This window comes from Drosophila grimshawi, unplaced genomic scaffold (genome assembly GCF_018153295.1).
Source record: "Drosophila grimshawi isolate 15287-2541.00 unplaced genomic scaffold, ASM1815329v1 contig_311, whole genome shotgun sequence".
NCBI classification, from domain to species: domain Eukaryota; kingdom Metazoa; phylum Arthropoda; class Insecta; order Diptera; family Drosophilidae; genus Drosophila; species Drosophila grimshawi.
Window position 1 is genome coordinate 24692207 of NW_025063098.1, and position 69438 is coordinate 24761644.

A 69438-nucleotide genomic window follows, 5' to 3' on the forward strand; every position below is an offset into this window, starting at 1 on the left:
GAGAGAGAGGGTACATGGGGGAAGGGGGAGTTGGGTCGCATCAAATAAACCGCAAAGCTCCATTTACGCCCATTCCAGGGATTCATTAATTACGAAATCACATCGAGCGAGAGCATCCGATCACATCATCTAAAATGGCACCGAAAGTGGGCAGATGTGTTGCCAGCTTTTAAATGCAGAAGACATCGCATGCGGGTAACTGGAGTGAGGGATGGAGATTGAAGATGGGAGATGGAGAGTGAGTAAAACAAGGAGTCCATCAGCCAATTGGCAAGGCAGAGACAGTAGCAAAAGCAACTTCAATTAAGTTAAGTCAGTTGCCTCATTTCGAGGACAACATTGGGTGTCTCTCCACACCCGCACTCCGCCCCCCCATTCGGAAAATGTTGTCGTTTGTTTCAGCGTCGAAGCTTTTTACATCATTAGCATTTCAGCTCAGCTCAGCTCAGTTCAGCAGCACAGCTCAGAGTTTGTTTTGTTGTTGTTTTTTTTTTTTTTGTTTTTTTGGTCCGCCAGAGGGGTCTGTGTTCGCCTGGCACAAATTCGCAAATTTTCCCATCATTAGCATTCAGAGCAATGAAACAAATACACTTAGAGACTGAGATGGCGAGATGATATGATTTGGACCCGCTCGCTCTTTAGACACACTGACTTTCACTGAGAGTTTACTAACCAAAGTTAACACAATATTTTTATTCAACAAAAGCCCCAAGCAATGTACTGAATTGCGAATCTGTTGAGCGAAATCCAGCGAGCAAGCAACCAACCAACCAGACAGTCAACAAACAAACATTCACACATCGGCTGTATTAAGTTTCCCACACAAGTTCAATTAGAGCCAGTCCATGTCAGTACTGGTTGACGCCCGCAACCCTCGATTTCATCTTGTTTAACTTAAATAGAGATGGGAGCCTTTTACGAACCACAAATAGCGAAATATTGATGAAGGACTATAATCACGACATTTTCTCTAAGTAAACATTATTTGTCGATCGTTACTTTTATCCAATATTTCTGAGAGCTATTAGTTCTAGAGAACACACATTGATAAGCATCCATTTTTATAATTGTAGATCTGTTTAGATTTATTGTGAACAAAGAAAAGGATTACTCCGTTATAAGAGTAACCAAAAGTATGTTTAAAAATTATTTAAAGTTGGTATATGATTACATATTTATAGATATGAATATTTAAGATTTTTGAACCACTCAGAAGAGATCTCCTTCAGCGGCTAAGTGTAGTGTTCTTTTGCGAAAAGGACACCAAAACCCAGGATCATGAATAAATGCAGAATAAAATTGAAGTTCAGCTTAGAGATGGATACGAGTCGTGTTTTTATTTGGGACACGGACAGCAACACCTCAACACTCAGCTCCCACGACAGAGAGCACAAAATGTACGCAGTGCCAATCTGGTGTTTCGATACTCCAAGTCCTGTGTCGTTGTACTTGCCTTGGGTTTGTCTCTATCTTGATTTTATTATGCTTGCGCACTTCTCGAGCCACAGCGGGGTCAGCACAAAACATCAAATAGACTGGCTCCCCTAAATAGAAGCAGTCAGTATCCAGCTTTTCTTTCGCTTTCCTTCTCTTTTAGTTCCTGTTACTGTCGCTTTGTGTCGTTTTGGTGCTTTGCCGCTTTGACTGGGCCAACACTTGGCCAGAGCAGTTGTGGTAGAGCAGAAACAGTAGACAACGTGGCTGAGGCTAATCAGAAATGTTTTACTTAGAAATCCTTTGGTATGCGGTCTACGTATCTCATTTTCGTTGCGCACAATTTACGATATAAACTTGTCTCAAAGTAGCACCGTTCCCGCCACCCTCCCCAGCCATCACGCCCTTTATTGATTTGCATTGGATTGCCATTTAAAAGAGGGTGAACGCTCCGGGGCAACGCGGGCTTGTGTGAGGGGCACAAAGCATGTGCGAGGATTTGCTGTGATTTCTGGCACACAACAAAAACTTTTGTACGATTCGCTTAAACTTTTAATAACTTTTGTCAATTGATTAAATTTGGGGCCAAATCCTCGGAAAATGTAGGCCTAACTGGAAATGTGCCGGAAATCGATTTTAGTTGAAGGCGTTCAATTTACACCTAGTCTGTGTCCGCCCTAAAAAAATGGCTTTTAGAAAGCTCACGTATATATATATATATGTTGGTAATAAATTAAAACGAAATTCAAGATTTTTAACTAAAATAAAGTTTCACAAAGCGAAAAGAGGAAGTCATTTTTTGTATTAAAAAAAAGTACTTGTTTGCTTATATCTAAAATCAGAAAGACTTACAGTAAATGTCAAAGCCAAAATGATATTTCTTATGGATTTCGCTTCAGAATTGACAATGGCATTCCCAGACCGAAATTTGGAAATTGGCAACTTAAACTTGAACCCTCCCTAAAGGACTTAACCGTGACCCAAATGGTATTTAACTAGCAAATCCTTTTCTAAATCTTTTGCCAAACTTCATCTGCTTTCACTGCTCTTGTCTGGGACAGTCGAATGGAACAGGCATTACATTTAATTAGTGTACAAATTTTTTTTTTTGTTCGACTGCGATTCGTTTGTCACGTAAGCATTGTCCGGATTTACGCTGCTTATGTAATAAGCCTTATAAAGTTAATAACAATGACATTTTGGACAGAGGCAGACTGACAACAACAACTATATTGCAACAACAACAGCAGCAACAACAGCACTAGCAGCAGCAACAGAGAGCCCCTAAGGCTTCTCAATATGGTTATGGGCCAACGTGCACGATTTATATGAGCTTGTTATGCACCCATCTCAGTCTCACTGCTGCTCACATCCTTTGTGCGTGTGTGTGTGTGTGTGTGTGTGTGTGTGTATGGATGTGTGCTGGGAGTGGTACCTAACGAAGCTGGCGATTTCCGATTTCCCATACTCGTGCCCAGCCCAGCCCACATCACACATACGACCGGTAGGCGTTGATGAACTGACAATTTGTGTCAACTGTCGGCGCCACAGAGCAAAGGGCAACAGATTCTATTCCTCTGACTTTCATTCTAGATAGTGGCACTCATTCTACTCTCTACTAAATGTCCATAGAGCGACGCCCTCAAATAAATGTATTTTCGAACACAAATGCCATTCATTCGGTTCGTGCAATGGGTAGCAGAGCATCATAAAAATTATTCGTTTCATGTTGCGTCCTGGGACTGAAGCGGGATTGAGATTGGGTGGGGCGAAAGGCATGGGCACAAAATATATATTTCAGCAGCGACGAATGTGTAGCATATGGCACCAGTCGTGACCGTGACCATGCCCCCCAGCTTCGTGCCTGCAAACATATTGGCGAGTGTGTGTGCGGCAAAACGTAGAACGCGGCACGGGAATTATTAACTTGTAATGTGCTCTGCATAGCGTTTTTAATAAAAGCAAAGCTGAGCGGAGCATAACGTGACCAGCAGCAACATCAACAGAAGCAGCAGAAGCAGCAGAAGCAGCAATAGCAGCAGCCAGTGTTGGATCGACCTGATGACGATGGCGCCACGTGTGTGCCTGATGGGCATTCCATGGGACACACACGGAGGCTCATACATTTTGATGTCCTCAATGAAGTGACGGAATTACATTATTGTTGTTACGGTTTTTTTTTGTTTTTTGTTTTTTGTTTTTTTTTGTTTTCTTGTATTCTGCCTTTTTGTTTTTGCCTTTGTTTTGCATTGATTGCGTCGTCCGGTTTGAAATGGCTTTAGGGGTATGGATAGTTGCCGTTTGAATACGATTGATTTAACGAGCGCTGTGGGAATCAGTGCAGAGCACAGCATTCGCACAGGACGCACACAGACACACCGCACACATCGACACAATGCACAGGATACACGTAGCTTCTTTAACTTAAAGCTGAGCAAACTGCTATGTTTTTTTTGTCGTCCTTTTTATTTAGATAGGGGGGCAAAGGGATGTGGTAGTTGACAAGTGTTTGTCCCTTGGTCCTGGACCGGGTTATGGGATTAATGCGGCGTCATGGCATCATCAGAAACTTTATCAATTAAACTTGGACAAATTTTTTTTATGCGAGCCCACGCAGCCCGCAGCATGTTTTTAACTATAGCAGAAATATGCTGACACCGAACTCGGTAGTCCAGCACGCCAGGTCCTTGGGTGGCACATGGCTCGTGGGTCACTTGTAGGCCATGCAAAAACAATAGCTTGCACAGTCCAGCCACTCTTCTTGTGTGGCCAACCACTGCTGTACATAGAGAGAGAGAGAGAGAGAGGGGGGAGAGAAAGAGAGAGAGAGAAAGAGAGAAAGAGAGAGAGAGTGGGAGTGTCGTAACGTAAACGTGAATAACACCCTGTTGCTCAGCAGTTGCTTACAATTTGTACTCATGACTAATATAATTCAGATATGAAATTACTTTTTGGCATGAACACAATCAAGATTTTCATGCTAATCGATATAAACATTATACAAATTACTTAATATAAAGATGAAAAATATTTATTTAGTGCGGAACAACATATTTCCTTCTTCACAATTTAATATACAAACAAAAATGAGTTGGATGAAAAGCAAATGAAATAAAAGCTTGTAAACATTAAGGTGAACAATTTTTTCAATCAATTCAGCCATCCAATAACCAATTAGAACGGAATTTTTAGTGGATGTAAAAGTAAATTTTCAATGTAAATGCCAAAACAAGCTAGACTAAAAACCGAAAGCAAAGCTTCCAATGCACATGAAAATTGTTTGAGTTTTAATCGAGTGCCGACAATTTACAGAAATGTGAATGGAATTACTGAGAACAACACAATTTACTTAGTATATTGGCATAGCACATCGTACAGCTGTTGGATTGCTTGTCTGCTCATATGTACAATATAATTTTGGCACATTGCCGGAGCCAAAAGCTAATAAGTAAGGCAGTGAGACGCTCTGAGATTTGTATTAGAAATCAGCAGGCTGGCAATCTGTGCTTGCTCACTTTTAGTCGAAATCAATTTCTAATTATCTCCTGCAGTTGTTCATTTTCATAATATGATTGCGACAGCCTTACGGCTGATACTGATACTGAAGACTCACAGCTTAACTCGTGACTGCAGCAGCAGCAGCAGCAGCAGCAGCAGCAGTAGAAGCAGCAACAATAAAAACATGCAGCTTAGCTGGCAATGCTCCATTGGCGTTGTGGCACACACTTAGCCGGCCAAAAGGTGCTTCGACCAGAGTTTCAAGTCCTTTGGCAGCACTTTAACAAATTGTTGCAGAACAGAGCTGCAGCACAGAGCGGGTCGCCCAGTTTTGCCCAGGATGTGGCTGCAGCTGCTGCTGCACGGACAGAATATAAGGTATATCTTGTCTCAGCTCAGATTAACATTTATTTTTTAAAATATAAAAAAATATAGGCTTTGAATAATACAATTGTAATCAGATTGCAATCAATTTGCTAACGTTTAAAAACTTTCATCAAAAACTGAAGTTTTTTGAATCAAAAAAGTAAAATAAGAACGAGCAGTTAATTAAGACAAATGTGCGAAGCTTCTCCGATTGAGTTGTGGATTACAAACTAATATTATTCCATAAAATACTAACACTATATTTCGCTTGGCTACCGATAACTGGTACCATTTAGCTCATGTGCTAAAAATATGCAACTTGTGAAATTTATGTATTGAAAATGTTTGTTCTCTCAGTGTACTTCTGCTATTGCTGATGCTGCTGCTGCACAGAAAAACGACGCTAAGACGCAACTAAGTTCGCCGCGTCAGTCACAACCACAAACAGCATTTAACTCGACTCGACTCGACCCAATCCAACACCGAGCACCCGCCACGCCCGCACCTAGAATACCGAAAACTTTTGTATGCTTTGGAATGCTTTTGTTCTAATGCCACGCCCTCGTCCCTTAGAACGCCCAAATGCAGCAGCTGCAGCTTTTTTGCATGACTGCTTTTGTTGTCGTTTCGTTGTGCCTCTGCTGCAGTTGCTGCTATTGCTGCTGTTGCTGCTGTTGCAACACTGCGCTGCTTTTAATTACAAAAGTTACGTATATGTCCTGCAGGTGTTGCAGCTGAGTCCCTATGACTGCCAGCTGGCGCTACAGTCGCCGCTCTAGAAACGTTGCTTCAAAGTCGCCAGTTCCGTTCGAGCTCGTTAATTACCGTTACGTCGCGCTACCAAATTAGAGCGAGATAGAGATATATACATATATATATATATATAGACAAAGAGGCCAACTCTATTACTGATAATAGCAGCTGGCGCGAAATGTAACCAAAAATGTGCACAGGACACATCAAACAACCCCCACCCTGAGCAGTTACATATATGTAAATAGTATATGCTACCAAATAAGCTGCATAACTGTATAATTAGTGCTATTTTATGAAAGCAAAATAACCAAATGAGAGCTTTATGTGTTTGTCATGCCAATTGCCATAGTTGCGCATTTTGTTGCTGTTGTTGTTGTTGTTGCTGTTGTTCTTGTGTCGCCTATGGGCTTAAGTGGTATGCTGAATTTTTGTGTGGGGCTCATTTCTCTTTGAATTTAAAGCATCTTTTTAAATGTGATATAAAACGTACACAAGAAAAATATACATTTTTTCTAAAGTAGCTTTGCATTAAAATTTAGAAAAAAATTATTATTTTTTTCAATTTTTTTTTTGCTTCAGTGAGCTTCGTAGTATCTGGTGTAGTAGGTAAAGTGAATTACAGAGAAAAAACATTATTTATTTATTTCAGTTAATGGAGTGCTAATGCACAATGCTTAATTCTCAAGTTAGTTTTTTATATTATATATTTATAACATTTTATTACACTTAACATTTAAATTGAGAACATTGATCAACCTATTGAAGGGGCATAAAACATTAATTTGGCAGATAATGATAAATAATATAAACTAAAAAATTATCTAATACATATATAGAGTATCTCTCAGTCGACCAATGGTGATTGCAAACGTTTTTATCCATTTTGTTGCCATGGTTGCGCGTATGCTTTGTTGTTGGCCAGCTTCAAGTACTCATATGAGTATGAGTTGTTGGATGAATGCTCGTACTAGTTGTGAGTGCAAATGAATTCTAATTTTTTAGCACAAACTTTTCGGCAATGTCCCATAAACCAAGTAAAAAACCGTATAAAATGAACAAACAGTGGGAATCACTTTGATGGAACCACAATGTAAACAATAAGCCAAATTATATATATTAGTGGCCGTCATATGGACCAACTTCAGTGTGAGCTTAAGCCAAGTTAATGGAAACAACTGTGGTTTCCATCTAACATGGGAATTACATCAGCTACAATTGTTACGTAGTAAAATATATATATATATGTACATTTTCCGCCACAATTGCTGAAAACTGAAAACCCGCAGGCTGTCGCCTGACAAACGCACGCCCCCAAAAAACACCTCCGACTAACACCTCAACAATTATGCACCGTCAATTGGATTGTGGTCACACCTCGACAATTCAATGCTGAAGTGGGCGACAGGTGGATGAGGGGACACTCCGCCAAATCCAATGCGGTGTGAAACTCATCCGACACTAAAGTGCCCGCAAGGCCCCGCAGGCTGAGCCTTTGTGTCGGCTGCCGAGCAGCAGGTCCTTTGTGAATATAAAAATGAAATCAAATAACGAAAATGTAAATACGCAGCGACAACACGAGTATTGCCAATGCCTAGCAAATTTATTTTAATTTTATGTGCATTTATTTCAAGATTAAAGCAAACGGAAACACGAAAGTACCGTATTATGTATCAATTAAATAATAAAATAACAACAATAATAATGACATCTTTAATAGGAAAAATTAATTTAAGTTCTTCTCTCATTTTAATGTCTTTAAGTTTCGCACAGCAAAGCAAAAGGTTATCAATTCTAAATGACAGCAACTTTAAGTACATTTGGCTGCAATTAGTTCTTGAAGTGAGTAGCCGACACTTTATTCGAGGGTACCGCAAACAAAAACTATTTTCCGGTTAAGCAACTAAACAATTATGAAATAAGACCCAGACGGGCCTTTAACTAATCCAACTATTGTTAATGTCAGATACATTTGTTTAACCAAGTTGAATCTAATTCGTTTCACTTGAGCCCTTTGGCATGTCTGTTAATAGATGAGTCTTATAATATTCACTTAAACAATTTTTTTCTTACCTTTATAATCGCCTGAGCACTAAAATCACTCCGTAAATTGCATTGGTAGCGAGATGGTTGCTTAACTTATTCAATTTCAGATTTGCGCTTTTGTTGATTTCCATAAGACTAATCTCTACTGTAGCGTAATACATTGACTGACTACTCTCGCTCACATGCATGCATACGCATAATGTGATGCAGCATGCTTATTATTCTTATATTCCCCAACATGTAGCATCACATTGTTGGGTGGCGGGGAGTGCAGTGGACGTATGTCAGTGGGTGTGATATGGTACAGCATCGTGCTGACTGCTCTGTGTGTCTACAAAAATTTGTTTTATGGCTTTTTAGTTATGAAACAGTATTACACCACCACACACACACACATATATATATATATATATATATATGTATATATCTGTATATAATATAAAATACAACAAGAATGTGAAGAGTTTAAAGCGGCGCCAACGAAGCGACTCTCGTTATTGTTTGATATGGTTGGCTGGTATATTTACGCAGCTCTTTTTTATACAAACAAGCGATGGCTCAAAAAATACAAAAAGTTTGCGACTGGGATTGGACGATGGAGTGGAGTAGGTGTAGTGAAGTGGGGCATTCTATAGCAGCAGATGCGCGTCAGATAATGTAAACGTTGTTTAAAGTTTAAAATCAGTTTTGCTCCCCATCCAACTATAAAGTGCTACATGAAAGCGTTCGTAACCCTTTTCAAGCGAACCCCGCTGAAAACTTACCGAGTGGAAGCCGGTTCAGACTTTAGTCAACGGGCATTCCAATGTAAATGAGCCAAAAGCGCATTTTTGACTGCTTGCAGCAGCCAATGCTATCGCTCTCTCTCTCTCTCTTTCTCTCTCTCTGTCTCTTTCTAAGTATGCCACTAAGCTCTCTATCCCGAGTACATACAGAGCACAGTTTCCCTCCTGAACTCCTCTTTACTAGTCATTTGCAAGTCCCTTTTTATACCCAGTATTTAAAATGGGTCAAAAGGATAGCATGAAGGTCTGCAAATGTATATTATGATCAGAAGGTGGCCGCTCCGATTCCTTAAAATTATTTACGAGGATACCTCTTAAATGTATCTTTGATAAGGTTGTCTGTCTATTTTTAAATATCTACGAAATTATTGCAGAGGGTATCTTTAAACGGGGCTCTCTCCACTAGAGCAGACGCACTTGTTGTAGTTATGGCCGACGAGTCAGGAGTCGTGTGAATCGTTTATTTGAATGCAATTGACTGAAGGCTTAGCCGGCAAAATGTGTGCGGCCTCAGTGGGGCTTAGTTTGTTTGGCGACATGTTGGCTTATGGCTAAGCCGATGATGTTGCCAGTGACGTTGACGTTGACGTTGGTGCACCCAGTCCTTCTGTCCATATGAGGAGTAACATCAACAGCAACAGGGGCAATGACAGTAACAGCAACGACAGTAACAGCAACGACAGTAACAGCAACAGTCAGAGTAACAGCATCAGCCAGTTGCAGCAGCAGCAGCAGCACGCATCCATGTATTTCCGTATCCGCATCCGCATCCGCTTCCGCTTTGTGCATTGGTAAGCAACAGAAAATTGCAGCAAGCTAGACAGACAGCTGAGTGGTAGGCGAAAAGTCAGGCGACAGTCAGAACAATAACAGGAACAACAACAACAACAATGGACAGAACAACAACAACACGAACAACAGCAAAAATAATGGCGGCAACTGTCATGTGTTTTATGGCCACATTTGCCAATTGTTTGTTGAATTCTTGACGTAAATGTCACTTCTGGCTTCTTCTTGTTTCCATCTACACATCCGCCGGCACCGTTAGTCTAATTTAAGGGATTACTAGGAAAGTAGCTGGATCAAAGAACTCTTTAGCCATATCCTACGTACCAGTTTAGTTGCACCTGAGAATTGCGATATTCCAATGCGAGGACTAAACCGAAATTATATTTGGCTTAAGAAGTAATCAGAATGGTGAGCACAATTTAAATAATAAAAAATACACTTAAATTTTATTAAATTCAACGCCCTTATTTTTATCTAATTGTTTTTGATTAATTGTTTTGGAATGGAGAGACTTAGAAGCACCAAGAAACTTTGATTGATAAGTTATACGTATCGTCGTGTCAAAGTTGGCTTATTTATTTATTTTTTAAAGGCAAGTTTAAATTAAATTAATTCCACGCGTACATAAATGGCTGCCAATTTTGAACTTTCTTTTATTTACGTACACGGAAGACCATCAACAGCATTCCACAGAATTTCCGAACAAGCAGAAAAACGGCAACGTGGAAAAGTTGATTTTTGTCATACATATAAAACTGCCAGCTGAGAAAGAGTTGCGCAGCTAGTTTATGCTGTTTGCTGTTGGGGCTTATTAGAAGGGTATAGAAGGGGGAGCTGATATAGTTATAGCTGATATAGTTAATTCGATTCAGCTTGGATCTTAGTAAACTTAAACTTAAACTTTACTTAAAAAAACCATAATATTCTGTATGCTTTTAGCAACTTGTGCTTAATCTTAAGTCATTCTGGATACAAACATAATCGGCTTAAAAAATGCTATACTATGCAAAGTGTTTTAATTTCGTTGGTCAATATTTTGGCAACAATGTGAAGCGTTAACCATTAAAGTAACCAGAACTCCATCTTGTTGCCCAAAACTGACCTCGTTAAGCCACAGCCAAAAGGGTGAGCGTAATGGTTAAACTAACACGATGTCTAAAATTGATAGCCCAGAAAAAAAGAAAGAACGCGAGAGAGAGAGAGAGAGAGAGAGAGAGAGAGAGATAGAGAAGGATATGAAATGAGTGCTGCAGTTGCTGGTGCTCATGATGATATACATACCTTCCGCTTGGGCGGCAGTTGGTTGCACTTGCTCCACAATGCAGTGGAGCGATGTTTGTATTGCGTTGCAGTTTTTTCCTTCGCTTTGGTTTTAATTCAATTTAACAATCGCGTTTTTCCTCATGCAATTTTCTCTATGTTTTTTCCGCCGACGCAGTTGCTTCTGCTGCGCTGTGTGTTTTGCATTGTTGCTGGCAGCGAAGCGAACCGGAAGTTGCACAGCAGCAGCAGCAGCAGCAACAGCGACTGCAGCTGGGAGCTGCCAAAGCAGCAGGCCGCTGCCATTAGTGAAAATGAAATTGGATTTTATGCCCCAAACACTAAAAGAAATTTAATCAAAAGGCACTGCATGCTGCATCCATAATATTTGGCATATTTTCTCACATATTTTTCTTTCTATTTTGTTTTTGATAGTATTATTATTATTATTATTATTAAATCGACTGCAACGATTTGAAAGGCAACATTTGGCAGCACTCTGAAAATGATTGCAGATAATATTTTGTTTATTTGTGAGAATTGTGCACTTCATTAGCATAAACGACCTTAGGTGCTGTTTTACTTTTGACTGCATATAATTAAGTTTTCATTCCCGTCAGTATTTACTTAAAACTTGCTGCTTCGTTGCTGTTGACTTACTGACTGACATTCCTTTAGGTGAATTAATGACGTTAGGAAAATACAAAATACAAATGATAAGGAGCGTATAAATTTCTCCCGCTGGCTTAGGATATAAGCTGATAAATGAAAATATGCAAACAGTCTTATCATAATTAAAACTCAGCAATTAAATACATTGCAACTTTAACTAGGTGAATAATATGCATACAATTTATATGCAATTCAATTGCTTATAACTTGAATAAATTTCATTTGATTTTCAACCAATCAATAAGTCAAGGTCCCTCACAAAATGTAAAAGCAGAAGGCGAACGAGCAATTTCCGAATGCCAATAAAACGCTGCATACTTCCAGGCGGAAATAAAATTATCTGCCTGCTTGGAAATAAGCCAAATAAAAAATATGAAAAAATAAAATCACCACAAATGTAACTAGGTCTTATCCTTGTAGATTTTCGAAGGACATGGTTCCTTGGAATCGCGAAGACCGAATTCAAAACCAAACACTCGATAAATTTCAGCCAAAAATGCAAAATCGTCTCCAGCTCGAAAACTATAAAGATTACAGCCGTGATTGGTAAGAGTCGTTTGACACATGATTCACTTTTACTCCTTTTATTTTAGTTGTTTAAATGGCCTTCTTCCTTTTGCATGTATTTGCGGATTCGGATGAACAAGGACTGTTCGTAAACCAAAGGATATCCGCATAGTCCTTAGGATGGCCGATCTATTTTCAGATTTTTAACGAATTTCTGACCTGGTGTGATTTTTCAGACAATTTTTGTTTAATTCTACGAATCTTTAAATGCACATCGATAGTCTTGTATTTAATTTGTTGATAATTAAATCTCTAAATACTATAAATTTTGAATTTAAGATAACACATTTGTCATATTTGCTACTTGAAAAGAGAAACGTGAAGGATACATTTTGCAAACATTTAGTTTAATATTTAATACTGCGAGTTTACTTATCTGTAATTAATATTACTCGAATACAAACACACTTAGAGCGAGTGCATTTTAGACACAGTTTACAATAAGCACACAAGATTTTAGATGCACACACACACACACGCACAGATAATATATCATAATTCGAACTATACTTAAAACATTGGACCTAGTTTATAATGCATTGAAAATTTCATTGTATTCTTTAAAAGTTACAAACTACGTATTGGAGGAATGCGTCAACCCAGTTTTAGGTCCAGACGACGCGTTTGCGTGCAAATTTGGGAGGCTTAACATTCTCCAAGTTGACCACATTCATGGAGCGTGTATTTTTGAGGCGTGGCGAATCGACGCCACCACGCACCGGTGGCATATCCTGCCAGACATCCAAATTGAGATTGGTAAATGAATCGCTGACCTTGGGCATGAGATCAGAGTGCTCGCTAGGATCTAGCTGACTGTGACGAGGCGAGACAGGCTGCACAATGGTATCACAATTATCTGGCAAGGTCTTGGCAACTGACTGTGGACGTGGAGAGGATAACACTTGTTCCTTGTTGAGCTGCTCGAGCTGCTTGTTGGTCTGCTCAATGCCAGCGACATGTGTGGCACGCAGTTGGATGAGCGACTGCTGCTCCGTGAGGTTCTCGCGCAGCATCGAGCTTAGCGACTGCTGCTCCTGTTCGATGAGCTTGTTGATCTCACCATAGCGTTGCAGATGCTGCTCGCGCCAATTATCCTCGCAGCGCTGTAGATAGCACTTGGTCTCCGACTCGAACATGGCATCGATTTGACTGGATGCAAGGATCTCGGTTTGCAGCTGCTCCTTGCACTTGTTAAGTATCTGCTGCAGCTGCTCCGTCTTCACCGCATACTTGATCATGCGCTCGAGCAGATTAATGCAAAGGGTGATCTGTTTGCGATATGCCTCGCTGCTATTGCGTATGAAAACCTTGATCTTCTTCAGATTGAATGCTTGGCTAGCGTCCGGTTGCTGTAGCATTAGAGCTGTGCTCTCCTCCAGCAGCTGTTTCTCCTTCTCCAGTTCGCTGAGAAACAAGCGGAAATGCTGCTCCTCCTCTTTCAGTTTATCCGCCTGCTCCTGACGCTGCTTCAGTTCTGCAACATGTGACTCCTGCACGGCGCGTATATCCTTGATCTCCTGCTCGCGGATGAGTTGGCGCTCCATTTGAGCCTGCTCTGTGCGACTGATCTCCTGCTGTAGGAGCAGCTGTCGCTCGGCGGCCAGCGCCTCGCGCTCTTCACGCTGCTGCTGCTGCTCGATCTGCTTGTCCAGCCAGTTGAGCTTGGCCAGCACCTCGTTGTCCGACTTGGATTTGTACAGCAGCTTCTCATCCTCGACCCCATGACGCCAACGTCCGTAGAGCTTCGCTTCCATTTCCAGTTTACGCTTGAGCTGCTCCTGCTCCTTAAGTGACTGATTGAGGCGCTCCAGCGTCTTCAGATCACCCGGCGATTCACGTGGCCTGCGCTTGCGACCTAGCTCCAAGTCATAGACATTTTTGTCGTCATCCAGCAGTTGGCGCAGTTTTGTGCGTCGCTCGGCTAGCTCCTTCTCTTTCTGCTGCTGATCCTTGTGCTGCTGCATCTTCTGGTCCGCCTTGTTGTAGTACGCCTGATTGGTCCAGTTCTCAAAGCGCGAGGTCACCTTGCCCCAGTGATCATAGTAGCGGTTCATCTGCTGCGTCGCCTGCACTCGATTATGCTCCTGTTCGCGACGCCAAGCGTACACCGCGTGCTGATGATTCAAGCGTCCCGACATCGTTGCCTGCAAGTAGATTGGAAGGATGTTAGATGTATGTGAACTAAAACACTGAATGACAAGTTCATAAACTTTCAAGACAGCTGAGAGACTCACTCAGCTGACGCGTCGTGCCCAGTCGTGCTTGCAACCAACAGACGCAGCAGTGGCAGCAAAATCAAAATATAAATAAAAATAAATAATATTATAAACTTCGATTTGCCGACTGAGTGCGCTGCCTAGGAATGTGCTAAGCCACTCGATATGTTTGTTGGCTTTGGTAAGCACTTGATATTTATCTTTATATTTTATATATATTTAATTTTTCAATTTATTGATAGAATAAACGCAGCCTAGTCGAGGGGAAAATAATAGTTGAATGTGTCGAATTTAGTTGAAATTATTCAAAACGAGAGACGAACAACTGTCGTACGTTTTGAAATAATTCTGAAGGATTATGATTGATTATTTGTGAGACAAGCTTAAAGCAAAATATACAAATAAATAAACTTCCAATTAAAATACTTAATTTATCATTAAATGAAATATCGTTTGAATTATGGTTGCTTTCTATTGCAAAGTTAAGTCAAGACATATTGCGAGGCACAGCTTCAAGAAATACTAAACTATTTATGCCAAGTATATGAAATGTAGTTCAATTTAGGATTACTTCAATTTAGGATTACTTCACTTTAGGATTACTTCAATTTAGGATTACTTCAATACAATTCAAGAAATTCTACATTATTTATACCAAGTATATATGTCATTGCGTGCTACTGAATTTGGCAAAGCTGTTGAGTCGTTGCGCATTTCAAATTAAGTAAGTGTCAGGTGCTTGTTAGTTTCTGCAAGACCGAACAATGCACCAGTGTAACTAGCGACTGACTGACAGTGTATTAGGGCAAACGAATGTCTCAATCTCGGTCAGTTAGAGCATAGCAGGGGCACAACAAAAATTTCAGGCTTGTCGAGATTAGATATTTCCCTCTTTACGCTGTGTCTGTTGCCTGTTATTGTGATTCTTTATTTTTTCTGTTTTGTTTGCTGGTTTTTGCTTGGCAGCAGCTGTCACTAACTGCCAGCAGAGCAGAGCAGAGCAAAGGCCCTCGACAAACGCAAAGCCAACGGCAAACGGAACCAACCAAAACAATAACCGCCCAGCATCCAAGAAGAGCTACCCAAAACTGTAACTGAAAATCCAACTTGCACATGGCAAATGCTGTTGCTGGGCTAAAGTGTACCATCAAAAGTCCCAGCCCCACACCCAAGGGGTTTTCAGATACAGGCAACTGTCCATCCCATGCGTCCATCCATCAACGTGGCCCCGTTGCAATATGTCAGCGTCCCCGACTTTGTGCGTGTAGCTCCGAGTTCCCAAAGTGCTCCGGTCGCAACTACGCCCCGGAATTGGGATGCAAATTGCCGTTGGCGTTGCGTGAACGTGGTCGGCGGGTTTTGCTAATTTTGTGCGAGATTTATGGGCAGCATGAAGCGCATTGATATATGCCAAATTGTTTACAAATTGATTACATTATTAATAATGCCCACAGGGAGCAGCAGACTGGCAACAGCAGCACCTAACAGCCACCAACACCCAACCCAACCCAACCCGACCACCAACCAACCACAAGAGCCACAACAATGTGTTGTTTGGTTTATACAAAATTCACAATATATTCTACAAAGTACTTCTTATGTCATGCGACTGACAAAACTTTGGCAATAAATCAAGCAACGGTGCGAACAAGCCCGGGCTGCCTGGATGATGTCGGTTGGTTCACTTTTTTTTTTTTCCAAAGGGCTGGAGGGGGTGGTGCAATGGCACACGTATGTGTAGATCGAGCGGTGCGAAATTGAGCCCACTGAGCTCAAATGCCAAGATGACGCCCTAATAGACTTAATACACTTTCGGCACACCAAATTCACTTCCTTAATTGAAATTTTAATTTGAATACTTTGCCAAAGTTTTGGCATTCAGCCCAGCCGATAGCTGGGGCGAAGGAGGTAGTTGGGGGGAACAAGACATCTCGATATGCAGACACACACACACACACACACACACACACACACACACACACACACACACACATTGCCGTTCAGGCGGCAATAACAAAACCAAGCCAAAAAATAACAAGCAAAAGTCGCTGATGTCGCCGGCAACTGCCAACGAAGTCAGCCAGCCAAAATGTTGCCCCGCCTTAACTCCCGTGCTCCACGCCATCCTGTCGTCCTGGCTGCCTCCCGTCTTCTAACTGCAGCAATCTCACAGGCTCAGCGCTTTTCAATTTACGCGCAGCGCAAATCGTTTGTCATTTTATGTATGCCTTAATATATGGCATGTGCGTGTCGTGTGTGAGGCCAGCAGCCCAACTGGCATCAGTTAAGGGATATAAAGCGGTACTCCGACCCGCTTCCTGTCCTACAGTACATAACCACCTCACCCCCTTTCTGAATTATTTCTAGCCCAGGAGGCAACCAGCAAGCGTACCTAATCCAAACAGGCAATGATTTAAGCGACAGCAAAACGCCAACTGATGAGTTGCCGACCGCCAAAACTTTGTTTAATATAAAATAAATGTAAATATAGAATAGTATATAAATATGTGTGTATATGTGCATATATTTATGTACGGTAATTAAGACTTCCAGAAATAGCAATTGCCACAGATTTAAGTAGTCTTGTGGTTTTTGATATAATGAGAAGTTATGCTTGTAAACAGCGTGCGAAGTTCATTAAATATAAAATACAAGATCTGATTACACAAATTATTTTGATGAATTTAAAAGTCTGTCTCCAAGGTGTTAAAATATTCGAATAAACAAATGAAGATTAGTAGAATTACATTTTTGTGTGACATAGAAAGCCTTATCAGAGCCAGTTAGAGAGAACACAAGAAACCGTACAATAAATTAAGTAGTTTTGGGTGCGATTGTTGGACTTTGAATTTGTTTAGGTGCTTGAACAAATCACTTGAAATTACTTTTGCTAATTGTAATAGACACCCCTCATTATCTAGGAGCTGCTCAGATAATGTTTCGCCTTGTGGTGAATACCCTAAAAAAACATAGTGTTTGCGAAAAAAAAAAATTAAATAATAATACAAAGAGCGTGCCAAACCGCAGTTCACAAACATCGCACTTAATACCCTGATAAGATGTACGATTAGCGGACATTCGAATGTTTATTATAAAAAAATAAAAGATTAGAAGAAGCTATAGACACGAAGAGAACGAGCGCCGCTGTAATACTCTATCTTTTCAAAAATTAATATGCTTATGACTGACCGACAAACTTAATGTCAAATGTGATTCAATATAATATTTTTATCAACTATACACAGACAACTGTGCTATGTAGATAAATGCTTACTTTTATATGCTTACTATTATATAAAAAACAAGTTAGAAATGCGTTAAGCTGTCAGTCGGTTAATATATAATATTTGTTAGTTAACAATATCTTTTCCAGCTTATTCGCATACGCAATTCAAATGGCAGTGTATGAGAAACGCACCAGAATTAATAAGAAGTACTAATCGGCCTCGGCATTGGCATCGAGACTTCGAGTTTTTCGGTTTCCCGGACGCGCTTCGTATTGTTTTTAGCGGTTTTCACAGTTGCTTTGGTTGTTAACGACATTGGCACGATATAATATGGGCGACGAGCGGTCTGGATGTGGGTTGGGCTCTGCTTCTGACTCAACCTATACGAACCTTGCAATGGCAGCCATACCAGCAGTAGCTGATGTGGAATCAGCCACACGGCAGCAGAAGCAGAAGCAGCAGCAGAAGCAGCAACAACAACAACAACAACAACAGCAACGGCAACAGCATGAACAGCAACAACTAGCTATAATTTGTGGTAAGTGCCGTGCCAGCAATTCAACTATTTGAACTATTCCATGTGTCTACGGAAACTTCCCCCTTTTTCAAAATCAAATAAATAAATAGCATCATGTAGAGTTGGTCGGAGGAGCGAGTGGGAAGGAAAGGGGAAGGTCTAGTGGTCTATCGCTTGCGTGAATACCTTCCCACATAAACACAACCAAAACATTGGCTAGCAAACGACTTAAATTTCCTTTTGATGATGGCCATCTGGACGCTGCGGTAATCCCCCTATTCGTCTAGAAAATATATATTTGTGTACTTTTTTTCTGAATGATAGATTATGCCAATGAAAAACAAGAATGGGAAAACTGTATTGGAGCCACAACGACGCTAGTGTACACTAAGAACACGCCCACAATCGCCAAAATACCATTTTTTTTTTTTTTAACAAAATGTTTTTTTTTTTTTTGCATTGTGATTTAATACATCCTATACAACCGTTTGCGAATTTTGGAAAATCCATTTGGCCGGATCTGCCCGTATAACTAGTTTTTGGCCAGAGAGCTCTAAACCTCGATTCCCCCAGAGGCCATATTTGTGGTAAAATAAAATTATATTTGTGCCACTTCTATTTAAAATTATGCTAATTTCAGACATTTCTAAAATGTTTTTGTTGAACTAAGGTCAAAATTTCGAAATGCGTCATGCGTCCGATAACGCTAACAAAATAGAAAAAAAAAACCATTTTGTTAGATAAAAACATGGCTTTGTAAGGCTAGATATCAAAATCGTTTAATAATTCCGTTCAAAATGTCACAAACTCTATTAGAATGATTACATACCCTAACAACTTGGTATTTGAGTTTTAAAAAAAAAACTCAAATAAAGCAGCTGCTAATTTAACTATGGAAACGCGAGTCGTTGACTAAAGTAATTTAACAAATACATATAAGATGGGCTTCCCCTCGAAATCAACAGGGGCATCCCCACAAAACTGCCGCCGTTTAAGGTATTAAAATACAACAATTTTTCAGCGAGAGACATGAGACGGGTTTGAAGAGAGTGATAAATGCATTAGGTCTGTGTAAGGCACCGATAGGTCATTTAGTTGTTATTGAGGAATGCAGCTGAAAAAGTACAAGAAATTGATTAAATCTTGGATAAATAATCAGGGGAAATACTATCGCTGCAACAGTTAATACAGCTGTGCAATAATTCCCATACAGTTATATAGATGTTTAAGAATTTTAGATAACTATTTCAAAGGCATCTTACAGTTGTTTAAGAATTTTAGATAACTATTTCAAAGACATCTTGCAGTTATGTCAGACAAAACTGATAGGCGCCAAAGAGTATACGCGTGTGTATAGTTAAAAGACGCGAATATTTAACCAAGATTGTGATTAATGTTGTGCTGATCTATGCATACTAGATAAGAGGCCTTGGGACTTATAACTTTTAAGCGAATATTGTGACTTTCTCTCAAGGAATATAAATTCAAATGACCATCAAAAAACAGCATTCAAATTTATACGGTAATTTAGCGAATTGCTTATATAGATTGTTTAAAATAGATTCTATCTAATCAAAAATAAAATCGATTGTTATACATATCATGCGATCCACTTAGAACACAATGATTTGGCATTATATGAAAAAGATTAGATAATCATTTAGTTGATACCATAAAAGAAAACCATTAAAGAAAATAATACTAAGCTCAGCCGATTTGATAAATGCCTGTCGCTTGTGAACGACGAGCCATTTGTCAATGTTGCCAATGGAAAGCGTAGCAAAGTTCGGGTTAATTTGATATTTATGCCAAGTCATAATGTATGCGATCGGAAAGGGAAAAAAAGTACCCGTAACCCAAGTGCAAATAAAAAAAAGTACCGTCCATCAGGCAGACAGACAACCCGACAAGCCGAGGCACAGTTCAAAATGAGGTCAATTATTTTGCAAATATATACAAAATGTGTGTTGTCGCCCATGTGTAATTCACACAGGGACGAGTCAACCTTTGATACCCAACGGTTCGCGAGTCGAACATACTAATTTGGGCAAAAAAGACAAATCCCCATATCACAGCTGATAACAACATTATCAGCTAATTGAGAGCTGCGAGCGATCAAATCAAATTTGCTGAGCTCCGCAGAGCGGAAGCGAGCGCAGCGGAGCGTCGAAGAGCGAATCGAACGATCCGATGAGCGGCGCTAAAGTTGTTAACGACGCCAACGCAGACGCCGCTGTTGGCGCTTGGTAATAAATTTCATGCGATTTAAAAAATGCTTGGCATTGCGCGCAGGCAACAACAGCGACGCTGACGTCGACAGCGCTGGTGCGAGCAAAAACAAAAAAAAAAAAAACAAAAAAAAGATTACCAAAGAAAAAATTTTGGTTTTTTTTTTTTTATTTCATTTTTGGTACGCGTCTATAAACATTGGTGCGCCCTTATGCTGCCCAACCATTCGCTCTTCAGATTCGCGTGAATGCGAACATATCGCAAAAAAACATAAAAACAAAAGGAAAGAAAACAAACTGAAAAAAAAAAATAGCAAAAAAGATTCGGGACCAGCATGTGAAAATTTGACCTCGAATAAAATTTGCACAACTCTTGCCAAACAAAAAACGCCAACACAAATACACATTTAAACAAAGTTCCTAAATTTTATATTAAAAAACAAAAAAAAAGAGAGAGAAAAGTCGCAAATTGTGCACAAGTAAAAAAAAACTCATAAAAAAAGTTCCTCAATAAGCAGCCGAAAATACTCGCAACACCTGCAAGTATGACAGCACTTGGATTACTTTTGCTATCAATGATGGGTAAGTGTCATGAGGCCCAACACTAGGCCTTATCGCTAACTTGCCCCTGAAATACACATGTTTATCACACACACACACACACACACACACACACACACACACATACATATATAGCACACAAAGTCAGCCAGCAAGTGGCGCTTATCAGGAAATGCTGTGCGCCTGACACCTGCTACTGGAAGTCGTTACCAGCTCACCCTGTAAACTAAATAAAAGAGCACAAATCAACTGAGAGATAGATATGCATCTCTCGAGCATATAGTGATTTATATAGCCGCACTATGCGAATTTATGTTCCATATTCAAGCGCAAATTTAATTAGCTCGCATTTAATAAAAATGTCATTTAAGCGAAAACACGGCACAATCATTGACAATCGGACAGGCGAATTTGTATAATATACATATTATAATTTATTATTTTGCAAATACCCTTTTCACTGCAGTACAACTAAATTATGAAGTTGTTTGCAAATTAGAAAAATATTAAATACAATATTGAATAAGATTCCTTTCGACTTGAATATTGAATTTAAATCATTATAAAGCTATTTATTTTATAAAAGTAACTCAGCCAATTTATATAATACAATTTTGTATGGAGGAAAACATTCTTTGAAGTCTTTTTTTTTTATACAATTTTAGAATGTTTTTTAGAGTATGTAGACTTTTGCAATAATTCTGACTCGCTTTCTTGTTTTGAAATATTGTTTGCTTTCTGTTTGTTTTTGTTTGTGTGTTTTCAGGGACTTTTTTTGTCATTTTCGATTTCATGAAATGAACGTGGCATTATTTGAAATATCGAAATATTTCGTATGCCATATTATGACAGATAATAACATATTTTTGTTGTTTAAAACAAAATAATTGCTCATGGTATACGCATAGACATATATGCTTTCAGTGGTGTGTTTGTATGTGAATAAATAGCATATTTTATGTGCTTTGGTTGATTAAAAACAAACAATTAGTGCGCGCGGGGGGGCAAGGTGCTATTTATGGCCACGGTGGCAAATTGAATAAATTAAATACTTCAGTTATGAGACACAATTTGATCAAATTCACAAGAATTAGGCCTTATCCAATTATCAAAGAAATCACTGCAGCCCATCTGCAGCCTCGAGGCAAGATAGTCCAAATTACATTTTTGAAGTAATTTCCTAATGAAATATGAGAGGAGTGCGGAGCCTAAACAACCCCAACCACAGAACCAAACAAATTATTAAACACCCAAGAGTAAACTTACTTATGAGAGTGTAGATGTGGCTATAGATATATATAGAAAAATATATTATATATATATAGGTATAGGTGTGTGGGTGTGTGTGTGTGTTTGTGTCAGTAGTTTGCTATATTGATTAGCACAACGAGTTTAATGTTTACTTTATTAGGCCGCGTAATTAGGGCCAACGATTAGAGAGACGTGTATAGAGATGGATGATGACGCGGGGTACTCACGAAAGGGGGAAAAGGGGTAGACGATTGCGTTAAATTTGATGTTCGTGTTCTACGTGTGTGTGCCGCAATGTTAACGGTAAATATACGAGAATATAAACGTAATTAACATGTAACACTAGCAAAATAGCGGAGGGCATAAATTTAACAGCAAATGATTTGACAGCAGCCATCACACCCCGCCTCCCGCCCCCGCCCCCTTAACCTCCTGCGCTACATGCGGTGCACGCTCTATTTGTTATTCAAGCACACGCTGCCAATAGATGAGACCTTCAGCTTCAGCTTCAGCTTCAGCTGCAGCCCCAGCTCCTGTAATGTCACTCTACTCTCTGTGTATGAGTTAGGATTGGCGCAGGTGCTAACAAAAATGTTCAGCTCTCTAAAATTTTAATTAGAAACTGCTGCTGTTAACTTAGTCAAGTGTGGCGGCTTCATGTCCCCCCGCCATTCTGGCAGTTTCGCGTCCCAAACTTGCGTTTTCCATACTAACTTTACGTATGCATATAAATGCGTCAGGAAGTGGGCGTGGCTGTTGGCAGGAGGCTGTGTGGCAGTGTGGCAGTGAGGCAGTGCGGCGGCAGCCGGCTGGGACGATGTCGACGCCTCGGCAAACATTCCAAATGGATGCCGCTAAAGTTTCACTCTCTTTCTACGCAAGCACGCTCACACACAAAACACATTTATTTATATATATCTATATATATATCCAAACACACACACACACACACAGACACCCACATTAAATGAATGAAATAGTTTTTGGTGGAACATTTGAATTTATGACTAGCGCTGGGCGACAAGCAGAAAGTTGACTTTGAAGGCCGATTTTTGGTCTAGAGCTGTCTGTGTTACCGGATAACGGGCCAAAACTGATAGATGATACAACCTGTTGACGACGCGTTCGATTAGTTGAATTCATTTGTGGAGCTGACTCATTATTATTTGCAATATATCAAGACAGACCTGTTCAACGCGACAACAGATATACCCTAACATAGTAATATACAATATACACAACTGTTACCAATAATTTGGTTATTCACACAAAAGGCATTATTGAAGGTATAAAGAGCTTGGTAAAAATTATAAAAATTAAATTACAGCTAAGTAAATAGAAGACTATTTATAATGCAGATACACTCGTCATTTTATTTATAGCAGAAGCAGCTGAAAAATTATTAAGTTGTTAAAAAACTTGAAAACGTTGCTTCACTTTAATTTTAATACACTAGAAGTAGTATTGGAGATCTGAATCATCATTGAGTTGCTCTCAACCTAGAAGATATTTTGATTTATATTCTTTCTCCCCGGACTTTCTATAATAGTTCCCCCCTAGCTGAAAATGCAGGAAGTAGTGTATCGAGTATGCAAACACCTGCATCAAAGAGCATGACATTTCGCATTTCGCAGCGTATTCAGTAAACAAAAAGCAAAAAAAGCTGAGTAATACTTATGCATATTATATATGGCCTGAGGCCGGTTCATTAATTGACACATTTGGCAAAGAAATATACACCGATACACCGGTGGGGAGCCATAGATAGAGAGACAAAAATACAATCTACATACTATTTGAAAACGATATAGTCGAAGCGATTAACTTGGGGCAACGACTCGTTTGTTAAGTTTAAGCAGTTATTGTTGGTCCATTCTCTCCCCTTCTCGTTCTCTCTTACCCTTTCGTTGTCTCTCGCTCACTCACCCTGCAAGTCTCTCTCTCTCTCTCTCTCCCTCGGACTCTCTTGTTTTTGCGTCTTGTTAAGTGGTATGCGGGGAATTTTTATGAAGCGTTCCGATGTCGATTTGACTTGGGTGGTTCATTTCGATTTCTCACCTCGTTGAGGCAACACACAAACAAACACACACACAAAGGCCATCGGGGGAATCCGTTTGAAATCATTTATCAATGGGAATGCACCACATACCAGTTTAAATAGAAAGACGATAAAGTTAAAGTTAAAGTTATCGTTAAAGTTAACTTTAACGTTAACGTTAAGGTCAAACACAAAACTAACGCAATTAAGGCAAACAAACTTTTGCCACACACAGTGCGAGATTGTCGTAAACTGTAAATATACAAATCAAACACAACCAAAACAGCTGAAAACTTCACTAAACAAGTCAATATACTGATGGCCAATATATTTTGTGTTTTTACCTTTGCAGGTTACAGCCAACACATGCAACCCGCCGGGACGGAGGGCGGTGCGGTCGCATCTGGAGGCAGGTCACAGCTGCTGTCTCGCGCCGATTGGGGAGCACGCATGGCCAAGCAGGTTGATTACTTTAAGGGACCAGCGCCCTATGTCATCATACATCACTCTTACATACCCGCTGCGTGTGAAAGCACGCCGGATTGCAAGCGCAGCATGCGGAGCATGCAGGACTTCCATCAGGTGGATCGCGGCTGGAACGATATTGGCTATAGCTTTGGCATTGGCGGCGATGGTATGATCTATACGGGACGCGGCTTCAATGTCGTCGGCGCGCACGCTCCCAAATATAATGACAAAAGTGTGGGCATTGTTCTCATTGGCGACTGGCAAAGTGAGTATTTGACTACTTTGATTAGAAGAGCATAGAGTATGAATATTTGAATATTGACGAAGCTAGACTTTAATCTTGGAATAAATTAAAGATTTTATTATTTTTATATTTAAAATTATTTGAAGTTCGTCACTAAATTTTAAAAATCGATTAGTCACATTCGCAAATCGCAAAAACCCACGCGTCTCACAGTTTTCATGCTTGACAAAATATCCCCGGAATATGTTTTACAGTCTTAAAGCCTCACTAAGCTAATAATATAAACGGTGCTTTATATCTTTATTTCCTCTTGATAATAATATTGTTTTTTCAATAAAAATCTATTTTTTTTTTCTATTTATAGTTGAACTTCCGCCACCTTGCATGCTGCAGGCTGCGAAGGATTTAATTACTTTCGGTGTATCACAAGGCTACATAGATCCGGCATACAAGCTACTGGGCCATCGACAGGTGCGGGATACTGAATGCCCTGGCGGCCGACTGTTTCAGGAGATTTCAACGTGGCCGCATTTTACACAGGTCAACACCACAGACATCGCAGCGGCACCGCCTGCGGCCAAAAAGATTGAACCTAAACATTGAAGAAGCTACTTATTAAAGAAAAATCACCAGAGTGCCTTTAAGAGAGAGAGAGAGAGAGGGAGAGGAAGTGGCGCCCATATACAGTATTTCACAATAGAGAGAGAAAGAGAGAGAGAGAAAGCATATATATAAATAAAATAAACTATTAGCATTACAATTTAAAAAGCTTCCTCATTTAAAAACTATTTGTCTCAACAATTTGCAATTGATTGCTCGGAAATTTCGCATGTCAATGTTTTTTTTTTTTTTGATTTTGTTTTAATTAAAAACCGCTGAAAAGTTGTCTACGATCATCAAATTGATTTATGGCCATGACAAGTTTTCAGCTTGTCATCATATAAAAAAGTAACAAAAACCACAGCAAAACAACAACAAAATATAAATAGACTCAGTGCCAAAGTGTGCTTTAATTGTATTCATTTGGGCTTTGATTTTCAACAAAAATGTAACTGTGCGCAAAAGGAAACAGGTCAACGAAAATGATTTAATTAAGAGTGTTTGACCGGGAAATAGTAGCTACTGAGTTCTAGAACATCCATTAATCATTGATTTCAAAATACGAATGCAAAAACACGTAGTTAAGCACCGTTTGATAAATTCACTAAATTATTCGTCATCGAAATACCCAGCACTAAGTTAAAGTCTAAAATCTTTCTTTCTATATATATATATATATTTTTTATGCTATTATCGGCTTATAAACATATAATTTAATCAAAAATAACCGATTACACAATGAACTGTATTAAATTAGAGAATATTATAGATATATAATATAAATATACACCTCAACATGCAGAAACAGTTATAATTAAATTATATACTATTTAAAATTTGCTCTGAAAAGATGTTTGCAGTGTATGATATCTGGCAACGCCAAAAAGTATGCAGCGCAGATATGTTTGCTGAATTCAACCTGAAAAATATGCTGGCATTTATTTACGATTACTCCCAAAACACAACACAGACACAGATGCATTTCACCAGGGAAATATCAAATAGAAAGCAAAACAAAAAAACTATGAGGTTTATTTCAGCTGTGCCAGTTTTAAAATATGGAATAATCTTTAAGCGTCCACTTTTCCCATTCTCTTTGGCAATGCATTTATAGCTCATACGCCTAGTGAAATCAGAATACATGCAAATGACAGTATTGAAAAGTATTCTAATTGAAAATTCTGTCAGTTAATGTTTTGGTTTAGTTGTTGCTTAAGCAAGAGTTTTGCTGCATTTAAATTGATTGATACAAAGCCAACAATTTCGGATTATTTTCGAGGCATATTTTCATGCATTAAATTTTGTGGCATCAATTAAAATACATATTAACTACCTCTGTGGTCGCATTTAATTTTGAGATATTTCAGTCATTTGACGCTGACGTGCGGCAAGTTAACATTAATTTAAATTATGAGAGGCACATTTCAAATAATAATCTGATACTGAGAGGGGGCTTTCAATGATGCCAGTTTTTGTTCATTCTTATTTGATTCCCTGAAGTCTTAACAGACTTGGACTCCATTGTTCCCGTCTCAACTGCACCTTATACATATTTCCGTCTGTTATTACATTTTTTTCATCATCATTTTGTAATTGCTTCCTTTTGCATTTCTCAGAAATACGCTCTGCATTTCTTCTTTTCAATCCGATTAATTTTTACTTTTTTTTTTATAATAATGCTTGCCTGTGTTTTGTTTGCCTTTTTACTCCCTTTTAACGCACAGACGTCGAATCTTAATGTGCGCCACCTTTTCAGACTAATTTCTTGTTTCAGGACTTATCAGTACCTCTTCCTTTTGGCAAAGTATTTTTTTTTTTGCTTTTGCTCTTGTCGTCGAATTTTTACTGCTACCGCGTATAATTAAAATACTTTCCTTTTGAAGCGTAATCTATTTTATTCTATAAGTCGTTTCTACTTAATACAATTTCTTTTCTTACATGTAGCTACTTAAAGATCTACTGTTTCGCATCTGCTGAACACTTCGATATGGTTCACGTTCATCTAATCGATATGCAATCATTGAGTACTCTATAAATAAGATCACGCACTAAACGATAGCAAATCCGCAATCAGTCCACGTGAAATGTCAATTGCATTCAACATATTGCACAAAGAGAGAACGAGCACGATTAAGAGGCGACAACTCGCAACTGCGACAATGTAAATATTGCAAAAGAAATTCAAGAATCAGCACAAAAAAACATTTAACAGGAGTACAAAAGAACAGAGGCTCTAATGGGTTTGGATTTTCTAGACGAGTGGTTTTTATCACAGGGTAAGACGCGTATACGCCCTCCCAAAAACACCCCCCCACCCACCCAACACTACGGCAAAGAAACTTGCGTAATTGAGACCCATTATTTCGTGTGCTTAAGGGCAATTGATAAGAGATTTGTTTTTATGATAAGTGCATAGTACATGTTATGCAGCTGTGACGGCTACTTAGGCACATACTTCATATATGTTACTTACTTATAAATAACTGTATATATATATATTTATATATATTCATAATTCCAGTTTCATTGAACTATGCTGCACCTGCTATAAGGTCAATCGGCTGCGAGCGCCCAAATGTCCGAGCAATGCTAAAAATATTTTGTCGGCCAAAATAATTTTCAATTTCATTTTTCTGAATTTTTACGAAGAGAGGACTGCGCTGCTCTGTATGTTCGTAGAGTCAATGAGAGCGTGTTTGTTTTAGTTGTTTTTCGAAATTTTCAAGCATTTAGCGTGCTGTTATAAATACATGAATTTAGTTTTTGAACCGCTGTCATAGGCGGTGCGTGCCGAGAAAAAATCAGCGTCTATAAAGCGTCTTGTGTTTACTTGCCCCACTGTGCCACAGTGTACGTGTGTGTGCGCCTGTGTGTGTCTGTATAGTGTGGGTGTGGACGATTTAAGCAATATATAGAAATAAAAGCAGTCTATAAACGTGTGCGCAGTGTGCAATGCAACTGTATAAAGCAACAAAATTTATTGAAAAATAATTTTACAAATTAATTTTACATATAAAAATAAATCAAGCAAAATGCGCAGCATACCAAAATGATTTGCTCAGTCAATATGCCTTTGAATAAATAAGTATCAGAAGAAAACTACTATTACACATGGAGGGTTACAAACAAAAAAAAAAAGGAAGAAAAACGCTAATGAAATCTTTAATTTATTTGCACTGATAGATTTCTGGCGAAAAAATCTAAACATTGCAATAAGTTTTTCTCAAATTTCTGGCCTTCATTTTATTTGGGCTTTTATAGCTCATCGTCTATATAATTTCGCCTAATGACGGCATATGTATAAGTAACAATTTTATTTGCATGTCATGTTAAATTAACGCCTTCAACAGAAGGCAACAGCAACATTTTTTCCATATCATTGGGTTAAAATAAAAAATAAAAAAAAAATTTGCAAAAGGCCGTTGGAGAAATGGAAATGAAAGAAAAAGCCATGGAAACTGGCAATGGAATGAATCAAATTCACATTTCATTCTCTCGCCTCGTCCAGGTTTTTTCTTTTCTTTTTTTTTTTTTTTTAATTTTTTGGTTCTCTAAATGTGTTAGAGTGTGTGTGAATTTCATTGTATACTTTGTGAAACGAGGCGAGAGCGGCAAAAGACGAAAGTGCTATAGCCAAAGCTGATTTCTTTTTTTTTTTCGGATTTTTCGTGTTTGGTTTTTTTTTGGTCGAATTCTCCCGACGCTTTGGCTCTCTGGGGCCACAAAGAACCTAAAATTAAATATTTTTGCCTTTTACATATCAGAGGCAGTGGCAGAGCAAATTGTTTTGCTGTCATTTGTTGTTGTTTTTGTTGTTGTTGCTGTTGTTGTCATTGTTGTTGTTGATGTTGTTGTTGCTGTTGTTGTACTGGAAAAATTCATAGGATTAAACGAGCATCACTTGTTAGCTTGGGCCAATTTCAGCAGTTTAGACAGCGAATTGCGCGCCGATTGTTACTATGACACAAAAGCCTACATTTCGGTTTTTGGATAAAACAAAGATACACAAGCTAAAACAACAACAACAACAAGAACAACAACAAGAATAGCAACAACAAACGAGAGTTGCCAGCTAATGAGCGCATGCATTTAAAAATAAAATCTCGAAATGAAACATACCCAAATATATACGGAATTGAGAATTGAAAATATTTTAAACAGCTGTTGCTCATCGTCCAACACAGCACAGACTTTTCAATAAATAGCACAACAGCAACAGCAACAAACGAACTAAAATAAAACAAAAATTATATGTAAAAAAAATATCAAAATAATTTAGCGCAAAAAAAAAAAAAGAAAAAAACAAACGGCAATTTGAAATAACTTTTGGACAAGTGGAGAGTAAGCCAAGTGAAGGTCTCTGCTACCCGGACAACGTCTCACCGTCAACGGTTGGTGCTCTGGTGCTAATGTGCAAAGTTTTATGTTTTCATCCACAACAACAACAACAACAACAACAACGAGGGGAAAAATCACAGAAAATTATTTAAAAAGTGTGTGCAAATAGACGACGAAAAGTGGGCGAAAACTGTGTGTCAGCAGCAACATCCAAAGCAGCAACAACAACAACAAAAACTATAACAACAACCCCTGGAGAATTAACAGAACGGAAAACAGTTGACGTTAAGTTTGCGCAAAATGCCCTTCGTGTCGCCCCGTAGCACAACAACAGGCACTGGCAGCGGCGCTGGCGCTGGCGCAGGCAGCAGCGGACGCACCACATTTCGTCCGCCGTGGGTGAAGGAGGATGCTGCCACAGCATCCAGCAATGTGGCTGCCACTAAGCCGTGGGCTAAAAAGGCAGCTGCAACCAAGGAGAATGGGGAGAAGGCAGCAACAGCGCCGGCACCAGCACCAACAACAACAACCACAAAAACAGCCAACAGCAAAGGAAAGGCAGCGCCAGCGCCAGCAACAACAACAACAACTGCGTCTAAAAAGCCAGCTGAGCCGGCCAAAAAGACAGCTGTCGAGCCAGCGAAGAAGGCATCAACAACAGCAGCAGCAGTGAAGAAAACCGCAGAGCCTGTGAAAAAAGCACTTCCAGAACCAGTGAAAAAATCAGCACCAGAACCAGTGAAGAAAGTGGCAACCAGTTTGGCCACAAGGAAGCCAGCGGCTAAAAAGAAGGAGCCCACGCCGCCGCCTGAGTCATCCTCCGAGGAAGAAGAAAGCGAAGAAGAGGAGGAGGAAGAAAGTGAAGAGGCAACTGAGTCTGAGGAAGAAAGTGAAGAAGAGGAAACCGAAGAAGAAGACGATGACGACGATGATGACGATGATGATGATGATGACACGACGCTGGATGCCAAGTTGCCGGAACATGTGAAGAAGGCGGCACAACTCCGTCCGACGCAGATCAACAAGAAGCCGGATCAGAAGGAAAGTGAGTTGACACAGCGTTTCACACTAGAGAAACCTAAATTGCGCAGCGTTGTGGTCAAGCGGGACAAGTCGATGAAAAAGATTGCGCCCGAGGACGATGATGAGGCCGTCGACGGCGAAACGGAGGAGGAGCGCGAGCGTCGTTTGCGTTTCAAGCTCGAGAAACCAAAGCTGAGGCATGTGAAGCGCGAGGAGAAACCGTTGCCCAGCAAGAGCTCCGATAATTTAGCCAAGATTCGGCCAGTGCTGAAAAAGGTACCCAAAATCGATGAAATACTCAAAGAACCCAAAGAAGAACCCAAGCCCGAATTCAAGACCAAAACCCTGAGGAAAGCGCCCTCAATTAAAAATGGTAAGTTTGGATCGAGCCAGATAATCGGCACGACTCTGGATGCTAAACTACCCCGATTAACAACTCTAATGGATCGCCAAAATGCTGTAAATATTCTTGACGCTTCTCTAATGTTTAAAACGAAAGAAAAATGTTTAATCCAGGCAAAAATCGTATTTGAGTATTTTAGATATTTTTGGGTATTTTTAATATCGCAATTGATATATATATAAATATATATAGATATACACACAAATATCAATGAACTGGCCGTGTGAATTTTTCGCATTGGACTGTCTCATTTGTGGTCCCGCGCCACTTTCTCCCTCTCCTTCTCATCAGTACACAAATGGGACATAAATATGCTGGCGAAAGGCAAGGCCCACAGACGTCACAGCGAAATGAATCAAATATAAGAGACAGTCGCGCCAAACGTAGCGTATGAGTGATGTATACTATGAGCACAGGTATCGGGCAGAGAGTCTATTGAGATTTGGGGATGGGTGCGTGACTGTGCAAATCAGATTAGTGCTTAACTGTTATGACAGAGAGATTTACACGCAAAATTAATTAGGTCAAATACTTGCAAAATCAAAAACCAAATTTTAAATATAGATTCCAAATTAATTAGGTGCATAAAGAAACCAATAAATAAAAACGAAAATTTGAATAAATATAATTTATAGAAAAATTAAAAGCAAGTTAAAAATAGACAATTATGTTAAATATAATTTGTGCATAATAAAAGTTGTATTCATATATTTCTTTACCTCTTAACATTCGAATAAATAAGTAAATATTGGACAAATAGAAACGTTCCGCACATAATTGAAACATAAGATTAAACACTGAATATTGCTAAAGGCTGGCAGGATAGTAATTTATAGGACTAGGAAAGCATTTGCTATTCTTTCAGTTTGTAAACGTATGCAAACTCATATTAAATTGCCCGAGTCACTTTAATACTGTGATTTAAGTGCATTAATAGTAGATTAAATATATGATATATTTAAAAGAGTCACATGCAAGGGTGGACCGAGCTTTTGTTGAAAGGAAACCGACTATAGTAAGCGGAGTCAACTTACCTGCCTGTTCCTACCTGCATACACCATTGGTCGGTCACACATGCTATCCGTATCAAGTTTTCACTCAAAATGCAGTATCTATTTATAAGTCAGAGTCAGAGAGATTCAGAGTGGCCAAATTCCAGCATATCACAACAAAAAAAAAAAAAAATATGTGTGAGACACAAATGTAATTCAGACTGCATTTTCATTATGCATGACGGAATATTTTGAGTCATGTGACCATCTCTAGACTACACTCATGCATACACATATGTGTATGACATTTTGCCCACACCCATGAATATGAGTGCATATATGTAAGTCCATTCAGGTTCAACTGCGCGTCAACTGAAAAACGCATCAAGAGTTTATCATATATGCATCAGTGTGTGTGCATCAGTGTACACACACACACACACATATGAATTTAAGTATGAAATGAAAACTTTTCATCAAAAATTTGTGCAGCCAAACAAAAACGACAAAGCGCATAAAGACACACTGACAAAATATACATACACACAAAAAACACAGGACACAAATGTGACAAATAAGACGATGGCTAAAAAGCAATATAAATAACATATTTAATTTATTAAACTTTTAGTGAGTGCTGGGCATTGAATCGGAAAAGGCACAAAACTTTTTCGACCGCCCACTAAATAAACAAAACCATAAAATTATTAAAATATAAAAGCAAAGGAAAGCTGCGAGAAAAATTCGTAATATTCGAAATGCATTTTGTGGCCGCGAGCGCTGTCAATTTCTAATACTCAATTTTGAGAATTATAACTGTGAGTTGCAAAAGTTAACAAATTGAATTGCAAAGCCGCCGCTCAAGGGGTAAAAATTGACAAGCATGAAGTGAAAAGCACGTTAAGTGCCAGTAAGGCAAAAGGGTATATCCTATATACTATAAGGTGTGTGTATGGGTGTGAGCGAAGGGTTGGAGGCGCAGTTAACTACCGAGTTGTGAGCATGTCCTAATCAGTGGGCAATAACGTGACCGCAAATGCGTCCTAATCTTTGCCAGGCGAACAAAAGGCAAGACGCGCCAGCGTTGTGTGAGAGGGGCAAAGATGGGGATAAAAAGGAAACAGAATCGTATGGCAGGTCACTCAACAAAATGGTAACCGCTGTGCCCAACGTTTGTCCTTTAAAGCTGTCGCATAAAAAATAGCAGCAGCAGCAGCAGCAACAAAAACAAAACAAACAAAAAAAAAATACAAAAAATATGCGAGTAAAAAAGGCAACAATGCAGACAGAAAAGAAAAACATTTATTTAATGTGCTCGGACGACGTCTTGGGCCGCCTTTGAGGGTTTTCTCTTTTTATGATCTAAGTAAAATTCATGATTATTGCTCATTGTGTCAAAAGTACAACATAAAGTGGAATGTTTAAAACCAGATGAGGATAGATGAGTGGAAAAGGCACTTTGGGTTTTGGTTTCTCGAGGTTCCTTAAAGCTGCCAACTATCAATAGAGTCAGAGTCAGAGTCAAAGACAGGGACGGAGACAGAGACAGAGATAGAGACAGAGACAGAGACAGAGACAGAGACAGAGACAGATACAGAAATAGAGAGGCAACTGTTTTAGTTCGTTCTTGAGTTCTTCTAAGGACAAAAGCTGGCCAAGATATATGGCCATGTGCTTGATATAGCCAAACTAAATGCGCCATTTATATTCAAATATACGCACTAAAAAAACGAGAAAACGAACCAAAAAATACAAAAATAAAAAAAAGGCGGCCGCAAAGTCCACAGCAAATGTCTTCAAAGCAGCCAAGAGGACAAGCGCCTGGACAAAAATTTATATTTTCTTTTATTTAAATGAGCCTGGTCTATATATTATATATATACATATAGATTTCTGTGTGTGTGTGTGTGAGTGTATATATATTTTTAACGATATGTAAGGGCTATGCTACATTTTTTTTTTTTTTTTCATTTATTATGTGCTTCATTTTGGCTGCCATTAGAAACGTCGACTTTCAATAGGTGCAGCTGAAGGAGGGCAGTTTTGGTTTTGGTTGGGGTGGAGTCAATGCATAAAACATGATTAGGCCATTTAAAATTTGGACATGACGTAAAAGCAAATCGCTGGTACACGCCGCACTTCGTTGTCAATAATTACACTGGCCACCAATAAAATGGTCGAATAAATAAATAATTGGAGCAGGAAATTGTTTGTGAACACTTTACTTCGACTCTGTTCAATTCGCGTTAAATGCTGAAATTTTATATTTTATTTAGCATTAGGTTTGCCACATTTAGAAATATTCAAACGATGGCTTTAATATTTAAGTTGCCTTTTTTTAAAAACATAGTTTTGTGATCACAATCGATTAGTACAAGTAATCGATTTTTACTGGACTTCATTCAAAGCTGATTTTTAGTAGTGTAGTTCACGTGCTGTGCACTGTTTTGTAGTTTTTGGCCACAAATGAGCTGGCAAATATAGTTATTAACAAGATGACAAAATGTTAATCAAGCGCCAGTATCCCGCCTGGGATTAAGGCTGTCAGTGTGTGGCAGTGAGAAGTGCGGGCTGTGACTGTAAAATACGGCTGACTCTCAGCACACAGCGCTTCATCATGCCAGAAGCTCAGACAAAGGCGAACAAAGTCAGTCATCAAACTGGAGTCCATGCAAATGCCACCCGCCTCCCACCCACCATCCGCTCCACTGTCCCCTTGCGATACGCTACACTTTGTGTTCACTCGGCCCAGCGTGATTCAATGACAACGGCAACATTTGTGCATGCATAGAATATTCTCGGTTGATGATAACACAATGAGCAACAGCAGCACGAAGCATGCAGAGCAGCAAGGGGGGCAGGCACCAGCAACAGAAGGAGATGATCGGGAGAGAGAGAGGGTAACAACGAAAAGGAACAGGGTATACCAAGTGGATATACCAAGTGGGTATGGTACTTGGGGGGGGATCTAACACGGAGTGAGCTCGCAAAATTTATGTTTACATACCCCGCTATTCATTTTGGCGTCGTTGTAAGTGGGGGCTTTGCGGTATATTAAGTGGGTAGCATCATCTCGGAGACGCTGTGGGACCGCTGCTCAGCATTTTATTTAAATAAGAAATAATTTTGTCGACATGAATGAATGAATGAAGAGTTTTATCTGTCCCGGGACCCAAACACCACAGTACACACAACATGCAATCTCAACCCCTATCCACAACAAAGCATTGGGGCAAGTTTTTTGTTTTCTTCTCTCTATCTTTTCTGTTTTCATTTTATATGTGTTTGTGCAGTCTATGTGTGTGTGTGTGTGTGTGTGTGTGCGTTTGTGTGTTTGTTGGGGGTGTGCACTGATTTAGGATGCCGCTTTTGCCAGAGCTTTGCCATAAATTACTAAAACGAATTAAGCGAAACTTACTAAACGAGCGCTCAATTGGCTGCCCAAAAAGTTGACCACGTATTTTAATCAGTGACTACAAATGGCCAAAAAGAGGACACAGAACGTGCCGATGCGGGGCCGGGGGGGGCAAGGAGGAGTACATTAACATGCAGCCGGGTAACTGCCAGGCAATAATCAAGTTTGGCACTGATTTCATTCGAGCCAAGTAACACGACTTCAGGATTAGTTTCTCAGCACACTCAGGTGCAGACACTATACATATGTATATATGTGTCTATATATATATATATCCAAATATATGTGAGAGACAGGCAAAGAAACTAATGCAGCACCTCAAAGAAGCAGCCAACCACTTAAAGATTAAGTGCAGGTTCAGCGAGGCGCAACTGCTAAAACCAGAGAAACCCAAAGAAGCACCAGCAAAGCAAGAGCAGCCAAACAAAAGGATAAAGATGTATTTCTGCTCCTGCTTCTTGGCTGTATGGCTGACTGGCTTTTCGGCTAAGACGGACGATGAGACAAGGGAGGATAAGTCACGAAGTGTGGCCCGGTTGGGGGAGTCGTTGTCGTCGCCGTCAAAGTTGGGTGTCCTTGGGTTGTCGGTGGTTCACTCAAACAAAGATAATTAACAGATTTGTCAGCTTTTCATCACTTTGGCGCCCAGTATTGTTTTAAGCAGTTGTTTGACTCTTGCACTTTTTTCTTCTTTTTTTTTAATAAGCAAACAACAACAAAGCCAAGTCAGCAACCTGTACACAGTCTGAAGGGGGAAGGGCTGGAGTTTGCTTGAAAAAGTATCTGCAAAGAATGCAAAGTATTGTATACAAAGTGTGTAGAAGTCACTGGGTTGGCAATGTATGTATAAGCGATACGGGCTATATGAAAAGCAAAACGAAAAACAAAAAAAAAAAAAAACTTTCTCAATTGCTAATTACAAGGGAAACAACTGGAAAGGAATGAAGTCTGTCCCTGGAAGTTGGCAAGTCTCAGGGAACTTGTTAGGCCAGCAATTTAAGCGGAAATTTATTTGAGACGAAACAGCAGGCAACAAAAATATTACGCAAGTAATTGGCCCAGCTAACAAAAGCCGGCAAAAGCGCATCACGGACTTTAAGACCACCAACTAAGCCAAACTAAATCCAAAAGCAAAGGCGAGTCAAGCGCAACGAAACTAAACGAACAAAAAAACAACAACAAAAAAAACAACAAGAAATATAAGCAAATGCAATCAAAGTTTTGCCCCGATGCGGTTTCGCCTTCGACGGGGTGTGGGAGGTGTTAGGGCAATAAAACAAATTGATAGAGACGGTAGTGAGAAGGGGGTGGGGGTGAGGGTGCGGGATTACGGCTCTATAGTCGTAACTTTTCAATCTCTGCCAATGTGCGGGGCAACTTTAGACATCCGAATTGGAATATAAAGCTCTAAGCCCACCACCCCCCACATTCAATTGATATGTACAGCAAGGGGCCAAAATGCAAGAAGGATGAGCAGCAGGAGAAGGAAAAGGAGAAGGGAATTTTGCGCAAAAGCAACAGCAAAACTGACACAAATCGCAAACTCATTAAATTAAAATTATATTTAATAACCGCGAGTGCACGCAGCGCTAAACGATTTATACGCAAAAAAAAAAGCAAAATATAAAAAAATACAGTAGCTAGACTATTTATCGCCAACACTGCCCGTAAAGTCCTCAGTTAACTGTTTACCTCCCTCTTTTCCTCGTATGCACATATATTTTGCAGTTCCAGCGCCGCCACCGCTGCCATCGCTGGTGCCTAAGGCGCCCCCACCGCCACCACCACCATTGGCGCCCGGCGAGAAACGCTCACTTACCGATTCGCAAAAGCAAAGGATCGAGAAGCTCAAGTAAGCAGCCAGCATCATTGCACTAGGACAATGGCAGTCCAAATACTGAAGAGTTATCCTTTGACTAAACCATCATTTATTTCACTTTCTCACATAGAACGAGACCGCGCCGTCGTCCCGACTGGTCCGAGATGATGAAGGAGGTGGAGAGCGGCAAGAAGCTGCGTCATGTGGCATGCAACGATAGGTGAGCAGCTTACCACTCATTTACCAAACCACTCACCTACCTACAGTTGGCAGTAGCAGTAGCAAATGACCAGCATTAATAATCGATTACAAATGTGTTATACAAAGCCATCAGTTAATTACAGTCTAGAAAAAATGAAAAAGAGTTGCCTCGACAAATGCATTCGAATTAGTCTAACTGACTAGAAACAAATTGAGTTTAGTTTGGTTTTCTCTTAACTAAGAACTTTTACTCTATCTTATGAATGCTTCACAAGTTCGAATTGTTGGCATTTTTTCTTATATTTGAAATAATAATAGTAGTAAATAAATGATAAAATAAATCAGATATTTCCATAAATCTGTTCATAAGCAAATTTCCTTAGATGGAAAGCTAACAAACTGCAATAAAGAACTTGAGTAGAATCGCAAATCGATTAAGATTTGACTGAGGAGTAAACATGAACAATGAGTTTCTCAGTTTGAATCACTTCCAGGTCAACTCTTATAAAGATAAATCCATTCAATTTTGTGCCCATAATTCGAACTTCAACTCAAAGTTGAAGGGAAAAATAACAGTTAAAAGTAGAATCAAAACTACACATATACATATATATATATATATTATGCAGATAGTAACCCAAATCATGATTACAGATCTCAGCCCATATTGACATGCAAATCGATGACCAAAGTGGATGACAAGTTCATCTATGAGACTGAGAAGGATAACTCGCACAACAAGCTGCTTAAGCAGATCCAGGGTGGTATCCGTTTGAAACCCACAAGGACAAACGATCGCAGTAAACCGATATTGGAGGGTCTGCGCAAGTTCCGTCGCCAGATGACCATCGAGGAGCAGCTGCATAAGTCGCAGTCAAAGATCAATATGCTAAGCGAGGCGCCCAGCAGCCATGCCCTGGGTCCAAACAGTGCCGCAGCAATGGGCGCGGGCGGATCGAGGCCCAGCATCGCCTCGGCCATGTCCATCGATGAGGAAAGTCCCGATGAGCTGGATGACATTGATAAGATACGCGATGATCTGCAGAGCACCAAGCAAATGTTGGCGCTCGAGCTACGCAACCGGGAGGCGCAGGATCGGGAGAGCAAGAAGCTGATGGCCAAAATACGCACCCTCGAAACGGAACTGGAACGTGAGAAATCACGTGAGAAGAATCTGGAATATGGCTCGAATGTGATTGTGGCCACCATGGATCCAACGCCCACAACGGAACAGGCGTATGTCAATTCGCTGAAACGTGAAGTCGACGATGCGCGCAAGGTGTCCAAGGAGGTGGAGAAGAACTACCACGACACCAGCGAACTCCTAGTCGAGGCCAAAACGGAAATCGAGGAACAAAAGCGACAGATACAATTGCTCGAGCGCAAATTGGCAGCTGCACTGCAGGTAAGCGACCGAAAGGAGCACAGACAGATGTAGGCGTTGCCACAATTGTGGACGGGGCACAACGTGTTGGTGTTGTCAGTTGAATTTACTATTTAAAGTTAAAGTACAAAAATTGTAGCTGTAGTTTTCTAATTGTTGTTGTTGTTGTTGTAGCTGGGGGGGAAGGGGGGTCATATGACCCATCCACAGAGACGAGTTTCCAACCTGTTCTCGCACATTTTCAGCGACGCCGTCCTCCGAGCGACAGCTCAACCTAAACACAAAAAAAAAAAAAACACTAAAAACAAAAGCTAAAAAAGCAACCGCAATTAGTCGCTTCGCATTGATTGTAGTTTTTTTTTGTTGTAGTAGTTGTTCTTATTGCTGTTCTTGTTCTTGTTGTTGTTTTTGTTGTAGTACCCTACGACAAATAATTACACATCTCAGCTGACAACACGACACATTACAATAGAGCTTAGGGCGCTGAGACAGGTGCGGGATGCTGATATCCGCATGTGCCAATTAGTGTGTACTTTTTCTTAAATTGCCTGCTTTGAAAGCTTTGAAACACGCAAAAGAAATCATAATAAAAAAAATACAAAAATACGCCCGTTGGACTGTTCTGAAAACACTTGCTGTGTACGAGTTTGAAAACTATGTGTTGCTCTTACCATTATCTATTTTGGGATGATTAGATTAGATTCCACATTTAAAAGCTATTTCGTGGGAGTTTTCTTAGTAGTTTTTAACGTTTTTAATAACTCTTAATTCAGGAAATGAATTTACATATTTTCAATATTTTTATTGCAACCAAAACATTTGAAAAAGTTTTTAAAGTTCTTAGTACCGCAATAGTCAGGAAAGATAAACGTATATAACTAAAAATGCTGTTAAGATTTCGATTAGAGATTGGTGAATTTGATAACTACTTCAGCGCTAAGCTGATATCTTATTTTAGATTCTTTAGATTTGATTTTTAAATAGTAAACAGATAAAGTTCTGTTAAAGTCATAAAGATAAAAATACCATTTGAAAATATCATAAACCATATTTTATTTCGTATTTGGTACAAATTGAAAAATTCATTAAAAATATTTCCCATTCTAATCAAATTACGGAATTTGTAAGAACCAGCCTATTTACACTGACATTTTCGCTTGATCGAATGCTTTACAATCTCACAATATGACTGAGAAATTGAGCATTCGAGCAATCCTAAAGCTGCGGTCTCAACAAACCCAAAGCTGACCTTTTACTCGATAAAGATCATTATCTTAAATGAGGACAATAACTTGTTGATAAGCACAACACATGCAACAAGACGATTCCCCGGCATACTAAAACATTAACCGATTAACCAATGCTATCGCTATTTATATAAGGGCAATACGACTCCAAGCACTAACAGACCGCATATTAGTTTTCGCTTTGCTTACGACGATGACGATGACGATGATTACTACGACCAGATGAACTGTAATCATCACGGTTATCATCATGGCCTGCACAAGGTAATGCCCAAAAAAAAAAGCTGCATTCGCTCAGGGGCAGCCTTTTAGTCGTGATGAATGCATTAATTCACTTGTTCGTTTGCGAAACTAGGGCGGCTCATTTGATGGCTCACGAAGAGCGAGCGAGGCGCATTTCGGAAGCGACAGTTCGCCGGAACTGGAGCCGGAAAGCGAAAGCGATCCCGATGAGCCCGAAGAGAAGAAGACAGAGCGACGTGAGAAGCGAATGGGCAAGGATGTGAAAATGCTGCGCAGCAAGCTGACCAAGATCAAGGTCAAGGAGGAGGCAGCCAAGAAGGAGAAGGATGTGCTCAAGCAGGCCATGAAGAAGAATCATGTTCTACTCAAGTAAGTGTAGCAGATGAAATATCCTAGGCAAAAATGCAAATTTAATAGTTATAATACTTATGAAAACTCAATTTTCGACTGAACGATATATATTTTAAAAATATTTACTCCTCTCTCATTTGCAGGGAGGAAAACAAAAAGTTCAAGAAATTGGAGAAGGAGGTGCAAAAGATGGCAGCATCAATGAAGCTGGACGAAGATGAGCTTGATGCCGATGGCGAAGCCGAAGAAAAGGATGACGAAGAGGAGCCCGAAGAGGAGCACGAAGAAGAGCAAGAGTCCGAGGAGGAATCTGAGGAATCAGAATCCGAAGAAAGCGGAGAGGAGTCCGGCAGTGAATCCGAAGCGGAAGTGAGTACAAGAATAATATATATACAATATACAATAATAATAAAATCAAAATCATGACTAACCTGTGACTCGTGTTTCAGGATGCTGCCAATTCAGTGAAGAAGGGCAATTTGGAGCCGCGCGTGAAGAAGCACGAGAGTCGCTTCGCCGCTATGAAGAAATGCAATGTGCTGCTGCAGGCCAATGTTGATAATTTGCAGGATCAAATTTCACAGGTGCGCTCCCGGGCCACCAATCTGCAGGATGAACTGGATGCTGTTATTGCTGATTTGGGCTTCTAAATAGGCAATAACAACAACAACAATTCTCCTTCGTTGAAGCACAAGGAATCGAATGTACAACGTGTTTGTTTTCTGTTTACGTAGTGTTCCTTTATTTTCAATGTATTTAAATATAATTATATATATCGAAATATGTAAGTCCAAGGCACACTATGTACATATGTATTCACGATCACGTTGAAAATTGTTTTTTTTTTTTACTTTGGTTCTTCTCACCAGACATGTGGTTTTTGTTTTGAGTACCCACTGTTCTGAGTACTTTTTTGTTGTTGTTGTTTTTGTGTTTTGTTATGGCAACCGGTGGCGCCGACGCTTTGCCAACTAGGTTATTAACATTGAAAGGTTATGTTAAACGAATGTTACGCATAACATGAGTATGTAACCTAATGAGTATAAATTGCGGAAGTATCGAACTCATTTCAGCTGTTATTGATGCGCGCCATAATTTGAATTCAAGTGCTCAAGCGGATTTTCTTGAAAAATGTTAAATTCAAAAAAGCAATGCTTTTTACTTTTACACAAATTGTATTGTATTTATTTAGTTTTGTTCTTTTATCGAATTACTTTAGTGTAAGCATGTATAACAATGTACAAAACAACAACTCAATGAATTTGGCTAAACTAAAACATAAATGTAGTTATGAATGTATATCATAGTCATATGTATGAACATTTCTTTGATGGTATGAGAGTATCACGCTCGAAACTTTAAAACTTTATTCCTATGTGAAGTATATGTAGGTGTCTTTATATAATGCGCTTATTATTATTATACTAAGCTGAGCTTTTCAATATGCCAAGTCTAAAGTGTATGAATTAGTTTAAGTACGTTTGCCGCTCGAAAATTATAGCGTTTAGAAATTAGAATACTAATTTCAATGAAATCAATTTGAAATTCTTCTATATATGTGAGAGTATTATTTTTGCTATATTTCATCTGCTTCTAAGCAGAGAATTTGTGAAGAAGAAATTGATCAGAAAATCGAATATATATATATGTACTTCTTTTTTCAAACAAAACGTTCTAATTTGCGAGCGACGACTAAATTAGTTATTGAGCCTTGTTCCCAGATGCCCAACAAATTTGATTTGTAAACGTTGTCCGCCGGCGTAGTTGAGAGAAACCACTTACGTATCTAAAGCATTCCATTAACTAAGACTACAACTACTGCGACCTGGTTGCGTCCTACTCCAGGAGAATGACTCGCAAACGTCTGCGCAACGAGGACTCTCGCGGCAGGGTCATTGCCCACTTCTTCATGGCAGTCAAAATCACCGAGCTGACGACCATTAGGGCTCCGAACAAGGAGTACGCATTGGGCGCCTCGCCAAAGAATATCATCTGCCAGATGAAGGCAAAGACGATGTCGGCACAGCGTGCTATGGCCACTGGTCCGGCCTGTTCCACCTGCAGCGAGAGCGTTAGCAGAATTTGGCCCAAAAAACTAAAGATGCCAAGCACAACGACCAGCCAGCGATCACGTCCACAACTGGGCCAGCAGACGGCGCCGATAGATCCGCACACGATCAGGGTGTAGACGAGGGCGATGGCACCAAAATTTGTCATGATCACCGAGAAGTGGAGATTCTTCAGCGCACGCAGCAGGATATAAACATTGGCACCGAACAGCGTGGATGATATGGCAGCAACTGGTCCCCAAATATCGTAGGTTTTATCTGAATACTTTTCGGTCTCCAGCTCGGACACCGGATCGCCAAAGACCCAGGGCGGCCGGGTGATGAGCACAACGCCAAGCAGCGTCATATTAATTGTGAGCACATTGAAAAGCGTGCACGGCTCCTTGAGGAAGGCGCGTGCGAAAATCGCAACGAACACGGGTGTGGAGAAGATGATCACACTGGCATCCGCGAGCGGCATATGTCGGAAAGCATAGAAGCTGAGCATCAGACCCGTGGTGCCCATAAAGCAGCGCAGCATCAGTATGACCCGTTTGCCCTCTGGAAAAACGGGCTGCCTTGTGTAGATCAGTATGGGTATCGTAGGCAGGAGGACGCCCACAAAGCGAAACGATGCCAGCTCCATGGGATTGACATCGACCAGGCCCTTTACAATCACCGAGCACAACGAGAAGAACAGCGATGAGAGGGTGGCCAGTATGATGCCCAAATATGGGCAATTAACGCGATTCCTCAGACGTTCCAGCCATTGATTTGAGATCTCTCCCGTTCGTGTCCCATCCACGAACTGATGCAGTTCCAAATTCTCTGGCATTGTGGATTCTAAGTTTCTAGTCTTTGATTTTTGATTTATGTATATTATATTTGTAAATGGCACATTCTAGAAGCATTTAAAATTAGTTGAAACATGAATCGTAAGAACTTTGAGTTGTTTAATTAATGTTACCTGTTATTTTTTGATTGTGTTTGAAAAATCGATTCTCAACTGAGTTGCGGCGTTTTTGAACTTGCACATGCAAATTGCATGCAGCTGCTGCTGCTCAAGTGCAGCATGCCTTAACTTAACATGCTTGCCTTAGACGACACTTATTATTATACATTATTTAATTTAATCAATCGTTTTTCTCACTCAAACATTTAAAATCGTGCTGAAATTAACTAAATTAGTTAACAGCTGTCGCTCGTTTGGCTAACAGTTAAGAGCACTGTTACACAAGAGCTGGAAATGAGCGACAAATATGTGGTAAGTATCGATACAAACGTTAACCACAATTATCGATAGATATCAACAGTTCAGCTAGCAAGCATGCAATAATTGTAAATAATTAATATGAAATTCAATTGTTATATTACAATCCATATTGATACGTAAATATTAAAAATTATATATTATATACATCATTTGAAAAGATGTATATTTAAAGATTTGTTTGGCGGTAAAACGTGAAGACCTCGTTATCATTTGCTATCGGACTATCGAGTCGTAGTTTTGTAATTTCATCAACACTGCAAGGATTGCGATGAGCAATTCGACAGTCACGCCGAATTCCAAGAAATGGGCTATAGTCGCTGCTGGTGTGGGTCTGGTCTATGTGCTGCTGCGACACAGACACTCCATATGGGGCACGCTGCGGCGCATACCGCGCCATCGCGCCAATACCATGGAGCAGGCGCACATCGAAGTCATCAGCAGCCTCCATCAGACCAGGTCCATCGTAAATCAACTGAAAGAGTGAGTGCAATCTTTTGTTGAACGCCCAATAGAGATAACGAATTGATCTTTGGACAGGCACAGCAGACACTTCAAAGTGTTGGGTTTTGACTGCGAATGGATAACGGTGGGCGGTAGCAGGCGGCCAGTGGCACTGCTACAGCTGAGCTCGCATCAGGGGCTCTGTGCGCTGTTTCGCCTGTGCTGCATGAAGCAAATACCCAAGGATCTGCGCGACCTGCTCGAGGATGAGGACTTAATCAAGGTGGGCGTGGCACCCCAAGATGATGCTATGAAGCTGTCTCATGACTTTGGCGTCGGCGTTGCAAGCACCTTCGACTTGCGGTACATGGCCGTCATGGCCGGCCATCCGGCCGAAGGTCTGGGCAAACTCTCCAAGACTCATCTCGATTTCCAGCTCGATAAAAGCTGGCGGCTCGCCTGCTCCAACTGGGAAGCGCCCCAGCTAACTGCCGCCCAATTAAACTATGCTGCTTATGATGCACTGGCCGCGGTGGCCATTTTCAAAAAATTATCCTATGACTTGCAACGACAACAGTTTTGGGATTGGCGCAGCCTTAAATCGGACGATTTGCATCCTCAAATTGAGCCTTTTCTAGATGTGAGTTACTCAGCGGGATTTACACAGAATTTGAGTAGAGGCGCCGGTGCTGACTCCGGTTTTCATACGCTGACAGCAAAGGCAAAGCAAAGGAAACCCAAAAAGCAGCAGCAGCAATGCCGCAATCTGGGCACCCAATCCAAGGCCTTCTATGACAACTGTTTGCTGCAGGCGCCCGATGGGGAACTCCTCTGCACCATTGATCGGAGCAAGGCCGCCTGGTACTTGACCCAGAATCTGGGCACACAAATCAGCGAACAGCCCTTCACCGTCCGACTGAACTTTGAGCCAGCTGGTCGAGCTGTCGGCGACGTGGGTCGCTACTATCAGACGCCAAAGGAGAATCAGTGTGTCGTCTGCGGCCGTCGGGATGCCTACCTGCGGAAGAATGTGGTGCCGCGCGAGTATCGCAAACATTTTCCCACCGTAATGAAGTCGCACAGCTCGCACGACATCCTCCTGCTCTGCCCCAACTGCCATCAAACCAGCAACATTTCCGATCACAAAATTCGCAGTAAGCTTGCCACGATCTGCGAGGCGCCACTGGCGAACGGAGATGGTGTGACCCAGTATCATTGTGACCAACAGATCAGGTGAGTAGGTCAACTATATAACATCAACAATCATCAGTCATTAATTCATTCCTTCCTATAGGAGCATCAAGTCCGCTGGTCGGGCCTTACTGCATCAACGCGAGCGCATTCCCAGCGAAAAGGTGGCTCAATTGGAGAAAGCCGTTTTGGACTATTACAAGGAGGAGACGGAGATCAGTGAGGAGCTGCTCAAGAAGGCGGCCAACTTGGATTATCGTGTGGAGAACGATGACTATTGCCAGCATGGCAAGAAGGTGGTGCAAATGTATTGCGATAAATTTGGTGGCCTCGTCGAATTGGAGCGTCTGTGGCGGGAGCATTTCCTCAATGTGATGCGTCCCCGATTTCTGCCACAACTGTGGAACGTCAATCACAATGCGGACCGTTTGGAGGTGCGCGCCAGCGAGGGTCGCGTCACCAATGAAGATTTGGCTGTAGCCGGCCTGGATCGGTCTGTGATCGATCTGAAGGATTCAATGAAAACTTAGAAGTGCCGTAGCTTTGAGCTTATAACCCTGTTTTGTACGTATTTAATAATTACAATAAATTATAAATTGGCATTTTGCTATGTAAATCTAAAGTACAAGATTCAAAACTGCTCACGTCACAAAATCGTAAACAAAAAGCAAACAAAAACAGCGAAAAATTAATGGCATTGGTCTAACGAGCATCTCCTAAATATCTTAATTAACTATATATATATATTAAAAGCTGACTTGAGATTAAGATCGAGGCTAACTCACACATATATATATATATATATATTATATATCACATATGTATGTCGGATAATGCACTATATACACTGAGTATTGCAGTTGGGGCGCTTCGCTAAATAAACTCGAAGCCCTCGTATTTGTATTCCGTCTCGATTCGCGTCTCCGCCAGCAGCGTTTTTCCCTCCAAATTGAAGGCGGTCACGAAGGTTGAGGTCTTGCCATTCAACTCCTCCGATTTGAGGGCTACGATTATCGTATCCTCTGTGTTGGGCAGAAACTTAAAGCTGGAGAAGCCATGCGTTGGCGTCGTATTGCCCGCCTCCAAGTTAATCGTTTCTATAACATTAAAGTCCTCGTTAGCCGAAACGAGTATATTGCAGCCCATGTGCTCGTCCAATGTTTCGTTGTATCTGCAAATCAAAATGGATTAATAAGTTAAAGAAACACCAAATAATGTTATTGTACTCACTTTTCCTTCGAACAGCGACGTGGCAGAAAGAACCAGCGCTGATGCACTGGCGACCAGACGCCGCTCTCGTGTATCATGTAGCCGGGCCAGGAGATCTGTGCCGAGTGCAGGCGCAGTTTCTTGTAGTTCTCCGCCCATGTAAGGGAGCGCACCTCGCCGGTGATGCTGATTGCCTTGACAAACATGGGATTGTTGTTCTGGTAGTCACCCATGCTGGTTGTCCACTCCTTGCCCATGGATCCAACATACAATGTGTGATCCTTGACAGTTGCCCACTCGGATTTGAAGCCCTTGGCACTGTGTCCATCGCCGTCGAGCAATATTAGCCACGGTATCGCCTTGTCGTTGGCTATCTCGTAGATGAGACCCGTGCGATCATCGAAACTGAGCAGTTTGCCGTTGAACGTGACCAGCTCGGAGAGTTCCATGCCACGACCCTTCAACGCGAACGAAGACTCCAGCGTTACGGGCGCACCATCATCCCAGTTAATTTGTATCTCATGCTTCTTCGGAAGATATGTTAGATAGCCCTTCTTGAGATAACTGCGCCACGTTTCGCTGCCGTCGCCCTTGACAATTTTGGAGCTGGTATCTAGATCAGCTATCATCGCAATACGATAATTGACGAGGCCGCCCTGCACACTTAGTGGCGGCGTCAGTGGATATGTTGCATTGTAGGCGGCAGCTAGAGCTGCTGCCATCACGCCAAGGTCGTTGTGGCTCTTACTGCGCAGCCAGTAGCCGTCGGAGGAGCTCCGACTGCCCTGCCGTGCGTACAGGAAGAGCAACGCCAGGATGAAAGCACAAAAGACAAGCAGGGCGAAATGGTAATTGAAGCGCACCGTGCGATTACCAATCCGATATGTTGGAGTTCGGAGCGCTGTTCGCCAGTCGCGCATATTCATGGTGCGCGGTGACCTGTCCTGTTCACGGAATGTGTACGTTGCGCTTTGCATTTATTACTTCGAATTTTGGCAGAGTGCCACTGCCACGCAGATATTAGATAAATTATTTTATGTGATGTGTCGGTTTTCGGCTATGTCGCTGAAATTCCTCGCGTGATGACATATCGATAACTGCTGTAATGCCACAACAGCTGACTGCAAATTGATTACAATTTGCTAGTTCGATTGCAAGTTCTGGCAATGATAGCTAATAATCGATTATTTTTTATTACTTCTTATATTCAGCGGGATTGTTTACAAATTTGGTTTGTAATTGACCACCAAATATTGTTTAGTTATATTTATTTATTTATGCATATAAAGCATCGTCACACAAGCGATTTTTGCTTACAATGTGAATGACCTCAAATAATAATATTTAAAAAAATATACATAATTAACTTCAAGCTATTAAGTCTGAGTGTTTTTTATTACTTGCCCTCTGCGCAATTTGCGAAAAAAATTAGCCGTAGAGTTCAAGTTTATTGATGTCTTTAAGATGCTAAAATGGAAAAGTGCAGTGTTTATAAAACCTAAATGAGTTGCTATCACGAAACTCATCCATATAAAAGAACACGACAGAAGCGCAAACGTTTAAAATATTTTTGAAGCTTAAATCATTCAATTGTGAGCGGGGAATACAACATGAAATTTAATTTGCTGATATTGTGTGTAATATTAATAATAGTTTATTTTATATATTTTCTGTGCTCACGTCGCGAATATTATAAATTGCTTTCCAAATTTCCTGGGCCTCTTGGATATCCATTAATTGGCATAGCACATAAATTGCTGCGCAAAGGAGGTGTATTATCTTTATACATTTTTAATTTGTATAAAGATACATTAATATTTCAATTGCAGGTCTGCTTAAGCTGCTAAGAACTTATATAAGGGATTATGGCACGACTGTGATTACCTGGATGGGTCCATTGCCAGTTCTGATAGTGAGTGATCCTCAAGTGACGCAGGATGTTTTAACTTCGCCATATTGTGTGAACAAAAGCTTCATGTATAAGATCATCGATGATGCTATTGGCACGGGTTTATTTAGCTTAAAAGGTGAGCAGCTCGAATAAATACTTTAAATAACAAATGAATTAAATTTATTATATATTTCACAAGATCCTGTTTGGAGTGAACATAGAAAACTGCTGAATCCCGCCTTTGCCCATAAGGTCTTGCTCAACACCCTGCCCATCTTTAATAGGGAGTCCGAAATACTTGTAAATGAGCTTGATAAACTGGTGGATGCTGGGGAACTGGACTTAATGCCATTATTACAGCATTGCTCATTAAGCATAGCTACGCGTAAGTGAAAGCAGTGTAAATGAATTGCTGTTATTGAAAAAACCCTTAAACAGAATCCACAATGGGCAGCAGTGTGAAAGAGGAGCCGAAATTCAAAAATAAATCATTAATGACTTACTATCAATGGTATGTAGGTAATTCATTTGTATAAGTAAGTCAATTTAGAACTCCCATTTAGTCTGCAGGAATGCATTGCGGACTTTACTATTTGTCCCTGGCTAAATATTAAAATAATTCGCCAGCTGTTCGGCAAGGAAGAGTGTTATGAGAATTCCAAATTACAAATACGTAAATTTATCAGCAAGGTGCGAAGCCTAAGCAAAAACTTACTGTTACCACTACTAATCAATATTTTTACAGCTTGTTGCAGAACGTCTCGAAGCAGATATTTCAGGTAAAACACCAGCCAATAATAGTTCATTTCTTAACCTTGCCGTTGGGCATTTTGAACGCGGCATTTTCAGTCGAAAGAATATTGAAGCTGAGTCCAATATAATGGTTTTTGCTGCTTTCGAGACATCCTCCAAGACCGTGGGCTATGCCCTAATGTTGCTCGCAATGTTTCCCGAGTGTCAGGAGAGGGTATTTGAGGAAATCAAAACTCTGTTCCCCAAGAGCGGTGACTTTTCAGTTAGCTATGAGGAGGCACAGCAAATGGTTTACTTGGATCTCGTCATGAATGAAACCATGCGTCTGATTGCACCAGTTCCCCTTGTGGCACGAGAAACATCTAACGATTTTATGCTCTCCAATGGAGTTCATATACCTAAAGGCATGCAAATTGTTATCGACATATTTCACATGCATCGCAGCAAGGACATTTGGGGACCTGACGCTGAGTCTTTCAATCCCGATCACTTTCTGCCCCACAATCTTCAAGATAAGCATCCGTATGCCTTCATTCCCTTCACAAAGGGTATAAGAAGCTGCATAGGTATGAGGAGTGAATTGAAATGGATACGAATACAATTATTTATATAATTTTACACAATTTTAGGCTGGCGCTATGGTCTTTTAAGTTTAAAAGTGACTTTGGCGAAATTACTGCGAAATTATAGATTCAGCACAAAATTTAAGTTTGAGGATCTACAATATGTTGAAAACGTAACCATAAAACTAAAAACTACACCTCTACTCAAACTAGAAAGGAGAATTTGACTAGGTTGTCAACGGGTGGCCATTGAGGAGCATGTCATTGGTCATGTCCGGTGTCACCGTTGTCAAGCCTTTGAACAAGCGCTTTGTTTTACAAGTCAACACTATATTCATATGTTACTGAGATTGTAGTAATGTTAAATATTCGAGGGCTAGCTGGCGATTGTTATTATAGTCGTGAGTTGCTGTCAATGTTCTGGTGTGAACACAGTTAAAAAATGAAAGTGAATATTTGTAATAAAGATAATTTAAAATTGGCGGCTTAAATTACTTATCGGATAAGCTGACATAAAAATATATCGGCCGACCACCACTTTTGCACATATTTTCTCATTTTATTTATTGGCAAAGTATCGATGCTACTTGCGCTTGTACTCTAATCAGCCGGCATTAAACAATTGGATTGGATTGGGTTTTCTCTGCTATGTAAGTGAAGCTGAGCAATAAATGTTCAAAATGTGGACACGCTTTAAACAATTATTAAATCTCAGATTAGAAGAAGACGAGATAATGGAAGAGGTCACCGCCAGCACCTGCGACGAAGCAATTGCACGCCTGCGGGAATTCGGCTATGCATTCAATGATTGTGAGTTGCGTACCTATTCACAGTTTTACTTAGCCATATTTTATATACATGTGTACCACCCTATCGTTTAGCTGGGCAACTGCGCAAAATAGATGCAGCAAGCGGCGAGCCTGGTGATCAGCCTTTCGAGTTCAACATAAGCACGAATAGACGCGAAAATGAGGAGCACTACGAGAAGCTCGCTAATCAGCTAAAAGAAATCATCTACGAACTCGTAGAAAAGCAAGGCCTGAAAAGAACCCATATACCATTCGACGCACCTATTGATCGCTCCACATTCGTCTTCACACAACCACAGCCGCTTTCAAAGTCGAAAAAGCTGCTCATTCTTATACACGGCAGTGGCTACGTACTCGCCGGCCAATGGGCAAGAAGGTTTGTCTCCACACCAGGAGATCATCATTTGTAGAATCAGAATTAGTTAGATGAGTACATCATTTAGATGTCATAAATGAATACACTTACAACTTAACTTTCAACCGATTGTAGTTATGGCAGCAATATGATATAATGGTCCGATCCGATCAACTGCACTCTATATATTGCCTTTAGTAAGAAGACGGATAGATGTCATATGCTCCTGCATATTACAACTAATTTAAAAAATGAGTTCTTTTTTCGTACAGGTCTTTTTTTTCATAATTTCATAAGTTTTGAGTAGTTCTTAAGTGAAATTTGATTACATTCCCAAGCGCATAAGATTGATATTGTCACAACTACTTTCAGATTGATTATAAATAATTCGCTGGATCATGGCACACAGCTGCCTTATATAAAACGCGCACAGATGACGGGTTACGAAATACTCGTGACGAACACCAACGACACCTTTCGCATCATAAACGGAAAGCGTAAGACTATCAAGGAGGTGGACACCTCGATGAAACATGCGGCTTATGTATTTCAAAATATTATTGTGCCCTCCAATCCAGAAAGTGTGGCAATAGTGGCACATAGCTTTGGCGGCTCAATAGCAAGTGCCATGGTAAGTAGAAACAGTAACCAGTTTGATATTCTACTAATACTCGGATTATATTGCAGTCGCAAATGTTTATGGATTTCTTCAAGGAAAAAGTATTTGCTATTGCCTTAACAGACGGAACCGTGGATCATCCGCCAGCCAACTGTAAGGAATACTTTCTGGAGGTTACCCGCAATTGGCTATCAAGCAGAGAGCCGCTCGGTAAAGATCTAACCAATGGGGATAAGGAACATAATATTACCTGTGTATCTGCTGGACATCCAGAGCACGAGTGGACTTCCTACTCAGCTATAGATTCCGTCTTTAATTTCATTGACAAAAAGTACGAGGAGCGGATGAAAGGCAGACAGTAAAAACTAGCCACTCATTTCATATTTTGTCGGATGCTGCGAATATTGTCATTTTCGTATAATATTTGGCACTGATCCCTTTTCTCTAACAACCCACACAAACTATCGATTTGCAATGCATAAATCAAACGGCCCAACGACAAACTCCCACAAAACCACTTCGATATGTCAAAAACACTCACATCAAGGCCATTTAATTTGATTTTCGGCACTTTGGCACATTCCAAGTGAGTTAATCAACTTGATGGCTGATGTATCGTTCTCGATAAAACAAAACAAAAGTGACTCACATGTCTAGTCAACAAAAAAGCAGTAAAAAAAAGAAAAAAACGACCACAAACTATACAGCAAACGTCCCCTTAAGTCGCTTGTTTGATAAGAATGGCATTTGACTGCGTTGGGGTTGCTCAACAAAAACAACCTCGGCTTGTTTGGCTCCGGTGCCGTATTTTCCCAACTCCCCATAGACACATATACACATGACTCAAGTGACCACATCGTTTAACAAAGTCCACCATAAAAAGAAGTGTCCCCTGTGCATTTCTTCCCTGCTTAATGATTAGAAACCACGTTGCACACCCGTATTTGAGCCACATATAAGCATTTATAAAATATTTGAATGGTTCTTAATAAAATTCAAGCGTTGGCTTCTATTTTCTTATGTTTATAATTATTTAATTGAAATCTATATTTTTATATGGAGTTGAGAAAATAACCTTTTACTATGTTCCACGAAATAATTAATTAACGTAATTTATATTATGCTTACAAAATTATTATATGATAATGGGAAAGCTGAAATAATAAAAATTAAAAAATAGCTAAAAAACTGTAAATGAACAAAGAGATCAGAAAGTATTGCAGTAAGCTGACAATTATGGGTTCTATTTAAGCAGACTCACCTTGCAAGGAAATAAATTTAACTAGTCGCCGCAGACGTTTATCTTTAGCCTTAAGACCGAACTTAATACCCACAAAGCAGAAACTGGCAATGCGTGTTAGAGAAAGAGAGAGAGAGAGAGATAGAGAGAGAGGAAGAATGGAAGAGTGGCTGCGGATGTTTAGTGTGAGAGAGAAAGCTGCAGATGACAGCAGGCAGTTGGTTGTTGGGTCTGGTGTGTGTGGTTGTGGGTGGAACCGTTAGCAACCGGCAACCATACAACAGACGCCCCCGCACAACTGTCTCCCTGCGCCCTACGCCTCCTTCTCCGCCACCATCCGCGCCAGCACCGTTTGGCTGGTATACATTATCGCTGTCATGGCCGCAGTCATGGCTTCTGCTCCACCTTAGACATTGTATATGTATGCGGAGTCGACATCGTTCACTTCGTTGTCTGTCGTCCTATGGCAGCCAGCTATCTACACTTTGACTCACCCGCACCCTACACACACACACACACAGACACCCCTTAGATGTGAGGTTAGACGAGGATAGCATTAGTTTAGTCGGAGTGCGAGAGTTCGTGTATCCTTCGGGTGCTCTACGCTGACGGAGGTTTGTGTGAGTTCAGGAATGGGTCATGCGCCTGAAGCATGTACATATCTCACGCACACATATACAATAGCTTCCTTTATACTTCCGTATATACGTATATATGTAAATATACTATATGGTGGCAGCAAATACGCAAGTAAATAAAAAACAAAAGGCACAGTTTTAGTTTAAATTAAGGCGACGAATACTTGCCTAAGAAAAGGTTTTGCCTGCTAACAATAGCTGCCAATTACTTAAAATAATCATTCTTGTTCTTATGGTTATTTGATAAGATCTTAAAGCAGCTTCATGCATACATGTTTGGAACGTTCTCCCGCAAAGGACTCGCCACTGGCATTAGGATTGGAGATTGGGTATAACCCTTTCGGGTGTTGATTTCAAACAGCCCACTATTTGGAAGCTCGTTTATTGCAGGCTTGCAGAAAGATTTTCATTTTAGATTGTTTTTTTTTTCTTTCTCATTTTTTACTTATGCGTAGCTTAAGATGCCAATTTGATTTGCCTGCAGCTGGTTTACTTCGAAAGATAAAGATACTTTCTGTATGCCATATTTCAACTTATGGGCTTATGATATTGATTACCAAGTGGAGCTTAAAGTAGTTTTGGATAATAATTTGAGTTATGGATCAAGGTTAGCTTTTGGGCGCAATGGCGTTAAAATTTCTTCAAGATATTGGTATAAAATGTTTTATATTTTTATCCTCTTCTCTGGCTGATTAGGTTGTACTGTGAAATATATTTTTAAGAGCATTAATTTTCATATGAAGCATATCCCTAATGCCTAATGAATATCATAATAAATCAAAAACTCACAACTCTCTATAGGAAATGTAATTTTAAATAAAAGAAGAAAAAAAAAATAAAAAAAAATACAAGTCCCGCCGCAATATAGGTTGTTATTGTGCCTGGACTTTATTGCTTGAAAAGTTCAAGCGATGTCATTCAAAAAGTCATAAATAATAATGTTTTCCAATAAATGTTCACATATGAGCGCGCACGCACTTGACTACCCCCCACAGGAGGTGGCTGGCAGCAAGCAGACCAATTGAACCCGTGCCACCCACCAGCCACAAGTGGAAGGATCTCCTTGTGTGGAGTGACCGTTGTTGAACCTCAGCCTGTGGCATTTCGGCTAAAAGGGCGCCCAACTGTGCTTCATAACTTACAAGGTCATTTTTACAAAGAACCATTAAGAATTTTTATCCTTCTTTTTTTTGAGGCCTTCACTCTCATTTTTCTCTTATTTTTTTGTTGATAATTTAATGCTCATGTGTGACGAATTTTTATGGCTGACAAATGATTGATGCGTTTTCTGCCATTTCCTGTAAATATCATTAAAATCGCTTGTTTCTGTTTAAAGCGACAACTTGTTATTAAAGACAATTTGTTAGACCTAAGCTATTAGCGGGGTAGTTGAACAATAGCCTCAACTTTGATTGCTGTGAGAGTGAGAGAGAGAGAGAGAGAGAGAGAGATAGAGCTAAAGTGTGCTGAAATGCAAGTTTAACGTAAAAATAATATCAAATAAGATTAGATAGCATTGTGTCGTCTTCAAGCAGTGTTCTCACTTAGTTTGGGGTTCAAGGAAAACAAGCAATTTTACAAATTGCACAATTTGCACCCCTTTGCTTAGGAGAAGCTCACAGGCACAGTGGGGCAAAGCTACTACTTTTGTTAATCTTCAAAACAAACCGAATTTCTGACAGAACAATATGTATCTATAAGAATTCAGCCTTGTATGCCCGAATTGTTTCATAATATTTTCTATGCGCTTGTCCCACTGTTCGTGGCATTTTAAAATTCAAACGCTGCCCCGCACAAAGCCACACAAATCACAGCAAATACAATAACAAAAGGGAACCCTCCGGCATTCGCCGGAACGTAAATGTTGTACAATGTTAAACTTATTTGCGGTTTATGTCCTTGTTGCTACAGTTGGTCTTGTTGGTGGGCGGCTGAGGCGACAAAAAGGACCTCGAAAGCCAATAAAACGATTTTTTCCAAAGCGGACTACTATCTATCTGCGAGTATCTATGAATTGTAAATGCTGGGAAAAAAGGACTATTGAAGTGGCCGCCGCGACCACTGACAGCTTGCGGTCCTTCGCGATATAAGATAATAGTATCATCAACACCAGCACCAGCACCACAACACACCACACCACACCCTTCGGCACCCTGTCCTCCGGGGCAACGCCTTGAAAAGGACATTCTCTGAGCATACATTTATTGTAGGCGTTGCCGAGGGTGGGCGCTGCCAACGGCTTCAGCCTTGGCCACAGTATTGGGCATTCAAGTTCGAGTTGGGCTTCGGATTTAGTGGGTGTCAAGCAATAACAACGCGCCTTGGATTCATGATAACAACTGATTCTGCTTCGAGCTCGAGCTAATTTGCATGGATACCCCAAAAGACAGGAAATTATGCGACTGCTTTAAGCTTTTAAAGTTCCCGTTTCGGGGGCAAAATTCACAAATTCTGCACGCACATTTAAAAAACATTTAAAAAACCATTAAATTTTTTCTTCCTTTTTTTTTGTTGTTTTGTTTTGCATCACACCCAATTTTTTATTTGTTTTATGTACGCTTCCACCACAAATTTGTGTTGCCTTTTGTGCGCTGTGGGCTTAACAAAGGGTAGAATAAAATAATAACACAAAAGTAAAGTGCCGTTGGATGTATATTTGATACTATATTCATTTACGATCAGCTCTGGTTTTTTATGCTTGTTAGTTTAACTAGATCATCGAGGTTTTCTGCACATTTGATAACAACCCAATTATAAGCACCAAAGTCTCGCGTTATATATGACTCATAATATAAGTACGAGTGCTGGGTACAGAGTATCTGTGAGTCGCACACTCACAGCTCGAGTGCTTTTTTCTTTTTTTTCGCCATTTTTTTCTGCTATTTGCGGTTCTCTCTAATCTTTGCGCCATTTATTTACACTTGATTAACACACGACTGACATTTGTTTGACTTTTTTGTGTGCGCTTGTGAGAAATTAAAATGCGAGTTGAGCGACAAAAATATAAACTCACGACTCCTGTGGCGGGTTTTTTTTTTGTTGCGGCTGCTGCTGTTGCGGCTTTTTGACTTTGCCCTTTTTTTTCTTCTTATTTTGCCACAAAAATTATTCATTTGTAGAAAATCGTGAGGACGCTGATGCTGCTTTCGGTGGTGCTGTTTGGCCCTGGCTCTGCCCCTGGCCGCAGGCCAAACTGATTAATAAACCAAACGTCAAATGCGCACAATGGGCACGCATCATCGTGGCCACCCCCCATGGAACCCATAGACGAAATCAGAGTCGTAGCTGGAGCAGCTGTCATCTGTATGTCATATTCAAATGCCAGAGGGCAGGGAGCGGGGAGTGGACCATGTACCATAGTCACATCCTGTTCCTGTGCCAGCTTCCAGCAAGTGCCAAGTAGGCCTAGTCTAGCTTTGTTGTCAACTTGACTCTTGAATAGATTTCGCATGTTTCTTTCTTTCGAGGGCGTTGGCCATTGTCAACTGTGACTGCTGCTGGGTCACAGTTGGTTGCCATTTGGCCAGCAAATTATTTGCATATTAAAAATAACACAGAAAAAGAAAAATATTAAGAAAAAATAACAAATATGTATCTTTGAGAAATATATGCTTGAAATACTAAAGAAAATATTGTTCTGCAATAAATGTTTAAGCGTATTTCTTAGAGATTTAAGCTAAAGTAAGTTTTATTTCAAATTAACTTTTTAATTCCAAACATTTTGAAGATAAGTATTTGATTTTTAGTATGGGCTCTTCTCGCGCTTAACAATCTGAATTTGGTTTGTACTCTGCAAAAAATGACCCTAGGGTATTATAATACCATGTGATTTATAAACATTAAGATTTATATGATTGCGCATGTCAGGCGCACACACGCCCACATACTCAAGGCGCACATAAAAATGATAAACAAACAACAAAAAATGCTCCACTATAATATTATTTTGATTTTTTTTGTTCATGCTCAGTTAATGGCACTTCTAATGGTTTTATTTATGGAGTGTTTAGTATTTCGCCCATTTGAAACAATATAAAACACGCTGCCATACTCAAGCATTCTGATATGAGGGGCAGTTTCTCGGGATACTTATAAATGCCCAGCAGCTAAACCAATCCATATCGAATCTCTCTGACTTACATTGGCCATGCTAGGTTTGTTTTTTTTTTCTTTTTTTATTTATTAGGGGAGTTGGTCATACAATGTGAATCATCAATCAACTTCATTGTGGATATGTACAACTAAAAGTTGAGCGCATCTTTAATTTTTGGTAAAAATATTATGCAAGATAATAGTAATATTAAAATATCAGAATATATAACTTAATAAATTGTTCAATACTTCTCTACATTTGCAAACTAAAAACCTCTTTCCCTGTAAAGTTATTTTGTGTTGGACAAATATTGCTCAATTTTCAAATTCAATTTGTCACTCATAAATTTCACGCTGTATTAAAATAAATTTGTGACAATTGAAAAATTCAAGTGGTTGCCATTCAGCAAAATAGAGAAAAAATACCTTCTACAATGTGTCGAAAACGTTGCAAAATTTATGGCAAAAATTTCGTTACCCAGAGGGGAAAAGAGTGCTGGGCGATGGGAGGATTATTTGGTTTGGTCTGTCAAACTTAAGCGGCGGCCTCTGCACCGGCACATGACTTGCATGTCAATGGGCATGGCAAACTAAAAGGCCCAGGGCGGGGCGGATACACCCCATCCAAAAAGAAAAGAAACAAATTTTTTGTAGGAGGTTGTGTTTTGGGACTCACACAATGTCGCGATAAATTTGCACAAGTTGGCAAAAATGTCGCTCGTCTGTGCAAATTGTAAACTTCTGTTTCGGTTTATATAGTATATGCTGTGAAATGTCCGGCGGGCGGGGAAAGCGTGTCCACATAAATAACAAAATTTAAGGACAAAATATCAATATCCACTTTGCGGTATGCCAACTGCATGCGAATGAGTCTCTGACAGCAGACTGGCAACATCTTGGTTCTAAGAAAGAACAAAAGAGAGAAAGAGAGAGAGAGAGAGAGTGGGAGAGAGAGAGAGAGAGAGAGAGCAAGTAAAAATATTTTGAATTTTAAATGAAATTCTATTTCTTACTTTTGTTTTGCAAAATTTCAATTCGCTGCAAGCGACATATTGCGCAGCTAGTTTTCCTCTTTCCTTGCTTTCTATTTTCTTGCTGAATTTTCCGCATGACAATTGCAGTGCGAATATTCGAAATGAAAAGGGGGTACAGTATATGAGATCTAAAATAGTTGAAAGTAATTTTAAGCCTTACTTAACTTTAAGCGAATACTTTTAGTAACATTACTGAAATGTTATAATTGTGTAAGAAAGACCCTTGACTAAAGTTGAATTTAAATATAACATATATTTAATATATTATATATAATTTTATTATATTATTATATTTAACATAGAGTTTTTCTTTGGTGCGTACACAATACTTATTTTATGTTTATATTTCAGCATCTTGATGAGCCATTTTATGGACAAGAACCTTTTTGATTATAAAATCACTAGAGGTTCATAGCCTACACTTTTATGATACTTATCGACATAAAAAATATGCATCAAACTTATTTTTTGTTTTGTGCTTCCCTTATTCGCTTCACTCGTTGAGCCGGTCATAAGCCAAATTTAATTTGTTCGCATATGACATTTACGTGGATATTCAAATAGCTCCGTTTCTGTCATACTTCAGTGGCTTTGATGTCCCCGGTCTAAGGCTTACAAAGCGTGGCTGGTTGGAGGGGGAGTCGTTGTAAAGGAAAAGGTTTCGCTAGATTAATTTAGGGTCATGCATATAACATCATTTTTTATGCGTCTGCCCTTATGCGGTGGATGGGTGGCTTGTGATTGTGGTTGGGTGGTTTCTAACCGTAATCAAGTGACGCAAAAGCTTTTTCTGTCAAGCCAGAGCAGCGCATATGTGAGTTTATTATTTATTGGGAAAAGTCTTCAATGCTATTTAGCTTGAAGTCCTTTTTGAGCTAAAAATCCTTTGCAGTAGCAAACATGTTTTAATTTATTGCCTGCCTGGGTCACAGATGTTTGGCAACGATTGTTTAATTATGACTCATACATCTTAAAACTATCAAACTAATTGTTGATAAATGGAATTGCTGGGAGATGTCCTATATTTTATATTACGTTTAGTGGACAACTCATGCTTTGGGGCTCGATTCAACTTTCTTTGAATTTTGTCTCCTGGAAAAGCTAATCTCATTTGGCTCATCAACAACCTTAAGCTTATCGAGCACAGCGCAAGAGTCTGCGCCTTCTTCACCATTCTACCTATTATTGTAAATTGCTTTGTGTTGTAAATTTAATTTCTCTACCAGGCAGTTCTTATAGCCGTTGTCTAATTTCAATGGTCTGTATAATCAAGAAGAAGTCCCTGCAAAAACGCGACCACATTTAAAAATGGCTAAATTTTAGCTGCGCGTTTTGCTAAGTCAATAAAATACATTTTTATAAAAATATTAATGAAATGGTTCCCGAACTTCATGCAATTTTAAAATTCAGTTGTCTCAACATTCAACATTCTGATTATCTATAATTAATTCAATAAAGTTCATTGGTAAAACGAGAATTTAAGATATACAGTATTAATTTCGTGGGTAGTGTTATTTAACAAATAAATAAAATTAAAATTGTATAGTTTACTTACTTTATGATTTTTATTAACTCAGTTTTTTATGAATATATTTTTACATAATATATTTTTCTCTTCAGCAAGCAAAAGCAAAAATAGTCAAGATATCCCTCAATTTTTTCAAAGTATATTTGCATATCACAAAATGAATTGTGAAATAACTTGTAATTTTATTTTTTGTGTGTGTAGTTGCAACATTACTTTGAAGACCAATATACCCGCTGTGTGTTATCCAAAAGAAAGGCAGTTAAGGAAAGGGAGAACTAGCACACGTAGCTGTCATTTATGTTTCCTGCTCGTGGTGGGGGGTACCCCATCTCTCTGGGGGCCTGTTCGCGTGAATCTGTTACGTTATGAAAGTGACATGAATTCTAAAAGCGTTTGCGGCCCCGGCACATTAACACATTTCTTTTTTTAGCTGTTGGTATTCCGTGGCACACACAAATGGGGGCAAAATAATTTTTTAAGTGACTTCTTTTATTTGCATTTTGAAACGTTTTGAAAGTGTCAATTGGGAATTAAGTTGAATATATTAAGCGAAAACAGAGAGAGGTGGAAATCTTTCTGGTATATGTACCTATCTACGAATTGGTTTCTTCACCGTCATTTTCCCCATTTGTCTTTTGATCCAACCGATATATTCGCTCATCCTTGTGAAGACATAAATTCTACCTTTCACACAGGGCTTGCGGCCATAGGAGAGTACACCATGTAGATAATTTAGCTGCTCATCGATTAGTGGTCCACCGGAATCACCCTTAAATTGTTTTTAACGTTTCATATAGAACAAACTATTTGGAATATAAGTACATACATCACAGGCTCCTCGGTCTCCCTTTGTGTTATTAGCACAGATGTCCCCATTTTTCAAGTATTTAAATTTATAATTCACAAAACATTTTGCATTGGACATGGTACGAAAATGCACAACTTCTATATTCTTGGGCGTTTGGACTTTAGTGCGGCCCCAGCCAAGTAAAATTAAGTGTAAGTCTTTATCTACTCTGTAACTCTGCCTAAAATCGATTGCTGAAAATCTTAAGTTATCAAGTGGTATAGCGGATGTCAGTTGTAAGAGCATAATATCATTACCATGGAATGGCTGGAATTTTGGATGCCTTTTCAACTCCCGCACACGGAAACGAATTGACTTTCTATCGTAGAGCATATTAGAGCCACCGATCACAAACAAATTTTTGGCATAGAGCTGTTGAGGCAATAAAGTACAGTGGGCCGCTGTTATCACAAAATATTTGTTCAGAATTGTGCCACCGCATAGATGTTTGTACTTTCCGTTCTCAATTATCTGTATGGATACCATAAATGGATATCGTATAGGTATTTTCTGAGTACTAGAAGTATTTGTTGATGTCATTGTAGAAGTTAAGGTTGGATTTGTGCTGCTCTTGCCGGTCGTCCTTCCGTTAAGAAAGTTCTTCTCTATTGTATCAGTAAGTGATGCGGATATTTCATCTTCGAGATCTAAAAGAGTGTCAATGAAGTGCTCTTTATTATTATATTTCATTTAATTATATTTCTTGTCTACCATTGCTGCCATCGAGTTCCGAATGTGTCCTTAGAAACACAGACAGCAAGAGAAGTTTGGTAAAAAAAGGACGGTAGCTCATGGTAAGCTCTGTTGCTCTATTTAATATACCTTAATAACTATTTAAAAACTTATTATATGCATAACAAATTGACCATTAAATTCAATATTCATGCACACATTATGCACAGATACAGTTAATATGCATAGCTTAATATTATTAACTTGGTATATATATACAGCAATATGTTTGTATAGAATTTCTAGTATCAATGTAATTCGCAAAGAACTTACATTTTATTGACACCATCATCATCTACTACATAAAACTGAGCATTGTACTGCACACGACTAGTAGATGAGAGTTTCCATTATCCACTTACGTGGAATTGTTTCGTGTACATTGAACATGATTTATGATGACACATAAACAACAGCTTAACTTCCGCCTGAGTACAATGCTGGGTGACAAAAAATGAAGAAAAATTGCAGCATACCCTGACTAAAAGCCCCACAGACTCCCAGCCAACAGTGCCACTTACCTTTTCCGCTTAAACACCCTCCAACTAGCACATAATGGACAAATGCATTTCGTAGGGGTTTCTTTTTTTTTTTCTCACCCAAAGTTCTTGTTGTTACCTACGTTTTTGCCTTTTGATTTTTTATTAGCCAGCAAGTTGTTCCTTAACATAACGGTTCTCTCTTTTTTTATGGCCACATGTTCAGCCGTGCGTCCAGTTGCCTGGGCGTTGTGGTCATCATTTCTCTTGCCCAGGCCACCCGTGACAAATACACTATTCAAAATTGTAGTTTTAAGTTAATATCTCTCTAAAGTAAATTAACATTTAATAAGCTTTCAAATCCCTTTCGCATTTGAAGGAAAATCTTTAAAAAAAATGTTGGCTGGAATTATTGAATGTTATTTTGGCTTAGAAATAATATTGTTCTATGTATTAATTATTATATCCTTTATTTTATTTTTTAATTTTCTTTCATATCCAATTTTTAATTTCTCACTTTTCACTTTATATAAGTTAATTTGTAATGTATAAATTTAAAACTATTTTTATAACCTGTATACTGCTTTTAGTTCACATATAATAAATAAATTAAATGCCTGATAACATGTATAATATGTTTTTAATTATAAGAACGTTATAATATATATATTTGACCGGCTTAAATATTTTGCAGTGTACAAACATACACACTCCAATATACTGTGTCTGTGTGATATGTAAGGGCTTTGGTCAGGTCTATAATTTTGCGTCCTTTTTGTCCTTAGTCAATGGCTTCCAGAGGGAAATTTATTGTTTTGCCAGCGGTTTGAGTCAAAGTTGGATCGCATCAGGTGCACTAGCAAAGGGCGAGGGTGCAGGTTGAAGGGTGCAGTACGAGGGGTGTCACTTTTGACATTTAAGATGCCACACAATGGCATCACTCGTTGACCACTTGGTTTTTCTCGCTCTTTCCCCCTCTTTAACTAATTTATACGCATCGCCTGCATGTGACACCAACAACAACATTTGTTCCGGCCAAATTTTTTTGCTCAATCTATTTGCAATTCCGATTTTTATGGCTAGCTGGCGGTGGTCTGAATGGGCGACACTTGACAAAAAACTGTTGCATTGACAAATCTAATAAACAAATGACTGACAGCTGTGAGCAGTTTATCGACGGTGTCTAAAGTGCCGGCATATGTTTGCTAGTATATCAGCTAAAGCTAAAGCTTTTAGTTAATCGAATTGAGGAGATATTCTACTTGAGTTTATTTGCGCAAATATAAGCTTAAGATGTATAGTATACGTAATGCGATATAAAAATGATATTTACACTAAATAAATATTTATTATAAATGGTTAATAAGCAACTGTGGCATTTCCGACACTTTCCCAGTCTTTACAGAATTACGTAAATCTGTATCTGTAAATCTATAAAATAAAAATATATTTTGATAAATCTTCGTGTTGAATGTTTACTAATAATAATTGATATCATTTTACTTTTTGTACAAGTAAATATTTCTGAAATAAATATATGAACATATATGCATCACGGCATATTAAAACATTTATATATAATTTTCCACTTGATTTCCAAGATTCTTCGCTCAAGCTCATCTCCCATCTTGGCAGTGTCTCAGGTCTTTATCCGTTTGATTGTCATTGTATATGGTGGTTAATTGTTGGCAGCACATTGTTCAATTGTTTTATGGTTCATATGCATTTTACCAACACTCACTTTGCCTAATTGGGTCGCCCATTATGCGAAATGGAGACACAATCGCAAGCTCGACTGCCTTAGGTCCCTCAGTCTGCATCTCAATCCAAACGCCTCCAGCGTCAGCAGCGTGCAATGTTCTAGTTTTATGTGTGAGCTGCGCGTGAAGACAACCATTTGACATCCTCCGTGTCCATCCACCTCTTCTGGTTCCCATTGGGTTGTCGCTGTTGCCCACTGTCGCTTCGCTTAACTGCTTGAGGTTTTTGGTTAAATGCTCTGCCTTCATAAGCCATTAAGGCTAAGTGATTTGTTTTTGTCTGAGGAGGTAGCTCCCCGGCCTCCATATTTCTCCATACTGTCAAACACCTTGCAAATTGCCAGCTTAAAAATGGGTTTCTTTCTTATACCCTGTATCCATTAAAAATGAGTGGAAAAGGGTATTATGATGTAAGTATATATACCAAGCAGAATAACTGATTTCAGAGCCCATATATTTTATATATTCTTGATCAACATCAAAGTCGGTCTTATCATAAATTTGAAATAAAGACTTCATTATGTGCAGAAAATGTTAATTAGCTTGATTTGATATACAAATATGTTTCTAGGGAATCCCGCTGGAACTCAAAATATATTTGAGTATATAAAAAATAAAAAAGCCTTGATCTGAAGCCAGTAAAAAGCATATATATATTTATATATTTTTTTTTTGTTATATGGGAAATAGCTGTTGTTTCTTAGGGCATCTTCTAGTCAAGCACTATTATTTAATATTGTTTTTTTTATATTTTTTCAGACAGCCAAAGGCACACAATTGGAACGAACTAATTGTGCGGAAGCGCAGAGCATTTGCTGGTCTGAGGACTCCAGCAATGGGAGTCATCTTCTTTGTGCATATACATATATAAATATATGCATTTGTATGTGTAAGTCTTCTCCTTAGTCCAAGTAGTGTCAATTGTCCGATGAAAACTCTTCAGTTCACAGATGATTTGTGTCCCAAAAGTTTAAACAATGCCAGTAAACTTGGCCAACAAATCAACTGATATGAAAGTTTTTCATTTATTTAAGTTTGAGTTTACCATATATCTTCTATGGAAACTGTTAAAGTGTCAGGGCCTCTACTCGACTAAGACATGCTGATTATATCTGGTCATTGTTAGGGCATGCTGACATGCGTGACATTTGCCTGATGCAGAGCAGAGTGTCAGAGTGTCAGAGAAGTGTGTCTCCATATCCAAGTTCGGAGTTTGATTGTTGATAACAAAGGGTTGTCCGGACATGTATTCTATCATGGGACTGTTTCTATATCCTTTCAAAGGGTATTGCAATTTTCCAGCAAGGTATATATATATATATATATCATATTATATTATTTTAAATATATTCTTGGTATATGATGGGCCGGGTTACATTATTAAAGTATGTTTAATACTGTATACTTATAAAAAATAAGTACAACTTCTAATCAAGTTGTATCGATTGGAAAAACTATTAAAAATTGTATTGCTATATAAACATTTCTTTTCTTAAATTAAATTACACAAAATTTAATTGAAGTCGGAACTATCTGTGTGATCTGAAATCTGTCAGAAAAGAGTATTTAATATTCCATAGATATGTACATTTAGTCTTTTCTGTTGAACTTATAGTTCAGTCAAGGGTTGTGGCCGTAATTTAATTATGCAATGCCAAATCTAATCCGCATTTGAATCTCAGCCGGTAACATTCTCAAATCATATGCAAGAAGAGTAAGAATTAATCAATGATTTACATGAACAATACGTGTGCACATGTCGCCAGCCGGCGGCAACAAAAACCCGAGACCCTGTCCAAATAAAAAAAAAACCAACTGGGCCGCAATCATGGCCAACACCCGCTTGTTAGAGCTTGGTCCACCCATTGCCTAAGGGCAGCAGCAGTTAGATAGCAGGCGGGCGGGCAGTGGAGGAATGGGAGGGGTCATGCTGAGGCTGCAATGTGCATGAACACAAATAAGGCGTCGGCGCTGATCCTTGTCAACCACCAACAATATTTTCAATGTGCCCACAACTGGCAGACGAACCAGAGCCAGAGTCAGAGTCAGAGTCAGAGCCACTAGCTTAACCTCAACCACAAGCCCAACCACTGGCTGCTGCAGTCGCTAATAATTCAATTAGTTGCCTCTAAAAAGATGCCAAACAGTGATGCTGCAAAACCGCTCTGTTGTGGTTCGTTGGTGGTGTGGCATGGCACCTGGCGGCCGAACTGTTTGTGAAGCTCTGCGAATGGGTTTCCTCTTCAACGGCTGCAGTTGCACAGAAGTTTGTGGCGATGCAGCGTGGCTTCGATTATCAAAATGCCGTCGGCCAAAAATCGCACCAGTGCATAAATTTCGCAGGGCGAGCATTATAAAATTGCTCAAAACTGGTTTGACTATAATTTTTGGGTTAGTTTCATTATTAGAAACTTGAAATTGAATCTATACAAATATGTATTGTATAATAATAAAATTTAAAATTTTAATTCCATTTAAAATTACTTATCTCTTACATATTTAAATGCTATGTTTTATATTTCAAATACGTATAATTATAGATAATAATTATATAATTTATATTGTTTATTATTTAATATTTAATATCTGAATTCGCATATATTTTATATCAATTTCTAATAACAATCCAAAAATAGCGCGAAAATTCAAATCCAAAATCGAATTGCTTATCCACAGTTAAGCACAGCAAATCCGTAGTTACAGCCAAGTAATTGTGATATAAATAAAAATCAACATATCAAGATACAAGCAGAAGGATGTACAACAACACTGCAACACCAAAGGTGGGAGGAGCTTGGGGGGTGCGCGAGCTACATGTGGCACATGTAAATTTTAAATTGTAAATAATCGTAAATAACGCAAATATCGCCTTAAGCACTGTGAAAGCGACAAAAGGCGACGACTTCGCAATTCTCAATCCGCAATTCGCAATTCTCAGTTCTTAGTTATTTGCCCACTCACACTTGCACTAATCTTATAATACTGGAGTGGGGGCAGCAGGGGTAGCTGTTACAAGTCGGTAGCCAGACTGAAGTTGGCCGCTGGCTGAAGGTTAAGTCGCTAAGCCAACTCTCTACTCTCCTCCCCCATTCGCCTGCTTGGCACGCCTCCTTCTCCTGAGAGGCCTGAGAGTTGTCGGTAAGACTCAGAACAGATTTATAGAGCAGCGTGGCGCATGTTTTGGCTTCCAGTCAACGTGTGTGCGTATGCAAAGTGAATTTATTGACTTAAAATGCAAATTTCACATGACTACAACAGAAAAATAGCAAAACGAATAGGAAAAAGAAAAACCCCAAAGAGATTTTCACAAATTTCCGCATAACATGATGCGTATTCACAGTTGCTTCGCTTGATAGATTGCCAAGCGAAATACTTGTGGAATCGTCGCGGGACGGTAGATTACAGGATGGTGTTGGTGGTTGTGGTGGCATTGCTGCTGCTGCAGGTGGTGTTTGCTGTATTTATTTAAGCTGTCTGTACAAGTGGCTCGCAATTTGTTGAAGATTAAATGCCATCTTATGTGTTGACAATTTGTTATTTTTAGCAATGGGTGTGGCCAAGGCTTGAGCTTGTTTGCATCCCATTACCCCAAAAGGCGTGGGAGGAACTCAGAGAGTCTAAAACCTCTAAACAAAAGTTGATGGCTTACTTGGATGTATTGCAGCGGGATTTTCTAAACATACGAGTATCTGCTATCTGGAGATACTTTAATTGAAATGGAAATTATGCTTAAAATGGAACTATGTATTAATCCTCGTTAAGGGGTTGAAAAATTGATGAGCCGGGCTTGCCAGAAAAAAACACAATTTCTATTTTACATATATAAGATGATTTCGATTATTTTGAGTTCAATAAATAATTTTGGCTATCTGATCTGATTGAAAGGAAATGTTTGCTAATTTTTCTATGTATTTATGTTAAATTTAAGATTTCAAAAAAACTATAAACTAAACTACAAACTTCCTAACGTTTTTACATTCTTCGAGTAGATGAGACTATGCCATAATTAAGTCAGGTGTATAAAATAACTTCGTGCTTATCTCAACATATCTGCACAAAACCTTTAGTGTTCACATTGTATCCCATAACACAATTAGTATATTCTCACATGCCAAATTTGGGCAGACCCTTGCATAATGTCGGATAAATAACGAAATAATTCAAACGGGGATTATCGCTCGTTTAGCCATAGAGAAGTGCGAAAGTTTGCGCACTTTCCGTACTTGCCATACCTTCCGCTTAGGTGAAGACAAACAAACTGCGAAAACCTACAAACCGATGCCAAAATTGTCGTAACTAACATTTATTTGTTTTGTGGCAAACTGAGTCAAGGATATCCGACACTGATAAGCGACCACGCAGGGCCATTAAAAATCCCTTTTGTTTTGAGAGGACGGCGTGCAAACAAAGCCAAGCAATGACCCCCTCACCCCCCGCCTTTCCGGGCAACCTCTCTAGATAATACATGATGTAGAACAAATGTTATGAAAGGCGGCCAAGAAATTAAGCGTGTCGACGCTTGTTGACTACAAATGCCAAAGTTGCGTATGAAGAGCGGTAATAAAGTGCGCCACAGAAGCCGCAAATTATAATTTTAACCTTTTACGCGCCACGAACTGTTGCCCAGCTGGGGGCACGTCATGGGGCAGGGGGCGGGATGTTAGCAGCAGGCGACATGTGTGCCGGCAGCGATAAGCGGCCAGCCTGTGGCCTCGTCTAATAGAATTAAAATCCCAAAAAGCGGAAGTGCTCCAAAGCGAACGCAGCGCAAAGGTCGTCCTGGATTTTAATGGTGCCAAACCTACAACCTGCCGCCACCACCCCCTACCAAAGTCTACGTACGAGTGGCATATGAGTGAAAATAATAATAACAGTAATTTGAATGCTCAACTAGGCAAAGGGTGCCACAAAATTCATATGCAAATGATTTGGAAACATTGCTTAAAATCCAACAAGAAGGTTGCCCCTCACTCAAACTTAACGTTCTGGTAACCCTTTCG

General features: G+C 39.6%; 9 protein-coding genes across 17 annotated transcripts; 5 read left to right on the forward strand and 4 right to left on the reverse strand.

The window, feature by feature from the left end:
* Positions 1-12476: 12476 nt before the first annotated feature.
* Positions 12477-41427, reverse strand: LOC6568047 (trichoplein keratin filament-binding protein). 3 transcript variants are annotated; one of them, XM_001994548.3, is made up of 2 exons: positions 41368-41427; positions 12477-14314 (listed from the first exon to the last, which is right to left on the reverse strand). In XM_001994548.3, exon 2 carries the CDS (start codon positions 14306-14308, stop codon positions 12776-12778), a length of 1533 nt encoding a protein of 510 aa, XP_001994584.1. In that variant the 5' UTR covers positions 14309-14314; positions 41368-41427; the 3' UTR covers positions 12477-12775. The 3 variants fall into 3 exon arrangements, with proteins under 3 accessions (XP_001994584.1, XP_032596630.1, XP_032596629.1); XM_032740739.2 differs by lacking the exon at positions 41368-41427 and adding an exon at positions 29640-29696; XM_032740738.2 differs by lacking the exon at positions 41368-41427 and adding an exon at positions 14405-14568.
* Positions 20417-26163, forward strand: LOC6568046 (peptidoglycan-recognition protein LB). 2 transcript variants are annotated; one of them, XM_001994547.3, is made up of 3 exons: positions 20417-20940; positions 24561-24941; positions 25285-26163. In XM_001994547.3, exons 1-3 carry the CDS (start codon positions 20904-20906, stop codon positions 25521-25523), a joined length of 657 nt encoding a protein of 218 aa, XP_001994583.1. In that variant the 5' UTR covers positions 20417-20903; the 3' UTR covers positions 25524-26163. The 2 variants fall into 2 exon arrangements, with proteins under 2 accessions (XP_001994583.1, XP_032596631.1); XM_032740740.2 differs by lacking the exon at positions 20417-20940 and adding an exon at positions 24238-24462.
* LOC6568045 (nucleoporin NUP159) lies at positions 27605-41761 on the forward strand. 6 transcript variants are annotated; one of them, XM_032740736.2, is made up of 8 exons: positions 27605-27796; positions 37420-37543; positions 37641-37730; positions 38366-39116; positions 40478-40606; positions 40698-40954; positions 41080-41305; positions 41386-41761. In XM_032740736.2, the coding sequence occupies exons 1-8, from the start codon at positions 27757-27759 to the stop codon at positions 41584-41586; spliced, it is 1818 nt and encodes a 605-aa protein (XP_032596627.1). In that variant the 5' UTR covers positions 27605-27756; the 3' UTR covers positions 41587-41761. The 6 variants fall into 6 exon arrangements, with proteins under 6 accessions (XP_032596627.1, XP_032596628.1, XP_001994582.1 ...); XM_001994546.3 differs by lacking the exon at positions 27605-27796 and adding an exon at positions 29787-31254; XM_032740734.2 differs by lacking the exon at positions 27605-27796 and adding an exon at positions 29801-30903.
* A 359-nt stretch (positions 41762-42120) lies between these two features.
* LOC6568467 (solute carrier family 35 member G1) lies at positions 42121-44133 on the reverse strand. Its single transcript, XM_001994545.3, has 2 exons — positions 43952-44133; positions 42121-43885 (listed from the first exon to the last, which is right to left on the reverse strand). Exon 2 carries the CDS (start codon positions 43817-43819, stop codon positions 42773-42775), a length of 1047 nt encoding a protein of 348 aa, XP_001994581.1. The 5' UTR covers positions 43820-43885; positions 43952-44133; the 3' UTR covers positions 42121-42772.
* A 333-nt stretch (positions 44134-44466) lies between these two features.
* On the forward strand, positions 44467-46511 carry LOC6568466 (exonuclease 3'-5' domain-containing protein 2). Its single transcript, XM_001994544.3, has 3 exons — positions 44467-44737; positions 44795-45931; positions 45993-46511. Exons 1-3 carry the CDS (start codon positions 44526-44528, stop codon positions 46417-46419), a joined length of 1776 nt encoding a protein of 591 aa, XP_001994580.1. The 5' UTR covers positions 44467-44525; the 3' UTR covers positions 46420-46511.
* A 57-nt stretch (positions 46512-46568) lies between these two features.
* LOC6568465 (soluble calcium-activated nucleotidase 1) lies at positions 46569-48223 on the reverse strand. The gene is made up of 2 exons (XM_001994543.3): positions 47120-48223; positions 46569-47060 (listed from the first exon to the last, which is right to left on the reverse strand). The coding sequence occupies exons 1-2, from the start codon at positions 48073-48075 to the stop codon at positions 46763-46765; spliced, it is 1254 nt and encodes a 417-aa protein (XP_001994579.1). The 5' UTR covers positions 48076-48223; the 3' UTR covers positions 46569-46762.
* A 485-nt stretch (positions 48224-48708) lies between these two features.
* LOC6568464 (probable cytochrome P450 313a4) lies at positions 48709-50782 on the forward strand. Its single transcript, XM_001994542.2, has 7 exons — positions 48709-48868; positions 48928-49125; positions 49189-49374; positions 49428-49500; positions 49553-49679; positions 49735-50308; positions 50372-50782. Exons 1-7 carry the CDS (start codon positions 48709-48711, stop codon positions 50530-50532), a joined length of 1479 nt encoding a protein of 492 aa, XP_001994578.1. The 3' UTR covers positions 50533-50782.
* A 113-nt stretch (positions 50783-50895) lies between these two features.
* On the forward strand, positions 50896-53120 carry LOC6568463 (FAM172 family protein homolog CG10038). The gene is made up of 5 exons (XM_001994541.2): positions 50896-50955; positions 51021-51115; positions 51187-51490; positions 51842-52100; positions 52157-53120. The coding sequence occupies exons 2-5, from the start codon at positions 51040-51042 to the stop codon at positions 52448-52450; spliced, it is 933 nt and encodes a 310-aa protein (XP_001994577.2). The 5' UTR covers positions 50896-50955; positions 51021-51039; the 3' UTR covers positions 52451-53120.
* Positions 53121-61088: 7968 nt separating this feature from the next.
* Positions 61089-62260, reverse strand: LOC6568462 (chymotrypsin-2). Its single transcript, XM_032740671.1, has 4 exons — positions 62179-62260; positions 61725-62114; positions 61447-61661; positions 61089-61389 (listed from the first exon to the last, which is right to left on the reverse strand). The coding sequence occupies exons 1-4, from the start codon at positions 62258-62260 to the stop codon at positions 61210-61212; spliced, it is 867 nt and encodes a 288-aa protein (XP_032596562.1). The 3' UTR covers positions 61089-61209.
* Positions 62261-69438: the final 7178 nt, after the last annotated feature.

Excerpts from the sequence above, each read along its gene's own strand:
- LOC6568462 (XM_032740671.1), bottom strand. The coding sequence starts at position 62,260 with ATGAGCTACCGTCCTTTTTTTACCAAACTTCTCTTGCTGTCTGTGTTT. Across the intron at positions 62,115-62,178 it reads GGAACTCGATGGCAGCAATG|ATCTCGAAGATGAAATATCC; the intron begins GTAGACAAGAAA and ends ACACTCTTTTAG. Across the intron at positions 61,662-61,724 it reads AAAATTCCAGCCATTCCATG|CAATCGATTTTAGGCAGAGT; the intron begins GTAATGATATTA and ends TAAGATTTTCAG.
- LOC6568046 (XM_001994547.3), top strand. The coding sequence starts at position 20,904 with ATGACAGCACTTGGATTACTTTTGCTATCAATGATGG. Across the intron at positions 20,941-24,560 it reads ACTTTTGCTATCAATGATGG|GTTACAGCCAACACATGCAA; the intron begins GTAAGTGTCATG and ends TTACCTTTGCAG. Across the intron at positions 24,942-25,284 it reads TCTCATTGGCGACTGGCAAA|TTGAACTTCCGCCACCTTGC; the intron begins GTGAGTATTTGA and ends TTCTATTTATAG.
- LOC6568465 (XM_001994543.3), bottom strand. The coding sequence starts at position 48,075 with ATGCAAAGCGCAACGTACACATTCCGTGAACAGGACAGGTCACCGCGC. Across the intron at positions 47,061-47,119 it reads CGTCGCTGTTCGAAGGAAAA|ATACAACGAAACATTGGACG; the intron begins GTGAGTACAATA and ends TTTGATTTGCAG.
- LOC6568463 (XM_001994541.2), top strand. The coding sequence starts at position 51,040 with ATGGAAGAGGTCACCGCCAGCACCTGCGACGAAGCAATTGCACGCCTG. Across the intron at positions 51,491-51,841 it reads GCCGGCCAATGGGCAAGAAG|ATTGATTATAAATAATTCGC; the intron begins GTTTGTCTCCAC and ends AACTACTTTCAG. Across the intron at positions 52,101-52,156 it reads GCTCAATAGCAAGTGCCATG|TCGCAAATGTTTATGGATTT; the intron begins GTAAGTAGAAAC and ends ATTATATTGCAG.
- LOC6568467 (XM_001994545.3), bottom strand. The coding sequence starts at position 43,819 with ATGCCAGAGAATTTGGAACTGCATCAGTTCGTGGATGGGACACGAACG.
- LOC6568464 (XM_001994542.2), top strand. The coding sequence starts at position 48,709 with ATGAAATTTAATTTGCTGATATTGTGTGTAATATTAATAATAGTTTAT. Across the intron at positions 48,869-48,927 it reads TAAATTGCTGCGCAAAGGAG|GTCTGCTTAAGCTGCTAAGA; the intron begins GTGTATTATCTT and ends TTTCAATTGCAG. Across the intron at positions 49,375-49,427 it reads CTCATTAAGCATAGCTACGC|AATCCACAATGGGCAGCAGT; the intron begins GTAAGTGAAAGC and ends ACCCTTAAACAG.
- LOC6568466 (XM_001994544.3), top strand. The coding sequence starts at position 44,526 with ATGAGCAATTCGACAGTCACGCCGAATTCCAAGAAATGGGCTATAGTC. Across the intron at positions 44,738-44,794 it reads ATCGTAAATCAACTGAAAGA|GCACAGCAGACACTTCAAAG; the intron begins GTGAGTGCAATC and ends ATCTTTGGACAG. Across the intron at positions 45,932-45,992 it reads CATTGTGACCAACAGATCAG|GAGCATCAAGTCCGCTGGTC; the intron begins GTGAGTAGGTCA and ends TCCTTCCTATAG.
- LOC6568047 (XM_001994548.3), bottom strand. The coding sequence starts at position 14,308 with ATGTCGGGACGCTTGAATCATCAGCACGCGGTGTACGCTTGGCGTCGC.
- LOC6568045 (XM_001994546.3), top strand. The coding sequence starts at position 30,159 with ATGCCCTTCGTGTCGCCCCGTAGCACAACAACAGGCACTGGCAGCGGC. Across the intron at positions 39,117-40,477 it reads AATTGGCAGCTGCACTGCAG|GGCAATACGACTCCAAGCAC; the intron begins GTAAGCGACCGA and ends TATTTATATAAG. Across the intron at positions 40,955-41,079 it reads AAGAATCATGTTCTACTCAA|GGAGGAAAACAAAAAGTTCA; the intron begins GTAAGTGTAGCA and ends TCTCATTTGCAG.